This window comes from Microcaecilia unicolor, chromosome 3 (genome assembly GCF_901765095.1).
Source record: "Microcaecilia unicolor chromosome 3, aMicUni1.1, whole genome shotgun sequence".
In the NCBI taxonomy this organism is placed as follows: domain Eukaryota; kingdom Metazoa; phylum Chordata; class Amphibia; order Gymnophiona; family Siphonopidae; genus Microcaecilia; species Microcaecilia unicolor.
Genome location: NC_044033.1, coordinates 532,651,997 through 532,724,085, shown reverse-complemented (window position 1 = coordinate 532,724,085; position 72,089 = coordinate 532,651,997).

Genomic DNA, 72,089 nt, shown 5'->3' with positions numbered 1-72,089 from the left:
TCAAATAGCGCCTTGTAGCGCTATAGAAATGCTAAATAGTAGTAGTAGTAGTAGATAATCAAAACAAGCCTAAAGCAAAGCACGCCAAGGAGGTGAATCGACACCACAGTAATCCACACGTTCACATGCTCATGGATTCAGTACCACTAGCTCTCTCTCCAAGAAAGCCCACAAACACAGACCCTAGTGCCACACGGGAACCGGGGTCAAAACAAAGTTGAGCAGTTGCTCAACACACTCCCCCTGATATTCAGCCGGTGGCCAGAAGCGTGGCTAGCTGTCGCTGCTGACGCTGACCCCAGATATTCAATGCCAGGCTATATCCAGTGATAATCGGTAATCACTTCGTAAAAGGAGGCTCTACATGTCTTAAGATCCTGCCTAAAACCCAACAAATTATGCACCCGCTAAGTTCTCCCTGGTAATTCCTTGCAAGTTCTCCAGTTCAGCTGGCCTCTGTGACCACAAGGTAGCTTCCTTCAGCTTTTCCTGTGGAGTAAAATCCTGATAAAGTTCTGGAGAGAGTTACTTTGAAAGTTACCTACGATTTCCAAACTACTTCTTCACTGATTGTTGTAGGGAGTTATTCTCATCTGCAACTTTACTATGTCATTCATCCACTCTTTTAAATACCTTGTATTAATTCCCCAGTTATCTTTCCATTAACTGTGCCAACAAATGCCTACTCTTTCTTTTCTCAGGATAATTTCTCGATCTTTGTGAAGAAATATTGACATCTCTGCCTGCTCACTAAGACTAACGGGAAATGTGTGATTCATTGTGCTTCAGCAATAATTATCTTCCTTATTAATGTGTTCAGTCTCTGTACATTTTATTTTTTACAAATTCTAAAGTTCCTGTTTTCTTTCTTCTCTTCTTTCCCCCGTATTATACTTTGCTCTTAAATTATCCTTCATGGGAGCTATCAACTTTTCACCTAAGAACATAAGAGTGGTCCATCCACCCAGTACCCTGTTTCCAACAATGGCCAATCCAGCTCACAAGTTTTACCTGACAGAGGTTCTAGGTCAGTTTCCACCAGACAGTTCGCACTCACCAATTCCCATCTGGAAAATTGCCACCTAGGACAATGGTCCATCTAGCCCAGTATCTTCCAAACAGTGGCCAAGCCAGGGCAAGCAGTTGCTTCCTATGTCTGCCTCAATAGCAGACTATGGACTTTTCCTCCAGGAATTTGCAAAGAGTTCCAGAGCTTAACTATTTGTTCAGTGAAAAAATATTTTCTCCTATTTGTTTTAAAAGTATTTCCATGTAACTTCTTCTTTCCTCCTCGAAACTAACTACCTGTTCCTCTGATCCTATTCCCACCCATCTACTTAGCACTCTCTCTCCTACTGTCATCCCTTTTATCTGTCATATCCTCAATATTTCACCTTCCACTGTGACTGTTCCTGATGCCTTCAAACATGCCATAGTCACACCACTCCTTAAAAAAAATCTTCATTGGACTCTACCTGTCCTTCCAACGATGGCCCCATCTCCCTCCTCCCTTTCCTATCCAAGATACTTGAACGTGCTGTTCACCACCATTGTCTTGGGGGCTGATAAAAGGCTGGAAGAAGGAATAGGACAGATAATTTGTGGGGGGATGGGGAGAAGCAAGGGTATATTTGTAACTCGGGTCTCAGCCTTTCTGAGCACACTACCAGAACCTTCATCCACACTCTTACCACCTCTCGCTTAGACTATTGGAACTTGCTTCTCACAGGTCTCCCACTTAGCCATCTCTCTCCTCTTCAATCTGTTCAAAATTCTGCTGCACGACTAATATTCCGCCAGTGTCGTTACGCTCATATTAGCCCTCTCCTCAAGTCACTTCACTGGCTCCCTATCCATTTCCGCATACAGTTCAAACTCCTCTTATTGACCATAAGTGCATTCACTCTGCAGCTCCTCAGTACCTCTCCACTCTCATCTCTCCCTACATTCCTCCCCGGGAACTCCGTTCACTGGGTAAATCTCTCTTATCTGCACCCTTCTCCTCCACTGCTAACTCTTTCTGCACCATATGCCTGCAGTAGACTTCCTGAGCCAGTACATCAAGCTCCATCTCTGGTTGTCTTCAAATCTAAGCTAAAAGCCCACCTTTTGATGCTGCTTTTAACTCCTAACCCTTGTTCACTTGTTCAGTACCCTTATTTTATCATCCCCACCTTAGTAATTCCCTTATCACTTATTTGTCCTGTTTGTCTGTTCTAATCTAATTATGTAAATGAGAAGTGACCGACTCACCTGCAAATGCGCAGTAGAGAGCAGCTGTTCTGCGCATGTGCAGCACGTCACAGGTCTCTCTTGACGTCAGCCAATCATATGCTCCTCCAAAGTTCTGTGGCTGCCTGGGTTCGTAACAGGACCCACCCTCGCATCAAAATGTCATGACGTCAGAGGGCGGGCCCTGTAACAAACCCTCTCTCTCTCTCTGTAAGCCAAACGAAATCACCTTCCCCTGAGGTCGCTGGCCCCACAATCCCCCCTCTCGGTCGCAGGTGCTCCACATACAGAGCAGAGAAACAAAGTTGATTTGTCAGTCAGTCAGTCCTGAGCATCGCCAGCCACCCATCAGCACGTGGGGTCGATGGCGCTAGAGAGCGCACGAGCTAGCTGGCAGGCAGAGCTTGCGTACGTCACATTGGTGAATAGGGAAAGAGCGTGGGCTCCCGTTAGCATGACGTACACGGAGTTGAGCTGGGAGATGTAGGGAGAGCGCTGCGAAATTGAAGCGCAAACCTCTCTCTTACACACACACACTCTCTCTCTCTCTCACACAATCTCACTCTCTCTCTCTGACACACACACTCTCTCTCAGCCAACCCCCCCCCCCCCCCCCCCCACACACACACACACACACACTCAGCATATTAGCAGCAAAGTTGAGACATCGGAGCATCGCTCAGTCCCATACAGAGGAAACCCACAAACCTCTCATTCACACACACACACACACACACACACACACTCTCTCTCTCTCACACAAACTCACTCTCTCTCTCTGACACACACACTCTCTCTCAGCCAACCCCCCCCCCCCCTCCACCCACACACACACTCAGCATATTAGCAGCAAAGCTGAGACATCGGAGCATCGCTCAGTCCCATACAGAGGAAACCCACCAACCTCTCATTCACACACACACACACACACACTCTCTCTCTCAACCAAACAACGCCCTCCCCCCCAGAAGCGTAGCGAGGTTTTGCCACCAGGGGGAGCAGACCTATTGTAAAACAGGCTCCAGTGCAGGGCTGAAGGGCCAATCCACATAGGCGCCATTTCATTCAAAATCCATTTGGGGGAGCGACTGCTCCCCTTGCACCCCACCTGGCTACACCTCTGCCCCCCCCCCCCCCCCACAGCATATTAGCAGCAAAGCAGAAGCATCAGAACATTGCTCAGCCCCATACAGAGGACACCCGCAAACCACTCTCACACACACACACACACACACACATACACTTTCTCTGTCTCTCTCTCTCACACACACTCTCTCTCTCTCTCTCTCTCTGTGACACACACTCTCTCTCTCTCAGCCAAAGCCCCCCCCCCCCCCAAAGCATATTAGCAGCAAAGAGGATATGGATGGATGGAGGGGATGGGAAGTCAGGGGAGACAAGAGGGTTGCTGCACATGGATGGATGGAGGGGAGGGGAGGTCAGGGGAGACAAGAGGGTTGCTGCACATGGATGGATGGAGGGGAGGGAAGGGAAGACAGGAAGGAGATGCACATGGATGGAAGGGAGACAGAAGAAATTCTGGACATGGATGAAGGGGAGGGAACACATAGCAAGGAGATGCACATGGATGGATGGGAAGGGAGAGAGAAGAAATGCTGGACATCCAATTCTCATTTTTTTTCTTCTGCTGTTCCACTACATTGTTAAAAACAAAAATCTTGCCCGTTTTAATGCGCTTAACGGCTAGTTCGATTGTAAGCTCTGTCGAGCAGGGACTGTTTCTTCATGTTCAAGTGTACAGCGCTGTGTACATCTAGTAGCACTATAGAAATGATTATTAGTAGTAGTAGTAACTTCCTCAAGTGTTTCCTAGTCTTTGTACTTTTGAAATGAGTAAAAACTCGATTTACTTCTACTTGTTCTAGACCATTCAGGATTTTGTAGACCTCAATCCTATCTCCCCTCATCCGTCTCTTTTCCAAGCTGAAGAGCCCTAACCTCTTTAACCTTTCCTCACATGAAAGGAGTTCCATCCCCTTTATCATTTTGGAACCTTTTCTAATTCTGCTATATCTTTTCTGAGATACGGCGATCAGAACTGAACACAATACTCAAGGTGTGAACGCACCATGGAACGATACAAAGGCATTATAGTATTTTTGGTCTTATTCACCATCCCTTTCCTAATAATTCCTAGCATCCTGTTTGGTCTGTTGGTCACCGCAGCGCACTGAACAGAAAATTTCAGCATATTATCAACAACGCTGGGAATAGCTAAAGTGGGCAGTTGCTGGAGGATGGTAGGGGTAACAGAAGTGGTCTGATGCTGGAAGCAGATGCAAGAAGGGGCTGATGGTGGGGGGTGGGGAGAAATGGGAGCTTGACTATCAGATTGGGGTTGGGAATGGAGGTGGGAGAAGCGATCTAATGCAAGAGCAAAGGAGGCTACGGGTCTAACAAGGGGCAGATGAGATATAAGGGTTAGGGGCTGATACAAGGCTGGAAGAAGGAAGGGTATATTTGTAACTCGGGTCTCAGCCTTTACTAGCTCAGGTCTGCAAAACCCCCGACCTGGGTCACAGGGAAAACAGAATTTATTTTCTCTCTCTGGTATCATAGGGGATCACTCTCACATTGCACTCAAATCCCATATCGCCTGCAGCTGAGCTGGGAGTGGGTAAATGGTCCGGAATAGAGATCTGGGGTGATGAGAGCTTCAGAATCTCAAGGTGCACTTCTCTCCATCCCGAACACTCGCCCTCACTCTCTTGCCAATGATAACGCTGCACTCCGGAAGCTTTACACAACTTTACTTTAACTGGTGCAGCTAGCAAATCAACATGTAAATTCTTCTATTTACCGTCCTGATCTAGATCATTAGCAATGCTCTCGGTTCTCTCCCCACTCGTCAGATCAGAAGTCAGCTGTACAAATGTACACCACCTCCTTTTGTGTCAGCAATAAATCCAAAGCTGCTTTATTACTTCTGACTCCAATCCCTTCAGGTTGTCCTTCTTCCAGCAGTGCACCTCGCAGGGCCTTGGACAGGCTTCCCCTGTTCTGGTCCTGCTCCTCCCGAATCTCTTACTCCCTCTCCAGTTGCCACTTATAGGGGCAGCAACTGCTCCTTTAGTCAGCTTGTACTTATTCCTTCACTCCAGGATCCCCCAATGCTCCTGAGGGTCCTGGTGGGGGTACAAGTAACCAAAGACCCCATGTACCTCAACACAACTCCTTTTATTAAAGCCAAACTCCACCCCTGCTGTCACTGTACAGGAATACACTTTCTTTCTGAAACTTACATAAGTATTGCCATACTGGGACAGACTGAAGGTCCATCAAGCCCAGCATCCTGTTTCCAACAGTGGCCAATCCAGGTCACATGTGCCTGGCAAGATCCCAAAACAGTACAATACATTTTATGCTGCTTATTCTAGAAATAAGCAGTGGATTTTCCCCAAGTCCATTTTAATAATAGTCTATGGACTTTTCCTTTAGGAAGCCATCCAAACCTTTTTTTTGAACCCCGCTAAGCTAACCGCTTTTACTACATTCTCTGGCAACGAATTCCAGAGTTTAATTAGACGTTGAGTGAAAATATATTTTCTCCGATTCGTATTAAATTTCCTATCTAGCTTCATTGCGTGCCTGCTAGTCCTAGTATTTTTGGAAAGAGTAAACAACCTTTAGGAAGCCATCCAAACCTTTTTTAAAACCCCGTTAAGCTAATCGCTTTTACTACATTCTCTGGCAATGAATTACAGTTTAATTACACATTGAGTGAAGAAATATTTTCTCTGATTCATATTAAATTTACTACTTTCTAGCTTCGTTGCGTGCCTCCTAGTCCTAGTATTTTGGGAAAGAGTAAACAATTGATTCACGTCTACCCATTCCACTCCACTCATTTTATAGACCTCTATCATATCTCCCCTCAGTTTGTTCTAATACCACTCTTTGTTGGGCTGGGCTTTATCATCTCACTGATCCACCCCTCTGGCAGGGACCTCCCTCCCCCCAGGGCCTTTGGAAAGGTCTATCACACATAAACTTAGTAATATCCATTGCAAGATGAAGATGGAGGGGCAGAGGGATGGGGACTGGAGTTAAGGTGGAGGAAAGATGGGGTAAATTAATACTGGAGAAGGAGGTAACTGGATGGATGCTAGAGAAAGGGAGAAAGGTAATATTGGAGAAGAGGCATAAGCAAAGGGGAAAAGAAAGGGTTGGAAGAGGGTGAGGGACAAAGGAAGGGAAGAGATCTTTGAAGGAAGTGAGAAAGGATGGACATAGGGAAGGTTAAAGGAGAAATAGGAGCCTGAAAAAGGGGATAAGACATAAAGGGACTGGAGCTATAGAGGAGATCACTGTTCCCTCTAAGCTGAGTGGGATTCCTCCAACTCCATGGCTGCAAGTGAGGTGCGGTGCTTCAAAGCTGTATTTCCAATTGCTAGGGATAGACAGCTTCACTGAAAACGGTAACGGAATTAAAACATGCATGGGATAAAGGAATCCTGTTCAGAAGGAATGGATCCTCAGAAGCTTAGCTGAGATTGGGTGGCAGAGCCGGTGGTGGGAGGTGGGGCTGGTGGTTGGGAGGCGGGGATAGTGCTGGGCAGACTTATACGGTCTGTGCCAGAGCCGGTGGTGGGAGGAGGGGCTGGTGGTTGGGAGGTGGGGATAGTGCTGGGCAGACTTATACAGTCTGTGCCCTGAAAAAGACAGGTACAAATCAAAGTAAGGTATACACAAAAAATGGCACATGTGAGTTTATCTTGTTGGGCAGACTGGATGGACCGCGCAGGTTTTTTTCTGCCGTCATGTACTATGTTAAGTAGAAAAACTAGCTAAATGTAGGTAAATAAAAAAAAGCAGATGAGAAAAACAGAGAAAAAAATGAAACAGAGGGATTGGAGTCAGAAGAGAAGTAGAAAATGGAAATTAGATCCCAGAAAAGGACTTTGGAGAAAACTGACAAGAGGATGTAATAAAGAGAGACCAGGACCAACTCAAATGAAAAATAAAGTGTTCAGCCAACAAGGGTACATAAAATGTCATTATTAATATTTGTTCTTACAGGAAAAATCATCTGTTTCTTTTCTTTTTCAGTGTTCTACTGCTCATAGTGTGGTTTCTTAGGTTTACAATTTCATTTTTTTTTGTTTAGCTATTTGTTTCTAATCACTAGTCTCTTTTTTCCTAGGTAACAGGTCTGCGTTTTTCTTCCGTAATCACAGAGAAGGATTCTTGTAACATGTGGGTTCTGTGTACAATTGTTCTTTTTTCCCAGCTGGAGGTGTTCTGGTGTTGTAGAAAACTTGCAGTGTTGACTTTTAATAGGTTGGGTTAGTTCAGTTTGTAATTACAGAGAAGGATTCTTCTAACACGTAGACTCTATGTATGATTGTTCTCTTTTTACAGCTGGAGGTTATTCTAAGATACTTGAAGTGCTGCCTTTTCATAGGTAGGATTAGTGCAATTTGTAATTTCAGAGAGGATTCTTGTAACATGTAGATTCTGTGTACGATTGTTCTCATGTCATAGCTGAAGGTGTTCTGGTGTTCTAGAACATTTGTCTTGGACCTCAGTTGATCAGATATGCAACATAGCCCAGGTCACAAGGTTGGCTGCTGTGGGCAGGAACATATATGAATATAGACAATGTTTGTTTATTTTGCCTTTCTCAAACTATCAAAGCGGCTCATAAGAAGAGAAAAACATTACATTAAAATACCCTGAATTTATGTAAGACTAAAACAATTCACAGGCCCATAATTGAACTGTTCAATGTTCCAGCAGCCCCATCTTCATTTCTCTCGAAGTTGTCTCTAATTACTACTAATTAAAAAGATCCTGTTTCCAAGCAGCTAAAGGCTGAAAGTGTAACGCTGATATATGAGTGATACACCCGGCTTGCACTGAGATGCTTAGCGAATAATTGACCAAAATTGCTGTACAGAGTAAAGTAGAGACACATTTCACAGTCCTCATGTTTCTCCTCTGCCTCTTTGTAAAAGGAAAGGGAAATGGGACTTGATATACTGCCTTTCTGAGGTTTTTGCAACTACATTCAAAGCGGTTTACATATATTCAGGTACTTATTTTGTACCAGGGGCAACAGAGGGTTAAGTCCAGAGTCACAAGGAGCTGCAGTGGAAATCGAACCCAGTTCCCCAGGATCAAAGTCCACTGCACTAACCACTAGGCTACTCCTCCACTCATTCCACCAATAAGAGCCAACCTCATCAGTGATGTCACAATGGCTTGATTGCCCGATACTTGGCTCACTTCTGATATTGTGATGTCATAAGGGGAAGGGAAATGGGACTTGACATACCGCCTTTCTGAGGTTTTTGCAACTACATTCAAAGCGGTTTACATATATTCAGGTACTTATTTTGTACCAGGGGCAATGGAGGGTTAAGTGACTTGCCCAGAGTCACAAGGAGCTGCAGTGGGAATCGAACTGGGCTCCCCAGGATCGAAGTCCACTGCACTAACCACTAGGCTACTCCTCCACTCATTCCACCAATAAGAGCCAACCTCATCAGTGATGTCACAATGGCTTGATTGCCCGATATTTGGCTCACTTTTGATATTGTGATGTCATAAGGGAAAGGGGGAAAGGGAAATGGGACTTGATACACCGCCTTTGAGGTTTTTGCAACTACATTCAAAGTGGTTTACATATATTCAGGTACTTATTTTGTACCAGGGGCAATGGAGGGTTATGTGACTTGCCCAGAGTCACAAGGAGCTGCAGTGGGAATCGAACCCTAACCACTAGGCTACTCCTCCACAGGAAGCAGCAACAGGAGGAATGACAGAGACAATCCATTCAATCCAAAGTTTGCATTAATCTGTTAGTACGTTGGTGAAATTGTCATGGTTTTCTCAAAGAGTCTGGTACAAGAAATGGAACATTTTCCGCAGAAAAGCAGCAAGGATGATGTGGAAGGAAGGAGCCAGCACCCCTGATTACGCTTGCAGAGCACTGAGCTGAGAATAGCCACTGGAGGCAAGGCGCCCTTGTGAATTTGTGGTATCTTTATGACGGGAGGAATTCCACCACAAACCTCAAAAAGCCTTCATTTTATCTGGAGGGTGTCTGAAGTTTTCAGAAATTCCTCCCAACCTGGCCCAAATGTCATTGACTGCTAAATTAGCCTGAGGCTGGGACTGTGCACTCTTCTGAGGCCTGCTTAGGGGCAGCCAGGCCTGAGCTTCCTTCTGCTCACACTGCAGGCCTTGGGGCAGGAAAGTCTCTCTCTGTGAAAGGTTACAGCTGGAGCCAAGCTGAACCCTGATGCTGCAGAACAAATTCATTAAGCAGGGAAATCCCCGGTGGCCTTGCCTGTCTTTTGCAGAGAAATTAAGAGCAGAACTGGTCTGAGGTGAATAGCAAGGAATTAGAAAACCCTTGGAATGCCTGCCCAGAGACTCAGCCTCAAAGCAAATCCTGTCATCCTGCCAGGCTCCAGGGAAACCCTGCAGCCAAGAAAAACAGGAGCAGAAATCCATCTGACTGATCCTGTGGAAACAGCTGGAAGCACTTACCCAGAAAAACCAGCTCCCATCAGGTCTTCAGAAGATGCTGAGGTGTGGCTGATAGCGAGCGGGACAGCAGGACCCAGCTTTCCCTTCAGCATGTGGCCAGGGAAAATATTTTTCTTCCCATAGCTTGAAAGAGATCAGCAAAGCTTCAAGCACTGAGGCTGATACAGGCCCTGATTACTTCTTTCTCCTGGTCTCCTCTCGCCTCAGCCCTTGTCTGTGCACACATGGCAGAATCTTCCTCCCTCCATTTGGGGCTGATGCAGAGAGCTGTGTTTTAGGGCCCCTTGCTAAAACTCAGCACATAATTTCCTAACTCATTGGTTATATCATGTATTGTTTTTGTGGCTTTTGGTAATGCATTCCACAGTTGCGCGCCTATGTAGGAGAAGCTGGATGCATATGTTACTACTACTACTACTTATCATTTCTGTAGCGCTACTGGACGTACGCAACGCTGTACACTTGAACATGAAGAGACAATCCCTGCTCGACAGAGCTTACAATTTAACCAGGACAGACAAACAGGACAAATAAGGGATAAGGACAAAGGGTAGCAAGATTCCGGAATCCCAAAGAGTAGCAAGATTCTGGAACCCAAGTAATAGCAAGATTCCGGAATCCCAGAGTAGCAAGATTCTGTGCGGAATCCCAAAGAGTAGCAACATTCCGGAATCCCAAAGAGTTTTAAGATTTTACTACTTATCATTTCTATAGTGCTACTAGACGTACGCAACGCTGTACACTTTAACATGAAGAGACAGTCCCTGCTCGACAGAGCTTACAATCTAATCAGTACAGACAAACAGCACAAATAAAGAAAATACGTAAGGTGGGAATGATAAAACAGACATGGGTACTGAACAAGAGAACAGAGGTTAACAGTAGTCCACATTGATAATGTTTTTTTTCTTTTATTTCCCAGGTTCTTTTTGAAAAGCCACTGATATCCCCTTAATACAGACATTGATCGTGTCAGACGAATCTTCAACTGGGTGACCAAACAGTTGGATGTGGGAGGGGCGCTTGATGTGGTATACTTGGATTTCAGCAAAGCCTTTGACATGGTTCCACACAGGCGACTGATAAATAAATTGAGTGCCCTCGGTGCGGGACCTAGAGTAACTGATCGGGTTGAATGTTAGGAGACAGAGGGTGATGGTAAATGGAGCTTGCTCTGAAGAAAAGGATGTCGTCAGTGGAGTACCGCAGGGATTGGTCCTAGGGCCGGCTCTTTTTAACGTCTTTATGAGCGATATTGCGGAAGGGCTGTCTGGTAAGGTTTGTCTCTTTGCGGATGATACTAAACTCTGCAACAGGGTGGACACCCTGGAGGATGTGAATGACATGAGGAAGGACCTAGCGAAGCTGGAGGAATGGACCGATATTTGGCAACTAAGGTTTAATCCCAAAAAACGCAGGGTCGTGCACTTGGTTAGTTTTGCAAATAGTATCCTAACGGGATGGCATATACCTTGCAAAGGAAAGAAATACAGGGGCAATTGAGTTGCTTGTGTTACATCTGGAATGCTGTTCTCTGCATACAGGGTCCCTTTTACTAAGCCACGTAAGCGTCTACATGCGCCCAGCGAGCAGCAAAATGGAGTTACCGCCCGGCTACCACGTGGCTCTTATGGTAATTTTCATTTTTGGTGCGTGTCTGATACGTGCAGCCAACTTTTATTTTTGGATGCGTTGTATTGGACACGCGCCAAGTGGCATTTGAAACACGTAGGTCTTTACCGCCCGGTCACAGCGTCAGTCTTTACCACTAGGTCAATGGATGGCGGTAAGGTCGCAGACCCAAAATGGACGTGCGGCAATTTCGATTTTGCCCATACGTCCATTTTCAGAAAAAAATGTCTAAAAAAGCCTTTTTTTACAGGTGCGCTGAGAAATGGATTGGCGCACACCCAAAACCCGCGCCTACACTACTGCAAGCCATGGCTAGTGCAGCAGGCTTTGATCCTGGGGCTCTGGGTTCAATTCCCACTGCAGCTCCTTGTGACCTTGGTAAAGTCACTTAACCCTCCATTGCCCCAGGTTCAAAAACTTAGATTGTAAGCCCTCTAGGGACTGGGAAAATACCTGTAGATAATGTGTACTGCGCTGCCCTCTAGGGACAGAGAAAGTACCTGCATATAATGTGTACAGCGCTGCCCTCTAGGGACAGAGAAAGTACCTGCATATAATGTGTACAGCGCTGCCCTCTAGGGACAGAGAAAGTATCTGCAGATAATGTGTACAGCACTAATAGTGCTATAGAAATGATTAGTAGTAATAATATTTAAGCACAAGATATCATTTCAGCCCCGGTACATATGTACAAGCATGCAACTCCCAGTGACAACAATATTGAGTTCCATTTGTCCCTTCTTCTTCAATGAAGCCAGAAAGGTCTGGGTCCTGTGCGCTTGCAGCAAAGAGACAAAAGAAGCATGAAATCTTCACTAACAGTGACCGCACAAGACTCCTCCTCAGATGTTGTGTTAAAACCTCACTGTTAGAAAACCTCACGCTCAGCCTTCGAGTCTGCTGTGCAGTACTCTGTATCTGTGTTGAATAACTAAATATGTGGGGTGATGTCTACTGTGGGAGTTAGTTCAGGCACTGACCCCTCTCTGCATCATTCGCTCTCCAACACATTGATTGAGCACTGATTAAGCTTGCCCTTCTGCCTGCATCAGCCCATCAAGGGAAAGGGAAATGGGACTTGATATACTGCCTTTCTGTGTTTCTTTTACAACTACATTCAAAGTGCTTTAACATAATATATGCAGGTACTTATTTATACCTGGGACAATGGAGGGTTAAGTGACTTGTCCAGAGTCACAAGGAGCTGCAGTGGGAATTGAACCCAGTTCCCCAGGATCAAAGTTCACTGCCCTAACCACTAGGCTACTCCTCCACTAGCACCATGCTATGTAGAATCTCAAACAGTAGCAACAGAACCTCAGATAGTAGCAGCATTCCATGTAGAATCTCAAACAGTAGCAACAGAACCTCAAATAGTAACAACATTCCATGTAGAATCTCAAATAGTAGCAACAGAACCTCAAATAGTAGCAACAGAACCTCAAATGGTAGCAACATTCCATGCAGAATCTCAAATAGTAGCAACAGAACCTCAAATGGTAGCAACATTCCATGTAGAATCTCAAATAGTAGCAACAGAACCTCAAATAGTAGCAACATTCCATGCAGAATCTCAAATAGTAGCAACAGAACCTCAAATGGTAGCAACATTCCATGTAGAATCTCAAATAGTAGCAACAGAACCTCAAATAGTAGCAACATTCCATGCAGAATCTCAAATAGTAGCAACAGAACCTCAAATGGTAGCAACATTCCATGCAGAATCTCAAATAGTAGCAACAGAATCTCAAATGGTAGCAACATTCCATCTAGAATCCCAAATAGTAGCAACAGAATCTCAAATGGTAGCAACATTCCATGTAGAATCTCAAATAGTAGCAACAGAACCTCAAATGGTAGCAACAGAACCTCAAATGGTAGCAACATTCCATGCAGAATCTCAAATAGTAGCAACAGAACCTCAAATGGTAGCAACATTCCATGCAGAATCTCAAATAGTAGCAACAGAACCTCAAATGGTAGCAACATTCCATGTAGAATCTCAAATAGTAGCAACATTCCATGCAGAATCTCAAATAGTAGCAACAGAACCTCAAATGGTAGCAACATTCCATGGAGAATCTCAAATAGTAGCAACAGAACCTCAAATAGTGGCAACAGAACCTCAAATGGTAGCAACAATCCCTGCAGAACCTCAAATGGTAGCAACAATCCATGGAGAATCTCAAATAGTAGCAACAGAACCTCAAATGGTAGCAACATTCCATCTAGAATCCAAATAGTAGCAACAGAATCTCAAATGGTAGCAACATTCCATCTAGAATCCCAAATAGTAGCAACAGAATCTCAAATGGTAGCAACATTCCATGTAGAATCTCAAATAGTAGCAACAGAACCTCAAATGGTAGCAACATTCCATCTAGAATCCCAAATAGTAGCAACAGAATCTCAAATGGTAGCAACATTCCATGTAGAATCTCAAATAGTAGCAACAGAACCTTAAATGGTAGCAACAGAACCTCAAATGGTAGCAACATTCCATGCAGAATCTCAAATAGTAGCAACAGAACCTCAAATGGTAGCAACATTCCATGCAGAATCTCAAATAGTAGCAACAGAACCTCAAATGGTAGCAACATTCCATGTAGAATCTCAAATAGTAGCAACATTCCATGCAGAATCTCAAATAGTAGCAACAGAACCTCAAATGGTAGCAACATTCCATGGAGAATCTCAAATAGTAGCAACAGAACCTCAAATAGTGGCAACATTCCCTGCAGAATCTCAAATAGTAGCAACAGAACCTCAAATGGTAGCAACAATCCATGGAGAATCTCAAATAGTAGCAACAGAACCTCAAATGGTAGCAACATTCCATGGAGAATCTCAAATAGTAGCACAGAATCTCAATAGTAGCAACATTCCATGGAAAATCTCAAATAGTAGCAACAGAACCTCAAATGGTAGCAACATTCCATGGAGAATCTCAAATAGTAGCACAGAATCTCAATAGTAGCAACATTCCATGGAAAATCTCAAATAGTAGCAACAGAACCTCAAATAGTGGCAACATTCCCTGCAGAATCTCAAATAGTAGCAACAGAACCTCAAATGGTAGCAACAATCCCTGCAGAACCTCAAATGGTAGCAACAATCCATGGAGAATCTCAAATAGTAGCAACAGAACCTCAAATGGTAGCAACATTCCATCTAGAATCCCAAATAGTAGCAACAGAATCTCAAATGGTAGCAACATTCCATCTAGAATCCCAAATAGTAGCAACAGAATCTCAAATGGTAGCAACATTCCATGTAGAATCTCAAATAGTAGCAACAGAACCTCAAATGGTAGCAACAGAACCTCAAATGGTAGCAACATTCCATGCAGAATCTCAAATAGTAGCAACAGAACCTCAAATGGTAGCAACATTCCATGCAGAATCTCAAATAGTAGCAACAGAACCTCAAATGGTAGCAACATTCCATGCAGAATCTCAAATAGTAGCAACAGAACCTCAAATGGTAGCAACATTCCATGTAGAATCTCAAATAGTAGCAACATTCCATGCAGAATCTCAAATAGTAGCAACAGAACCTCAAATGGTAGCAACATTCCATGGAGAATCTCAAATAGTAGCAACAGAACCTCAAATAGTGGCAACATTCCCTGCAGAATCTCAAATAGTAGCAACAGAACCTCAAATGGTAGCAACATTCCATGTAGAATCTCAAATAGTAGCAACAATCCATGGAGAATCTCAAATAGTAGCAACAGAACCTCAAATAGTGGCAACATTCCCTGCAGAATCTCAAATAGTAGCAACAGAACCTCAAATGGTAGCAACATTCCATGTAGAATCTCAAATAGTAGCAACATTCCATGGAGAATCTCAAATAGTAGCAACAGAACCTCAAATAGTGGCAACATTCCCTGCAGAATCTCAAATAGTAGCAACAGAACCTCAAATGGTAGCAACATTCCATGTAGAATCTCAAATAGTAGCAACAATCCATGGAGAATCTCAAATAGTAGCAACAGAACCTCAAATGGTAGCAACATTCCATGGAGAATCTCAAATAGTAGCACAGAATCTCAATAGTAGCAACATTCCATGGAAAATCTCAAATAGTAGCAACAGAACCTCAAATAGTGGCAACATTCCCTGCAGAATCTCAAATAGTAGCAACAGAACCTCAAATGGTAGCAACAATCCCTGCAGAACCTCAAATGGTAGCAACAATCCCTGCAGAACCTCAAATGGTAGCAACAATCCATGGAGAATCTCAAATAGTAGCAACAGAACCTCAAATGGTAGCAACATTCCATCTAGAATCCCAAATAGTAGCAACAGAACCTCAAATGGTAGCAACATTTCATGGAGAATCCCAAATATGGAAAGGGAAATGGGATTTGATATACTGCCTTTCTGAGGTTTTTGCAACTACATTCAAAGCGGTTTACATATATTCAGGTACTTATTTTGTACCAGGGGCAATGGAGGTTTAAGTGACAAGGAGCTGCAGTGGAAATCGAACCCAGTTCCCCAGGATCAGAGTCTGCTGCACTAATCACTAGGCTACTCCTCCACACGTCAATAACATAAAAACATGCGTGCACAAAAGTCGAACCACACACCCCTTCAGGAAAGCAGGACCTTGTAGAATGCTCAGAGCACTTGCTAAATTTGGATAATTTACATCTTAGCACACTGCCGGCACATCCCAGTTTTGGATTCTTTCCTTGATGGCAAACTGGCAGCCTGGAAGGAGATGGCAGGGAGAGAAGGAAGCTGCATGACCATGAAATTAGGAAATAAGTAATTGCTTCTCTTACTATTGACGGTGTTAAATCTAATTTCAGACCACTAGGTTGGATTAAGTCTGGGTCTGCATCTGGCAGCAACACCTCATTAACAGAGGCGAGATAAAGTCATTAGTGCTCCAGTGGCAAAAATAGCAAATGAATCGTCTGATGTGGGCAGTTGTCCAAAGGAGAAGCAACAGGATACAGGGCTTGTGGCCATGTCTTTGAAGAAAAAAAAGTACATTTTCTAGGTCCAGGATTGGCTTCCACAGTTCAACCTATGATACCTGCAACAGACTGTTAATGTTCTTCTTAATTCTCCTTCCCTTATACTCTACTACTCCTACTACTACTATTTAGCATTTCTATAGCGCTACAAAGCATAAGCAGCGCTGCACAAACATAGAAGAAAGACAGTCCCTGCTCAAAGAGCTTACAATCTAATACTCTGCCAGTTATGTATCCTATTTGCCTGCCGCTGGCTCCTCCTTTTATCCTCCACCTTCTTTAAGGTCATGTCCTGTTTTAAAGGTCTTGTCCTAGTGGCTTCTGCAGGTCCTGATAAGCTACAGACGTTTCTTTCCCACCATCCCCCACTCCACTTCCTCACTGTACCACTGGCTGTAGGCAAAAGCCAGAAATTAGATCACTGGACTGGACAGAGGTCAAAGGTAAAATCATTCTTCCAGGGTAGAGAAACTGATGAACCACTTCTGAACAGGGCCACAGAAAGACTGAGCCAGGCCCGGGACAGAGTTGTCATTGCCGCAGCCCCCCCCCCCTTCTTCCCACCCGCCTGCCCGAAGTACCTTGGCTGTGCCCAGCATTAACATAGTAACATAGTAAAAGACGGCAGATAAAGACCTGTACGGTCCATCCAGTCTGCCCAACAAGATAAACTCATTTTACATGGTATGTGATGCTTTATACTCGAGTTTGATTTGTCCTTGCCATTCTCAGGGCACAGACCGTAGAAGTCTGCCCAGCACTGTTCTTGTACTAAGTTCTGAAGCTAACGTCGAAGCCCCTTAAAATTTACACTCCAGCCCATCCCTATCTATTCAGTCACAATCAGGGCGTAGACTGTAGAAGTCTACCCAGCTCCCATTTTCTTTCCCAATTACCAGCGTCGCCACCCAATCTCCGCTAAGATTCCGCGGAACCATTCCTTCTAAACAGGATTCCTTTGCGTTTATCCCAAGCATGTTTGAATTCCATTACCGTTTTCAACTCCACCACCTCCCACAGGAGGGCATTCCACATATCCACCACCCTTTCCATGAAAAAAATACTTCCTGACATTACTCCTCAGTCTGCCCCCCTTCAACCTCAATTCATGTCCTCTAGTTCTACCGCCTTCCCGCCTCCGAAAAAGGTTAATTTGTGGATTGCCTGCCTCTGCGTCTGCTTTCCCCAGGTCCCAAATTGAGCATACGTGGCCTGAGGGCCCAGCTTATCCCATGCCTTTTAACATTCTGGAACAGTCCTCGACTCCACCACCTCCACCGGGAGGCCATTCCACGCCTCCACCACCCTTTCTGTGAAATAATACTTCCTTAGGTTACTCCTAAGCCTATTCCCTCTTAACTTTGTCATATGCCCCCTCATTCATTTGAAAAAGGCTCTCTTCCTGTACATAAATGCCGTTGAGATATTTAAACGCCTCTATCATGTCTCCTGTGTTTGTTAGAGGCATGTCCAGGAGATTGTATTGGTTAATCGAGAGACCTGACCCTGACTAGTGGGTTCAGTTCCTGAGGCTGGACCTTTACAAGGACATTGAGAAGATGGTACTGGTTCAGAGAAAGGTCACTAATGTATCTAGCTTGGTTATACAGGAGGAAGATTCTGGGTCCCTGTTCCAGAGCAGCGCTACGTGTGGGAGGAAAATAAATCATCCAGGCGTTATGGATGTGTGGCAAATCTGAAATTACCATTGGGGGGGGGGGCACATTGGCATGGCGGTGGGCACGCACTGCACACATGTAGAGTCTAACGTGTCTTTGTAAAAAGGCCCCTCTTTGACGTGTTATTGATTTTTAAGCAGTGTTGATAATATGTTTTTTTAAAAATATAACTGACGATATTGTAATTGCTATTGTAAATTACTTTGGCGTTTATTGGTGTTATGTGGTATATCAAATCAATAAATCAAATCAAATTAAATGATAGTAGGTGCTCTACTGGAGAGTAAGAGAAGAAAGAAAGATCCTTCCTGTGAGCTCTCTCCCTCCTTTCCAGGTCACAAATACTACTACTACTTATCACTTCTATAGTGCTACAAGGCATATGCAGCGCTGTTCATCATACACGAAAAGACAGTCCCTGCTCAAAGAGCTCACAATGACAAGATCCCAAATAAGTTCAATACATTTTATGCTGCTTATCTCAGAAATAAGCAGCAGTGGATTTTCCCCAAGTCATTTTAATAATGGTCTATGCCGTCCAAACCTTTTTTTAAACCCTGCTAAGCTAACCACCTTTACCACATTCTCTGGCAACGAATTCCAGAGTTTAATTACACATTGAGTGAAGAAACATTTTCATAGATTTGTTTTAAATTTACTACTTTGCAGCTTTATTGTGTGCCCCCTAGTCCTAGTATTTTTGGAAAGAGTAAACAAGAGATTCACGTCTACCCGTTCCACTCCACTCATTATTTTATAGACCTCGATCATATCTCCCCTCAGCCATCTTTTCTCCAAGCTGAAGAGCCCTAGCCGCTTTAGCCTTTCCTCATAGGGAAGTCGTCCCAGCCCCTTTGATTAAGGAGGCAGGGAAAGCCCACTAGAGTTCAACTGTAACCCAAGCATGCAACAAGGAGCATCAAGGAGAGAAAAGAGGAGAAAGCTGAAGAGTTCCCGTTCCAGAAGAGAGAGGAGATGGAACTGATGAGAGTGAGAGTCCAGGCTTAAAGAAAGGGGTAGGACCTGAGTCCCAGGTGAATCCTGCTATGCTTGCTGTGGACACATCCCTGAGAGAGAGGTTGAAAGGGATCATCCCAGTGGTTTGTCCACCCTTAGGAAGCAGGTGCTGGCTGGTTAAAAGTTGCCCACTGCTTGTTCAGGGATCCTTTTTGTGTAAACTAATCAGATAACCTATTACGGTGTAATTTCCTTCTTACCTTCTGCTGTGTCTTCATTCTCTTCCACCAGTGTTTTGATCTTATGTATATAGATGTAAGTGGGTTATAAATTTTAGAAATAAATACCAGTCAATATTCAGTCCGGCTTTTCGTAAATGTTGGCCATCACCAACTAAATTAGCCTTGGATATTCAATGCTGACCCATAACCAGGTTTCACTGGATTTCCTCTAGTAATTGCTATTCTTTTTACTGCAGGAAACAGTGGCCAGATTGATTTTGGGATCTGGTAAATTTGATAGGGGCTGTTCCATTGATGATCCATCTTCACTGGTTGTGTTTTCAAGCTAGGGTAGAGTTTAAGACCACCTTATATCAGGGGCGTAGCCAGACAACAGATTTTGGGTGGGCCTAGGCAAGAAGTGGATGGGCACCAAGTGTTCTTCCCCCCCCCCCCCCCCCCCAACCACCACCAAAAAATATCTCAGCTGGTGGGAAAACACTTCTTTCCACCTCGGCAGTCCACAGCAAGCATGTGCTGAAAAATGAGCATGCTCAGGTGCCAGTATTGTGGACAGTAGTGTTTTCGTTACCATCAGGGGGAAGTCTTCAGCTGGCTGAGCTTGGGATCCCCACCAGCTACCGCTAAACGTGTGCTACTGTTGGGTGGACCCGAGCCCTAAATGGGTGGGCCCTGGCCCACTCAGGCCCACCTGTGGCTACGCCACTGCCTTATATTATTTAAAAAATTTAGGGGACCTTTTACTAAACTGCGGTGAAAAGGGCCCTGCCATAGCAGTGAGGGCTGTTTTTCCCATGTTCCAGAGCCCCTTTTACCATAGCGGGTAAAAAGCCCCCCCCCCCCACAAATGGTCATGTGGCAGGGAGCAATTACTGTCACCCACTGAGCACCGCGCTAGAAAACAAATGTCCTCAAGCCAGAACTATCACCAGCGGTGGTGTTGGGCTGGCAGTCGTTCTGATTTAGCATACGGTAAGCCTGCGTTGTAAAAGGACCCCTTAGGTCGGTGTTATCTTACTCAAATTATTCCCTATGCAGCAATCAGAAGCAGGGCCACCAAGAAGGGGGGGGCAGGGGGGACAAAATTCCCCGGGCCTGGACCTCCAAGGGGGCCCGGCGCCGCAGTCCCACCCGCCCTCCTTCGTCAACCATCTGCCACCGGGCCGGGCCCCCTGTATTGAAATCACAGCGCCTCTCACCTCCGTGTGAAAGCGCTGCAGGCAGCATGGCAGCAGATCGCCTCCCTTCGGGCCTCCTTCCCTCCCTGTGTCCTGCCCTCACCTGACGTAACTTCCGTGTGCAAAGAAGTGCTGTATCGCTCCCTTGGGTTTTTGCAGCCCAAATGCATGACCCTGCGTGTTTTAGCATTACATCTTAGCTGCCAAATTCGGGACCATTCTTCAAGCTTTGCTAGGTCCCTCCTCTTTTTATCCACACCATCAGGGGTGTCTACCCTATTGTGAATTTTGGTATCATTTGCAAAGAGGCAAACTTTACCAGACAGTCGTTCAGCAATATCGCTTACAAAACCAAAACCTTGTGGCACACCACTGGTAACATCCTTTTCCTCAGAATGAGCTCCATTTACCACTACCCTCTGTTGCCTTCCACTCAACCAGTTCCTAACCCAGTCAGTCACTTTAGGGTCCATACCGAGGGTACTCCGTTTATCTGGAAGTCATCTATGAGAAGCTGTGTCAAAGGCTTTGCTGAAATCTAAGTATGCAACTGTGAAGAAACAGTATGTTTTAAGCCTGTAAAATGTATTGGATATTTTCCTGCCTTAATTATGTCTTGAAGTTAATTTCTCTAGTTTGGCAGGCAGGTGGTATGTGTTGTGTTTATGGTGTACAGCGCTGCGTATGCCTTGTAGCACTATAGAAATGATAAATAGTAGTAGTAGTGTTTTAAGCAGTTACAAAGAACTGACCTTTCCCTTCTTTAGTTAACACAGATAAAGGAAATGCCTCTAGTGATGTAACCAGCTTTTTAAAAATGTTGTTGTTGACTGGGCTCTGATTAGCCTGGGAGCTTTTTTTTTTCATTTGAATTGTATTGGCTTTTGCCCTAGTTTCAGGCCAGAAGAAGAGAGAAAAAGTTATTTGCTGAAGCCCTGTAAAAGAAAGTTATGTTTGATAACTGGTGAGCAGCTATATGTCCTTGTCTCCCCAGATACTTTTTAGAAAGTAAACAAATGTTTAGTTAATGTTATAATTGATCCATATTTCAGTTACCTGTTATTGTTTGCTGATTGCACTTTTTCTGTTCACTGTTCAATATTTTTTAATGAGAATAAACACAATTGATTGTTCTCCCTGCTTGTCTGGACTGATAAAGAAACTTGCTGGTTTGTGTTTTGGGTCTGTGAGTGCATTCTGGGAACTGTGGGACCACTAGGAATGTGGCCCCATTAACTTAGAAATCACTGGGGATAATTTGAGAGCAGGAGACTTGCCCAGAGGTGGTTGTGACCCAATCAGTGGGAGGAGGGTGCTAGTGTAGAGCACAAGCGGCAGGTGCAGGCAGACCTGAGCTGTGCTGGGGATAGACCAAACGTACAAATATTCTATACATGTTATTCTTGGAATTGTGGATTTTTCCCAAGTTTATTTAGTAGTGGTTTATGAACTTGTCCTTTAGGAAACCGTCCAAACCCCATTTTAAACTCTGCTAAGCTAACCGCCTTCACCACGTTCTCCGCCAATGAATTCCAGAGTTTAATTATGCGTTGGGTGAAGAAACATTTATTTGTTTTAAATGTACTACACTGTAGTTTCATCGCATGCCCCCTAGTATTTTTGGAAAGTGTGAACAGATGCTTCACATCCACCTGTTCCACTCCACTCATTATTTTATATACCTCTATCATGTCTCCACTCAGCCGTCTCTTCTCCAAGCTGAAAAGCCCTAGCCTCCTTAGTCTTTCTTCATAGGGAAGTCGTCCCATCCCCGCTATCATTTTAGTCGCCCTTCGCTGCACCTTTTCCAATTCCACTATATCTTTCTTGAGATGCGGCGAACAGAATTGAACACAATACTCAAGGTGCAGTCACACCATGGAGCGATATAACGGCATTAAGGATAAGAGCTGAGAAGATTAAAAGGACTATTATCTCCAATGGATATTGAAATCTGTGAGTCAGTTGTATGAGTTGTTTCAGGTAAAACTGGTTAATGTAGCTGGGTTTCCAAAAGTTTTGGACAAATTCCTGGAGGAAAAGTTCATGAAGCGTTATTAAGTAGGTCTGGAGAAAGGCACTGCTTATTCCTGGGGTTAAGTAGCATAGAGTCTTGCTGTTTTCTATTACCTGTGACCTGGACTGGCCACTGTGGGAAACAGGATATTAAGATAAGCAAACACTGACCACCCTGGAAGCCTTATGCAGATCTATATTCAGCCCACAGTGGCTGACTACCACACGCTTGAGCACTGGCATTGAATATCCAGGGCTAATTAAAGTTGTACTGGCCGCTGGACCCACATAAGGGCTTCTGCCCAGGTCTGGAGCTCCCCCCTTCCAATCTCCCTTCCCATCTTCTGGAAAAGCATACCCCCCTTCCTGTCCTATACCCCACGCTCACCCCCTGGAATTGCAGCACCCCTTCCAATCCCCCTCCCACCCCCAGAACAGTATTACCATTCCTTCCAATCCCCTCCTTTCCCTAGAGCCACAGCACTCCCCCTCTTTCCACCCCCTGAACTGCAGCATGATCCCTTCCATCCCCCTCCTACGCCCTGGAACCGCAGCATCCCCCTTCCCATCCTGATCCCCCTCCCACCCCCCTGAAAAAGATCACACAGGCCCAAGCTCTCCCCACCACATTTGTAGGGTCACCCGGGCCTACCTTGATGACCCTGGTGGTCTAGCAAGGCAAACAGTACAACTGATGCCCACTCACCCCTACCCGGTACAGCAGCCTGTTCAAAATGGCTGCCACAACATCTAACACCAGCCTTTGTGGTACAGTCAAACTTTATGATAAGTGAGAGGCGAATTCACAGTCTATAGATCTCAGTGATCCGTCTAGTGGTACAGAGTCTATTGCTATCCCAAATTGATTTTTCCAATATTCTATTTACAGGCAGTCACAAAACATTGCTTAGGAAAATTCAAACTATTCAGAGTACAGCGGCTCGATAAATATTTTCAGCCCATAAGTATGACAGAGTTACTCTACTGTTGGTGGAATTGCATTGGTTGAAGCTTGGGTATATTTTAAATTTGTATTCCAATTTTTGTTTATGTTTATTTCCATCCTTGATATACTGCCTTTTCAAAAACTTTGGTCAAGGTGGTTTACAATCAATAAGATCGCCAAAAGCAACGTCATGATAATGACAGGAAAGGTAACACATACACTCATCAGATAAGGGGAACAAGGCATAGAAAGGGAGTCAGGAAGGAGAGGGTAGAAGGGATCAAGCAGAAACCGGTGACTTGCCTACCAGGCACACCGTTATGAGTCAACCGAACCAAAAGCAAGCTGAAAATAGCGCATTTTCAATTGACTGTTAAATTGAGGAAAAGAGAGGTCAGCTCTAATACACAGAAGCAGCTTGATCCATCCTAATTATTAAACAATGATACTCTAGCAAAACCAGACAAAATCGAACTCTTTACAATTGACTGATTCATGAACTCTGTTACTAATGAACATTAACGCACTACCACTTATTTCGCCGAAATGAACTTCTATATTTGATTGTCCAACTGACTCTATACTGTCAGCAGGCACCTCTTCGTGCTGTCCGCTCTTGTCTCGACACCTCTCCGTGCTGTCCGCTTTCCCCTCGACACCTCTCCGTGCTGTCCTTTTTCACCCACACAATTGGGGCTAATCCATCACCTTAGGAGAACTGCTTTTGCTTATTTGTAACAAGTGATTATTCACAGTACTATTTCCCCAACGGTATCAGAGAAAACCAGTCTGCCCGCTGTATTACAGCTGCTAGTCTCTGTGCACCTTGTTTTACTTCTCCCACAGTCAAAGATTCATAACCGTTCAGTTTTAGAATTAGTTAATGCCTGGGATAAACCTGTGGTTCAGTCAATTCCTCTTCTCCTTTCTCTTACTGCCTAGGAGATAGAGGCATTTTCACCACCCTCGCTTGTCAGACATCAACACTCTGACAACCTCCCACCAATGTTCAGACTGACCTCCTTCAGGTAATTAATTCCCACAGTTCCATGAAGCCAGACCGCATCTTGGCATTGTCACTGAGCGGTCCCACATCTCTGGCTTCTCTCTGCAGTCTCTTCCTTTTCCATCTCCCTTTGTCCTGAGCAAAAGAACTCCATTTGCTCCACCTCAGCCTCCTTCATGACATTTTCACTTTTCTCTCCTAGTTCAATCTCCTCCCTCTCCATGGAGTCTTCCCCCACCCTCTCTCCCAGGTGCTGCTCCTCCACCTGATTATCCTCCATCTCCCAATCACCTCCTGACTTTACTACCTGCTGGGAGTTGTAGTGCTGTTTCTCTTGTTCCCTCCTCCCTTGCAAGTGCTGCTGGGTTCTGTAGTTCTCTTCCCTTCTTGCAAGTCTCCTACCCCCTTTTCCCGTCAGAGAGTGCTCTTCCTTTCTTGGCTTACTGCCCCTGTCAGCTCTTCTCTGCTTTCCCTCTACATCCTCCTTACAATACGTTACTTTATCAGCTATGAACTTTAATGCAATACCACTTTGTATTTCTCATCCCGGAAATGGCGATCGCCATTACGGCATAATGTAAGCCACGTTGAGCCTGCAAATAGGTGGGAAAATGTGGGATACAAATGCAACAAATAAATTTCTCAATCTGCATTTCCCCAGCTATAAAGGACTAAAATTCAAGCTGATGGACGCCACTGCCTTCTCTTACATGAGCACGCAGAGATGGAATGCACTACCTACAGACCTGAAAATAACTGACGAAATAACCAACTTTCGCAAATCCTTAAAGACATATTTCTTCAACAAGGCCTACAAAGAGAATCCATAGCTGCACTAATCCACCTCACCAACCCACTCAGCTACAAACGTCCACCTGAATACTTACCCGCCTAATCACTTCCTTCTTTCTTCCCTTACTCAATCTCTGTACACTACTAACTGTATCTGATATTCTGGAATGACAATGTCATAACAAAACTCTGTAAGCCACATTGAGCCTGCAAATAGGTGGGAAAATGTGGGATACAAATGCAAGAAATAAATAGTATAGAGAGGCATCAAACATTTGGAATCTCTTAAGCCATCTAGGTGATGGAAAATGAAGTAGCATTTGCTTAGGGGTCCTACAGTTAACACCATTAGAAAGAAGAACTACCCAAACACACTCTGATAAACTCTCTTGTTTGTCTTTAATAGGTTGTGAGTTTAGTGGAACAGGGACTTTCTCTTATCTGCTTCTTTATAGTTCTGCGTAAGTCTGGTCGCACTCAAGAACTGATAAGTAGTAGTAATAGCAGATAAGAAATGTTTGCTTGATGAAACACATTCTGTTAAGATGTATGAGGGAAAATGAGAAGCTTTTTTTTTTTTTACATTTGTACCCCACACTATGCGGCAGGCAATGGAGGGTTAAGTGACTTGCCCAGAGTCACAAGGAGCTGCCTGTGCCTGAAGTGGGAATCCAACTCAGTTCTTCAGTTCCCCAGGACCAAAGTCCACCACCCTAAACACTAGGCCACTCCTCCACTGTTTCTACTATTTGAGATTCTACATGGAATGTTGCTATTCCACCCTTGCAGATCACCAATGTGGCCACGCAGGCTTCTACATGGAATGTTGCTAGTGGAATAGCAACATTCCATGTAGAATCTCCAATAGTAGCAACATTCCATGTAGAATCTCCAATAGTAGCAACATAATCTCCAATAGTAGCAACATTCCATGTAGAATCTCCAACAGTAGCAACATTCCATGTAGAATCTCCAATAGTAGCAACAGAATCTCCAATAGTAGCAACATTCCATGTAGAATCTCCAATAGTATCTATTTTATTTTTGTTACATTTGTACCCTGCGCTTTCCCACTCATGGCAGGCTCAATGCGGCTTACATGGGGCAATGGAGGGTTAAGTGACTTGCCCAGAGTCACAAGGAGCTGCCTGTGCTGGGAATCAAACTCAGTTCCTCAGGACCAAAGTCCACCACCCTAACCACTAGGCCACTCCTCCACAACACTCAGCTGCAAACCTTGGCCAGATTAAAGTATGAAAATCCATGGAAACATACAAAAATAACGATTGGACTGTTGTTCTGTTTTCTCTAGTGCTAAAGGGATGTTACCAGTGAGGAAAGGCTGAAGCAGCTAGGGCTCATCAGCTTGGAGAAAAGACGGCTGAAAGGAAATATGATAGAGGTCTATAAAATAATGAGTGGAGTGGAACGGGTAGACGTGAATCTCTTGTTTACTCTTTCCAAAAATACTAGGACTACAGGGCATGCAATGAAGCTACTACATAGCAAATTTAAAACAAATCTGAGAAAATATTTTTTCACGCAGAGTAAAAGAGATTTTATGCTGCTCATCCCAGGAATAAGCAGTGGATTTTCCAAAGTCCGTAAGTCCATTTTAATAATGGTATATGGATTTTTCTTTAGAAACCCGTGTAAACCTTTTTAAAACCCTGCTAAGCTAACTGCTTTTACCATGCACGAGAAGTTCCAGCATGCTGCTCAGAGCCAGAAACAAACAGGTGGGAGTGGTGGGAGTCCATTTAGTGGCTGGTGGGGCTCAGCATCCCTGCAAACAAAGGTATGCCTAGTGTGGCTGCCCAAGGGGGGGGGGGGAAAGAGAGGCATGCGTTATCCCCACCCTCTCCCCCCCCAAATTCCAGGGCTGTCTAAGCTCAGAGAGAGAGAGATCCCATTGTTAAAAATTTACCAGCACTCCCCTGTATGTAATAGACATTTCAGCAGTAGCTCAAGATGAGTTTCCAACAAAGGCATTTTTCTGTCAGGTTCACCACCTAATTTGTACCTGAGACAATGGAGGGTAAAGTAGTTTGCCTAAGATCCCGAGAACCAAACACCCTAGATAGCAAGTCTGGTGCTGTAACCAAAAAAACTATCCTTATGGATAGACAGTCTGTCTGTGAAGGGAAACAAATACTGTTAGAGGCATACTACCTGGGTAGATGTGAATCGCTTGTTTACTTTTTCCAAAAATACTAGGATTAGGGGGCAAGCAATGAAGCTACAAAGTACAAAGTAGTACATTTAAAACAAATTGAATAAAATATTTCTTCACTGAACGTGTAACTAAACTCTGGAATTCGTTGCCAGAGAATGTGGTAAAAGCAATTAGCTTAGCAGGGTTTAAAAAAAGGTTTGGATAATTTCCTAAAAAAAAAAAAAAAAAAGTCTATAAGCCATTATTAAGATGGACTTGGGAAAATCCACTGCTTATTTCTAAGATAAGCAGCATAAAATTTGTTTTACTGTTCTGGGATCTTGCCAGGTACTTGTGACCTGGATTGGACACTGTTGGAAACAGGATACTGGGCTTGATGGACCTTTAGTCTGTCCCAGTATGACAATACTTATGTTCTTATGTTCTTAATTGTTTAGTCTTTTGAAACGAACAAACACTAGGGAACAGAAGTTATATACTAATGCTTTTAAAACAAACAAGAGAAAATATTTTTTAACAGCATGTCGTTAAGCTCTAGAACTCTTTGCTGGAGCAAGTGGTAAATGCAGTTAATGTAGCTGGATTAAAAAAAGTTTGGACCTTTAGGAATAACTATGATAGTCGCAGAGTAGAAGGATTCAGGTAAGTACTGGATCTCCGTTATCATATTGAAAACTTCCCTTAAATAACGAAGAAAGTGGGGAGCTAGAGACTGATACAATTCTGCTGGAAGACCCCGCTCTCTGCTCTAACTGTAGACCTATTTCCCCATTGAATACCAAGTACAAAATATTTACTAAGACCCTCAGTCAAAGACTGGCGTATGCCATCACAGAGTGCATTCACCCTGACCAAACAGGATTCATCCAAAATCGAGATGGTTTGGATAATATGTGTGAAATAAACGATCATATCAAGGACTCAGATTTATATTTATTTATTGCCGATCGCAAACTGAGCTTACCACTAAGCAGTTTACAATACAAAGCAAAGTGAGAGTAGGGGGATAAAAAGGAATGGCCATGGGGGCTAAGAGCCTGAAGTGAGTGTATGGTAGCCGACTCTCTGATAGCATTTCCACCTCTCAATGAGGCTGACAGTCCCTCCTCTCAGTACCCTTCTCCACCACCGCCAACTCCAGGCTCCGCCCTTTCTGCCTCGCCTCACTCCATGCCTGGAATAATCTCCCTGAGCATCTTCAAATCATTGCTCAAAGCCCACCTCTTCAATGTCGCAGTCGGCACCTAACCACTTTACCTCTATTCAGGAAATTTAGACTGCCCCAACTTGACATTTCATCCTTTAGATTGTAAGCTCTTTGAGCAGGGACTGTCCTTCTTTGTTGCTCTGTACAGCGCTGCGTAACCCTAGTAGCGCTTTAGAAATGTTAAGTAGTAGTAGTAGTATTACATATAGCAGTGATTTAACCAGAGCTGATATTGTGATGTCATAATGCCTCATTCCACCAATGCCCAAGAGCCAACCTCATCAGTGATGTCACAATGGCTCGACTGTCCTATACTTGGCTCAAAGCAGTGATTTATCCAGAGCTGAGATTGTGATGTCATAATGCCTCATTCCACCAATGCCTAAGAGCCAACCTCATCAGTGATGTCACAATGGCTCGACTGTCTCCTATACTTGGCCCACTTCCCCCCTTAGTGTGAAGAGTTTCAGTCTCTGGTATCCAGAGCTGAGATTGTGATGTCATAATGCCTCATTCCACCAATGCCTAAGAGCCAACCTCATCAGTGATGTCACAATGGCTTGATTGTCCTATATTTGTCTCACTCTTATCTATTAGATTGTAAGCTCCTTGAGCAGGGACTGTCCCTCTATGTTAAATTGTACAGCGCTGCGTAACCCTAGTAGCGCTTTAGAAATGTTAAGTAGTAGTAGTAGTCTCTCAGTCCAAGGATCAGCATTCAGTTCTTCTTTAGGGCTTATGTTACAATTCAATCTATCACTCAGGAACCTCTATGCAATACCACAATGTTATTCTTCTTTATCATGTGTGTATGCACCTTAACGCAATAACATTTGTAAATCTGATACCCGGAAATGACGATTGCCATTATGGCATAATGTAAGCCACATTGAGCCTGCAAATTAGTGGGAAATGTGGGATACAAAAGCTACAAATAAATTAAGCACCTCATTAACATAATTTATCACACCTCTAAGAACACTGAAGACCTGGTGACAGTGATGAGGCTAGGTGGGGCCATGGGGGCCTGGCCCGCCCCCAAATTTGCTCTGGGCCCCCAAACCCTGCCAGCAGAAGACTTCGTTCAGCGCTAGTCTGCGGCGAGGTGCAGAGAGGGACGGCAGCGACCCTCCCACCTTGGGCTCTGGCCCCCTCCCACCTCGAGGTCTAGCTACGCCCCTGCCTAGTGATACTCTCTTTAGATGCTGAAAAGCCATTTGATAATGTCGAATTTTGTGTCCTCCAGAGCACTGGTTTTGGTCAAATTTTTTGCCCTGGATTCAAGCAATATACCTATCTGAAAACAATGCATGACCTAAAAAACCTTCCGGAAATCATTAAAAACCAAATTGTTCAAAAAGGCATACCATAACGATCCAACCTAAACACCTGAACCCTGCAACACAACGAAACTTATACCAGAACTGGACAAAACTTAACTCTTTCTCCTTGACTACCTAATTTACTCTGTCAACTTTAACGCAATTACCACTCTGTATTTCTCACACCGGAATTGGCGATCGCCATCACGGTACTATGTAAGTCACATTGAGCCTGCAAATAGGTGGTAAAATGTGGGATACAAATGCAATAAACAAAACCAAAACAAATCTGTGTGTCTGCTTGTGTCTCTGTGTATGTGTGGGGTGTGTGTATATGAATCTGTGTATATGTGTGTGTGTGTGTGTGTGTGCCTGTTTCTATGAGCATGTGTAGGGGGGAGGGGGAGTTTAATTTCTCTCTACATATTTCTATTTTTAGAACTATGTGGTTACTTATTTTGTACTGGGTGATGGTGTATCTGTGTTCTGTGTGTGTGAAAAAGACATGGCTTTCTGCTGACAGGATCATCTTTCCTAATCTGGCTTGTTTAGTTTTACAGTAGGTGTATTGATGTTCTAGTGCTCACTGCAGTGTTTAAGATGCTGCCTTTTCCTAGGTACGCCCTTGTGTGACTCGTGGATTATTACTAAAAAGAATGTTTTTCATATAGAACAGGGGGCGTTAAAAGGCCCCGGGTGTCAAATACGCTGGGTACGCCACTGTGTGTGAGAGAGGTGGCAGAGGCTGGGACCCTAATTGTCTGCAGGTGGATTGAGACACAAAGCAAACAGGACACAGGTCCAATACAGAAAGAGACCAGGAGTGACTGAAGTACTCATCTGTAATAGCTCACAGTACATAGGGGGTGGGGAAAAGAAAAAAGGACAACACGTTGGTAGAAGGGGATGGAAAGGAGAGCAGACGGGGACGTGCTGCTCATGGATGTTTGCTTTTTGGGAAATGTACATATAGCAGAGTACAGAAGAAAATGGATTTCTGTTCCTTTTTACCAGTATTTTCACTGCTTATAGAATCATTTTCTGGCTTTTTTCTTGGGGGGGGGGGTCGGGGTGACTGTGTGTCAGGGTGCAGTGCAGCAGGAGTGGGCTAGGGGCGGGGCGGCATTTTTTTTGTCCTCTTTTTTGTCTCTACCCTTGCTTAAACACTGGTTGACAAGTCTACCCCCTTCATCTTGAGTCAGGGTACATGGGACTCAGTGGCCTGTTTCTCTGGATTCAAAGCAGAAGGTGGTCAAGTGGCAGTGACCCCCGTATCTGGAACTGGGAGTGGAATAGGGGAGTCAGAGCATGGTGTCTCCTTGAATTGGATTTGGGGGGATGAGAACTTTATGTGAACTGTTCAGGATGGGTCATGGTATCCCCTTCATCTGGACTTGGGGGGTTGAAGCATGGTAGCCATTGATCCAGAATAAGAAAAATAGCAGCGAGGGATTGGAGCTCAGCGACTTCTTTCTTTGAATTAGGAGGTGGGGAGGGGGGAGAACAGGGAAATGGGAGTGCAGAGATTATAAGAACATATGAAAGGTCAGTCCAAAAGTCTATCTAGCCCAGTATTGTCTTTCTAACAGTGGGCAATCCAGGTCACAAGAAACTGGCAAGAGTCCCAAAAAATGTTACCTCTCACCCAAGTTTATCTTAATAACGGTTTATAAATTTTTCCTCCAGGAATTTGTCCAAACCTTGTTTAAACCAAGTGCTTTTGCCACATCCTCCAGCAACATGTTCCAGAACTTAACTATTCACTGAGTGAAAAAAAACTATTTTCTCCTATTTCTTTAAAATGTGCTGCTGTGTAATTTCATGGAGCGTCCCCTAGGCTTTGTACTTTTTCAAAGGTTTATCTACCGTGTTTCCCCAAAAATAAGACACTGTCTTATATTAATTTTTGCCCCCCAAAATGCGCTAGGTCTTATTTTCAGGGGCTGTCTTATTTTTCGGGGAAACATCGGGGTTGGCCTGCCCGCCTTCCGTCGCTCCCGGAACTAACCTTAAACGCCTCCTTTCACCTTCGCAGCAAGCAGCAGCAGGGCAGGCCACTCCTTCCTTCCGTGTCCCGCTCTCGCCTGACGTAATGTCCACAAGGGCGGGACACAGAAGGAAGGAGAGGTCTGCCCTGCTGCTGCTTGCTGCGAAGGTGAAAGGAGGCATTTAAGGTTAGTTCTGGGAGCGACGGAGGGTGGCTGGAGGGGGGGCCCGGCAACCTCGGGTGGGGGGGCGGCCTTGTCCGGCTCTCGGCGGCCCTGCTTTCAAACAAAAATTTGCTAGGTCTTACTTTCGGGGGAGGCCTTATATCTACCAATTCAGGAAAACCTCTACTAGGTCTTATTTTCGGGGGAACAGGGTACATACTCTATCTCAGTATTTTATAGATTCTATCATATCTCCCCTCAGCTGTCTCCTCTCCATGCTGAAGAGCCCTAACCTCTTCAGTCTTTCCATAGGTCAAGGCACAATGGCTCTTTCATCAGTGTTTGTGTCGGGGGTAGGGGGGTGACTAAAGCCCCCATCGGCACTGGTGTTAAGATTCATGGCAACGCTGGGGTGTGCACGAAATCCATACCTCCTGGAACTTGTACGCTTTGTATCTTTGCTGTGCAGCTGTACGTCTCAGTGAGATTTGCCTGAAATGGGTAGAGTGTGTGTTATTCAGCCGTAACCCACGAATACCGCCCCGCATCGGAAGCCCGTTTGAATGAAAGGCTAAATTAATACTGTTAGAATCAGTATTGCCCTTGTGTCAAACTTTGTATCTCGGATCTGCAGTGATGTGACAGGGAATAACATAGGAAGGGAAATGTTCCCTGACCTTTCGGAAATGTGCCCATCCCCTCCTGCATCATAATAGCCTGCTCCATCGCTCAGCCCCATTGAACAGACTGGTCCCCGTCACAGGCTCGCCACAGTTTCCATGACAACCCTGCATCCCTGCCTGGGATGCAGCTCATCCTCCTCTGAACACCCACCGCGGCCCTGGCACAATGAATCGTACTATTGCATCTGGGATCAGACCCTTCCTCCTCACCTTGCAGCCCGATGAGGGAACTGGGGCAGACACCCTTTTAAGAAGTCATGAAATAGACTAAGGATGGCTGCTCAATTTCTTTCTGACCTGTTAAAAACGTTCTAAAAATCTTTACACACAGGCAATCAATACACTGACAATTTGTTTAATTAATTATTATATAGGCCAGCAATATTTGTTTTGTGCATCTTGCAAATGGTCAGTTGTGCTCCATCACTATACCATGAGGGGCATTTTCGAAAGAAACGTCCAAGTTGCAATTTGGATGTCTTTCTAAAACGTCCAAATCTGTGGGGCGGGGAAACCTGTATATTCGAAAAAAAAAAAATGGACGTCCATCTTTCATTTTGAAAATACCATCAAAGACGTCCAAATCCAAGGACGTCCTTAAATTTGGACGTCCCTAGATTTGGACGTCCTTGATTTTGGACTTTCATTGATTTTCGAAACCAAAGACGTCCAAGTCAAAAACGTCCAAATGCAAGCCATTTGGACATGGGAGGAGCCAGTATTTCTAGTGCACTGGTCCCCCTGACATGCCAGGACACCAACCGGGCCCCCTAGGGGCACTGCAGTGGACTTCATAAATTGCTCCCAGGTGCATAGCTCCCTTACCTTGTGTGCTGAGCCCCTCAAAACCCACTACCCCCAACTGTACACCACTACCATAGCCCTTACAGGTGAAGGGGGGCACCTAGATGTGGGTACAGTGGTTTCTAGTGGGTTTTGGAGAACTTGCTGTTTCCTCCACAAATGTAACAGATAGAGGGGGTATGGGCTTGGGTCTTCCTGTCTGAAGTGCACTGCAGTACCCACTAAAACTGCTCCCGGGACCTGCATGCGCTGTCATGGACCTCAGTATGACATCTGAGGCTGGCATAGAGGCTGGCACAAAATATTTTTAAAGATATTTTTTGAGGGTGGGGGGGGGTTAGTGACCACTGGGGGAGTAACGGGAGGTCATCCCCAATTCCCTCCAGTGCTCATCTGGTCATTTCAGGCACCTTTTTGTGCCTTATTCGTAAGGAAAACAGGTCCGGGTGAAAATGTCCAAGTGTTCGTCAGGGACGTCCTTGTTTTTTTTGATTGTGGGTCAAAGACGTCCAAGTGTTAGGCACGCCCAAGTCCCGCCTTCGCTATGCCTCCCACACACCCCCTTGAAATTTCGACATCCTTGTGACGGGCTGCAGTTAGAGACGTCCAAAATCAGGTTTCGATTATACCGATTTGGACGTTTCTGGGAGATGGACGTCCATCTTCCAATTTATGTCGAAAGATGGATGTCTTTCTCTTTCGAAAATGAGCCTGTGTGTCTGGAGCAGAAGTAACAACTGTAAACGCCTTACTGGGCAGAACTGGATGGGCCCTTTTACAAAGCAGCGATAATCCCACCGTAGGCTTCCAGAGCAGCAATCCTGAACTACCGCTGGCCCAATACGGGCACCGACGGTGGTTTAACCCCCCAGCATGCAGGGGGTTACCTCCAGATTAATGCAGAAACCCTTACCGCCATCTCAATGGGTGGTGGTATGTGCTCCCCTCCCCCACATGGCCAAGCGGTAAACGCGCAGCAAAAACAGCCACCACCGCTAGGGGAGGCCCGCTTTTTCCGCAGCTTAGTAAAAGGCTCCCCTAAAAGACAAATCCTCACATTCAGAGTTTATCCTGCTCTAAAGAAGATGCAAACGCATTAAATGTACTCCTACATTTTATGTATTTTATCAAGTACACACGTGTTTTCTGAGCTCCAACTCCCCTGGGACAGTGGCGAAGCCACAGATGGGCCTGGGTGGGCCAGGGCCCACCCACTTAGGGTTCAGGGCAGGCCCACCCAACAGTAGCTGGTGGAGATCCCAAGCTCTATCATCTGAAGACTTCCCTTTCATGGTAAGCCAAGTTGGACAGAAGCGTTTTCTCGCCAGCTGAGATATTTGTTTGGTGGTGGTGGTGAAGAACACTAGGTGCCCACCCACTTCTTGCCCAGGCCCACCCAGAATCTGTTGTCTGGCTACGCCCCTGCCCTGGGATGCCCAGTTTCAGATCTAGGGTACACCAGGTGTCAATCTTTATTGACACATACTTATTTTTAAAAACATTATGCATTCCTTTTTTTTTCTAATATCATCATTATTAAAAAGACAAAGGAATTGAATAAAAATGTAATAAAATTGTTAAAAATTTAGCTCATGTTTTTCTTCTTTGGTTGTTCGAGGCAAGATACCCACCTATCTGGCCAAACATTTTCCACATGTAAAGCGCGCTTTATGCATGACAAGTGCTTTATAAAGTTCCACCTAAGGGGGAAATTATCAACGTGGGCTGCCGTTAAGATGGGTTATTTTACAACTATCTCGGGTTATGTTAGTCCAGGTCCTATTTTATGAAGTGAGACCTAGTACTAATAATTGAAGTTAACAGTAAAATAACATGTTTTAAAAGTAGCCGTGTTGATAAATTCCTCCCTCAATGTAGGTAAGGATAAAAAAAAGGATAAAACGCTTGGGACCATGATTGCACAGACGGAGGCTGAGAAAAGGTGGAAACAGGACAGAAGAATGACTTGTTGGGTGCAAAGTGAAGACAATTGCCAAAAGGAGACCCATGAAGTAGACTCCACACGTCTTGCTGGAATGCCAGAGGAAGTGCACTAAGTACTGGAGAATCCAGGGTTCAAATCCCACTAACCCAGCTTGTGAGCTTGGGTAAGTCAGTATTTCAGACTGAGCCAGGTGCTCACTAATGCTGTAAGCTCTGCAGAGACAGGACATGTTTTGTACCTGACTATACCGTGAGATGGATGTACAGTCGTTCTATAAATATACAGCGGCTCACCATCACTACCATCATCGATATGGAAGGGGCTGCCAGAGCATTAGCTGTGACAGGATGGGAGTCAACGAGTGGAAATGTCTCTGTTCATCTGTGACAAACTCTTACGGAGCTGGAAGAAATGCCGAGGAACTACATTTGTTCCTTCCTTCCTTCCTGTTTTCTAGGCCATCATTTGCCTTTCCTGTTTCCCTTTTGTGATCTGCTTGGCTGACCTTTCCCCTTCCAGGTGAGCTCACAGTCTGAATGTCTGGCATGTCCTGCGCAGGTATTAGCATGTTCCTGGCTCCAGCTCTGCTTCTGCTGGTACTGTGTCATATAAGTACATAAGTATTTCCATACTGGGACAGACCGAAGGTCCATCAAGCCCAGCATCCTGTTTCCAACAGTGGCCAATCCAGGTTGCAAGTACCTGGCAAGATCCCAAATCAGTACAATACATTTTATGCTGCTTATCCTAGAAAAAAGCAGTGGATTTTCCTCAAGTCCATTTTAATAATGGTCAATGGACTTTTCCATTAGGAAGCCATCCAAACCTTTTTTTTAAACCCTGCTAAGCTAACTGCTTTTACTACATTCTCTGGCAACAAATTCTAGAGTTTAATTAGATGCTGAGTGAAGAAACATTTTCTCCAATTCAAAGTAAATTTACTGCTTTGTAGCTTCATTGCATGACCCCTAGTCCTACTACTACTACTACTACTATTTAGAATTTCTATAGCGCTACAAGGCGTATGCAGCGCTGCACAAACATAGAAGAAAAACAGTATTTTGGGGAAGAGTAAACAGATGCTTCACGTCTACCCTTTCCACTCCACTCAGTATTTTAAAGACCTCTATCATATCTCCCCTCAGCCGCCTTTTCTGCAAGCTGAATAGTCCTAGACGCTTCAGCCTTTCCTCATAGGGAAGTTGTCCCATCACCTTTATCATTTTTGTCGCCCTTCTCTGTCCCTTTTCTAATTCCACTATATCTCAGTGTCCCAGGATCCCTCCCTGCTGTATGCTGGATCCAGTCACCCAGGACATTGTTAGCAAACCTGGCTCAGACACTTGAGTGTGTGCAGAAAGGAGGGCACAACTCCAGGAAATGCTATTCTGGGGCACATGGAGGGTAATAAACCATTCATGCACCTGAAACAATGTTATAGGTATTAAGCGGGCTTTGATAAAATTAGGTGTGTACTTTTACAGGAGCTGTGCTGAAGGGAAGAGTTAGGAAGCAGCATGGCTAAAGTGAAGATTTCTAGGAATATTCTGTGAAATCCAGGCTAACAGTTTTATCTGTTTGTTGCAGTTGTCTAGGTCTTGCCACGTCTGAGTTTGGTTCCTCATAATCAGAGGTGAGAAGACCCAGGACAACTGTAACAACCATGATGGCGCCGGTCATGGAAGCCTAAGAGGACATAGTTGTATCTATTCTCACACACTGTAACCCATTTTGGCTCAGTGTTCCAAAATCTAGACTGAAAATAAAAATTCGAGCAAAAATGGGCTAAATGCAGGTGTCGTTGCTGTTGATTTGCATGAGTTTGACATAAAGTCACTGTCCTGCTTATTTTCAAAAGGGCGGCCATCTTCCAACACAAATCGGGAGATGGCCGGCCATCACTCAAGTCCGGCGAAATCAGCATAATCGAAAGCCGATTTTGTCCAGCCTCAACTGCAGTCCGTCGCGGAGCCAGCCAAACTTCAAGGGGGTGTGTTGGCAGGGTACAGAAGGTGGGATGGGGGCGTGGTTAAGAGATGGCCGGCTTTGCCCGATAATTGAAAAAAGAAAGCTGGCCTTGGTGAGCATTTGGCCGACTTTACTTGGTCCCTTTTTGTTCACGACCAAGCCTCAAAAAGGTGCCACAACTGACCAGATGACCACCGTAGGGAATGGGGGATGACCTCTCCTTACTCCCCCAGTGGTCACCAACCCCCTCCCACCCAAAAAGAAAAACAAAAAAACATTTTTTTGCCAGCCTCTATGCCAGCAGTGCACTTCAGACAGGCGGACCCAGGCCCATCCCTCCCTCCCTGTTATACTTGTGGTGGTAAATGGGAGCCCTCCAAACCCCCCCCCCCCCAAAACCCACTGTACCCACATCTAGGTGCCCCCCTTCACCCATAAGGGCTATGGTAATGGTGTAGAGTTGTAGGGAGTGGGGTTTGGGGGGGGGATTTGGGGGGCTCAGCACCCAAGGTAAGGAAGCTATTCACCTGGGAGCTAATTTAAATTTTTTTTTTTAATTTTTAGAAGTAGCCCCTAGGGTGCCCGGTTGGTTTCCTGGCATGTCAGGGGGACCAGTGCACTACAAATGCTGGCTCCTTCCATGACCAAATGCCTTGGATTTGTCCGGGTTTGAGATGGCCGGCCTCGGTTTCCATTATCGGCGAAAACCAATGCCGGCCATGTCAAACCCGGCCATCTCTGACATTTGACCAGCCCCAACCGTATTATCGAAGAAGGTGGCCGGCCATCTTTTTTGATAATACGGTTCGGGACCGCTTTTTGCGGCGCCGGCCATATAGATGGCCGCCCATGTAGATGGCCAGTGCCATTCGATTATGCCCCTGTGTCTCTGTGTAAAATAAGGCCTGCTCACTTAACCTCACTGCCCTGTTATACAATTAACCCCACTGGAGTTTATGTTTTCGACAGAGTGTGATGTTTTAAAAATCTTCGGATCTTGCTGCGTGCTGAGGACACAGAGAAGGTGATATTAGAAAACTGATCACATAGGTCCAAAGGCCTAGTAGCTGCTTCATACAAAACTCATAGGCGTCCTCAGAAAACACTAAGGATAAACCAGAAGAAATCACACCTTGATCGAAGCTCGGGAGCAGAGGTAAATGCTAACAAGTAACATATGCATGTTTCTACTTTATAAACACATGGCGACAAAACAGCGCTGTTCTATAAGCCAGGCTTAAAGTTAGACATGGTTTACTACTACTACTACTACTTAACATTTCTAGAGCGCTACTAGGGTTACGCAGCACTGTACAGTTTAACAAAGAAGGACAGTCCCTGCTCAAGGAGCTTACAATCTAAAGGACGAAATGACAAGTTGGGGCAGTCTAGATTTCCTGAGTAGAGGTGTAGTGGTTAGGTGCCAAAGGCGACATTGAAGAGGTGGGCTTTGAGCAAGGATTTGAAGATGGGCAGGGAGGGGGCCTGGCGAATGGGCTCAGGGAGCTTATTCCAAGCATGGGGTGAGGCGAGGCAGAATGGGTGGAGCCTGGAGTTGGCGGTGGTGGAGAAGGGTACTGAAAGGAGGGATTTGTCTTGAGAGCGGAGGTTACGGGTAGGAATGTAAGGGGAGATGAGGGTAGAGAGGTAAGGAGGGGCTGCAGATCGAGTGCATTTGTAGGTTAATAGGAGAAGCTTGAACTGTATGTGGTACCTGATCGGAAGCCAGTGAAGTGACTTGAGGAGAGGGGTGATATGAGTATATCGGTCCAGGCGGAAGATAAGGCGTGCGGCAGAGTTCTGAACGGACTGAAGGGGGGATAGATGGCAAAGTGGGAGGCCAGTGAGGAGTAGGTTGCAGTAGTCAAGGCGAGAGGTAATGAGAGAGTGGATGAGAGTTCGGGTGGTGTGCTCAGAGAGAAAAGGGCGAATTTTGCTAATGTTATAGAGGAAGAAGCGACAGGTCTTGGCTGTCTGCTGGATATGCGCAGAGAAGGAGAGGGAGAAGTCGAAGATGACACCGAGGTTGCGGGCAGATGAGACGGGGACGATGAGGGTGTTATCAACCGAGATAGAGAGTGGAGGGAGAGGAGAAGTGGGTTTGGGTGGGAAAACAAGAAGTTCGGTCTTGGCCATGTTCAGTTTCAGGTGGCAGTTGGACATCCAGGCAGCAATGTCGGATAAGCAGGCAGATACTTTGGCCTGGGTTTCCGCAGTGATTTCTGGTGTGGAGAGATAAAGCTGGGTGTCGTCAGCATAAAGATGATAGTGGAAACCATGCGATGAGATCAGGGAGCCCAGGGAAGAGGTGTAGATTGAAAAAAAGAAGGGGTCCAAGGACAGATCCCTGAGGAACTCCAACAGAGAGCGGGATGGGGTGGAGGAAGAGCCATGAGAGTGTACTCTGAAGGTACGATGGGAGAGATAAGAGGAGAACCAGGAGAGGACAGAGCCCTGGGACCCAAAAGAGGACAGTGTGTCAAGAAGTAAGTTGTGATTGACAGTGTCAAAAGCGGCGGAGAGGTCGAGGAAGTTTAGAGAATAGCACTTAAGCCTGGGAATCAGAACTAACTGTAGGCGCAGCTGTTTGCACTAAGTGAAACGTGACGCAAACATATGCGTTTGAAGTCGGCGCGTTTCCCCGTTATTCTATAACAAAGTGCGCAAATGTTAGGAATGCCCCCGTTCCGCCCATGACCCTCCCGTTTCCACACGTAACATCTAGGTGCAGATCCCCCCTTCTTGTGTAAATGTTCCACCCGGGACCCTCCTATTTCCACCCCCCCCCCTTTTTAACTGACACGTAAAATTTAAGCACAGATCCCCTTACCTACATTTACTTGCGCATATTTCAATTAAATCTAATTAGTGCCAATAACTGGTTGTTAAGTCAATTATCGCTGCTCATTATTCAATTAAATTGTGTGAGGAATTTTTTAGAATTACAGGGTATGTTTGCAAATTGCGACTTCCCCCGTGTTGCACCCAAACTCTGTACCAGAACACACCTAGGACCCTATTTACTAAGGTGTATTAAAATTTTTAACGTGCCTACAATTAGTGAGCATGCTAACCGTGTAGGCGGGTATATGGTTAATGCACGTAAATAGTTAACACTTGTTAAAAACACGGACACGCCTATAACGCGGCTTTAGTAAACAGGGCCCCTACTTTAAAGCACATAGGGCTATTCTATAAATGGTGCCTGAAAAATCAGCGCCGACAAAATTTCTGCCAAGGCATATTCTATAAACTGCACCTAAATTCTCAGCATGCTTTATAGAATACTAGTGGAACCATGCCTGTTTCCTCAACAATGAAACAAGCCCTAGGAAGGCTGTCATGTAAGCTTTTTCTTTCTCTCTCCCCTGCCCTCCCCTCCCCTTCCCTCCATGTCCAGCGATTCTCCTCTTCCCTGTCCTCCTATCCGTGTCCTGCGATTTTCTCCTCTACTGTGTTCCCATCCCATCCATGTCCATCAATTCTCCTCTGCCATGCCCTCCCCTTCCCTTCCTCCCTCCCTTCCCTCGATGTCCCGCGATTCTCTCCTCCCCTCGATTTGTACCTTAACGTTCTCTGGCTAGCTGGCGCTGGCTTCCGTCCCGTTCGTAACATCCCTCCTGACGTCAGCTCGCCTCCAGCGTTCCCTTCCCTCTCACTATTCCACCCTCTGATGTCATTACGTCTTGACACGAGGGCGGGACAGTGAAGAGAAATGGAACGCTGGAGGCTGGCTGATGTCAGGACATGTTACGAACCCAGGCAGCCAGACATGGAACATTGGAGGTGCAAATGATTATATAGGATGCCTAGCGGCTGTGCCTGTGTCTAACCCTAGGCGCCTCCATTTACGTCAAGTGTAGGTCTATTCTATAACCCTGTGCGTAATTTTTCAGAATGTCCACGATCTGCCCATCCCATGCCCATGGCCACTCCCTCTTTTGGCAGCGCACATTCGAATTCACGTGCAGCGCTTTACAGAATACGCTTAGCGAGTTGTGCACTTAAATTCTGATTAATGCCAATCAGTGTTAATAATTGCTTGTTATGTTGTAATTATCGGCACTAAATTGTGCACGCAAATCGACAATATGACCGGATTTGCGCGTGGAATTTCAGTCGCACTATACATAATCCGGAGGATAACCCCTGGGCTAATTTTATAAACAGAGTGGAGGAGTAGCCTAATAGCGCAGAGAGGCATCTGAACCAGAGAAACCGGGTTTGATTCCCACTGCAGCTCCTTGGGACCCTGGGCAAGTCACTTAACCCTCCATTGCCCCAGGACACCACAGAAATCCCATCCCCTTTCCCTTTTATACATGAGAAATCCATTATAACCTTATACATAGTAACATAGTAGATGACGGCAGAAAAAGACCTGCATGGTCCATCCAGTCTGCCCAAGACAAACTCATATGTGTATACCTTACCTTGAATTTGTACCTGTCCTTTTCAGGGTACAGACCATATAAGTCTGCCCAGCAGTATTTCCCGCCTCCCAACCACCAGTCCCGCCTACCATCACCGGCTCTGGTACAGACCGTATAAGTCTGCCCTCCCCTATCCTCGCCTCCCAACCACCACCCCCTCTTCCCCCCAACTGCTCCGCCACCCAATTTCAGCTAAGCTTCTGAGGATCCATTCCTTCTGCACAGGATTCCTCTATGCATATCCCACGCATGTTTGAACTCCGTTACCGTTTTCATCTCTACCACCTCCCGCGGGAGGGCATTCCAAGCGTCCACCACCCTCTCCGTGAAGAAATACTTCCTGACATCTTTCCTGAGTCTGCCCCCCTTCAATCTCATTTCATGTCCTACCGCCTTCCCATCTCCGGAAAAGATTCGTTTGCGGATTAATACCTTTCAAATATTTGAACGTCTGTATCATATCACCCCTGTTCCTCCTTTCCTCCAGGGTGTACATGTTCAGGTCAGCAAGCCTCTCTTCATACGTCTTGGAACGTAAATCCCATACCATCCTCGTAGCTTTTCTTTGCACCACTTCCATTTTTTTAACATCCTTCGCAAGATACGGCCTCCAAAACTGAACACAATACTCCAGGTGGGGCCTCACCAATGTCTTATACAGGGGCATTAAAACCTCCTTTCTTCTGCTGGTCACTCCTCTCTCTATACAGCCTAGCAATCTTCTAGCTACTGCTACCGCCTTGTCGCACTGTTTGCCCCAGGGCATGTCAGCACCGTAGGAAGTTTGACGGAGGGGTGTGTCAGCCAGTGGAAGGGTCTAAACCACTGATTATTCCCTGTTGTTATTCAGCAGGTGGAAAGAGACTCCCACGGGATGGAAGTGTCTCATGCTCCGCTCTGCAAGGAATGCCTCATTCACAGTTTCCCAGACAATATATCGGTACATTTTTGCTAAACTAGGGGTTCCTTTTTCTAAGCTGCAGGAAAAAGGGCCATGTGGTGGCGGCAGGGGGGGGGGGCGCTGTTTTTCCCATGCGCCAGGGACCTTTTTACGGCAGCAGGTAAAAAGCCCATAAAAATAGTCATGCGGTAAGATTTGAATTGATTTGCTCTTTTCTGACACTGACAAGTCAGATTATGACCCATGAACTGCATGTCTAAAGGCTCAAGAAGCCTGACAGTTGCATCTTTAAAGCTCTGACTTCAGCATTCTGTGTAGCCAGAGCTCTTACAGCATACTTTCTGCTGAAACTGTGAATTCTGGGCCAGGCTGACTCTTAAGAGCACTTATTCCACCCTCCCTGACAGAGTCGGTGCCACTGAGACTACTTCACAAGGTTTGAAGGCGAAGAAGTGTTGAGGACTTAGATAACGCTATGATAAACATGGGTGCTAGGAAAATTCCTGTAACGGGAATGGCCACTACAATCTTAAGCAAGAGAAACCTTGGAAATGCTGTGTTCTATAAACAAAAGTTCTCTGTGCTATAACATTCAGATAGTGTGTTCCATTTTATGTAAACAATACAGTAAGACAGAAATTAGCTGAAATTGCAAATTGGGAGGGGATTGATCCTAATCCACTGTATATAAGGCACTGTTGTGTTGTATCTAGTCAGAGGGGTGAGAAGATCAACCGAGTGACTCTTTATCACAGTGGTCTCTCTCTCTCTCTCTCTCTCTCTCTCCCTCTCGTAACAAATTGCTATAGCCTGATTTCTTTGTTATTTGTTACCTGTCTTATTGCTTTATTATTGCATGATTACTCTGCTGATTACTGATTACTTTGTCTAATTGCTCTATTGCCTGAATGCTTTGTTGTTATCTATATTGGAATAAAGACTATCCCTTTGGAAGGAAAATAGCTTCTGTCTTTTCTGTCATGGTATCTTGGGGTGGGTGTAAGGAGGTAGAAACCCTATTTCCCCACATTTCAAAATTGTATATTTCTTATGGTAAGTAGATATATCAGAGAAATAATTCCCACATAATTACAGCCCTCACTGATACCAGGTTTCAGAGGGGGCCATGTAAGAACAGACTCCACTATAAACAGATTACTCTTACTGTGTGGCCATGTGTGGGGGAGCATTTGTCACCACCCATAAAGGTGGCAGTAAGGTCTCCCGCGGTAACCCGGTGGTAACCGGGAAGCTCGTAGCGATGCCCAATTACCACCGAGTTAGTGGCAGTGTATAAAATTTTTAAAAATTTCCAGTGTGCACTCGAGGAAGAACTATCGCCGGTGGTTGCATTGGACTGGTGGTGCTTCTGAGTTAGCATGCAATACGCACACGTTGGGCTTACCGATTCTTCGTAAAAGGGTCCCCTAGTGGTATCTGGTGACACCACATGTCCATCAAAACTTTATAATGACAATTGATGAAGATTGGAAGGTCCATCCAGTCTTCCCAGTTTAATTCTTTTTTAGCAGTGCCACCCATGTTCCCTCAAAGCTGAGTTGGGGTCCTCCAATCACATTTCTGCCAGTGGATGGCGATGCTTCAACAGAGACGCCAAGGATGACCCATCTCAAAGCTGGAGATTTAAGGCCAATGAGTGAGATTTCTCTCGCAGTCCCCAACTACCAGTTCTAGCACATTCACAATCCAAAAAAGTGACACATTCTAATCAATAAATAGAAACTACAATTCCTTTTTCTACCTTTGTTGTCTGGTCATTTTATTTTTCTAATCATGTTGATCACAGTCTCTGGTCTCTGTGTTTTTTCTTAATTGTCACGTCCCGCCTCCTCTGACAAATTCCTGTTGCATAAGAGGAGGGACATAGCAGAGGACACGGAGCCTGCACCAGATGAAAACAGTGTGGCTTCAACACTGATGACTTAACAGGATTGGTTTGCAGGGGGGGGGGGGGGGGGGGGGTGCAGAGTGAGAGATGCCAGGCCGGGCCAAGGGGGCAGAGTGAGAGACATGCCAGTCTACAGGGCATGTGACAAGTAGCTTTAGCCATGTGAGCTGGAGAAGGAACCCAAATCCATGTGCCACATAACTAATGAGTGTGATTTGGCATGTCTGCGTCAATATCCCTAAGACAGGCAGACTTCCTGGAGTCCTGTAGAATTTGCTGCCCCTCACTATTGAAAATCTGATACTGAAACAGCATCTCCTACTGGCAGGAATGTAGGAGGGGAGATATGATAGAAGTCTATAAAATAATGAGTGGAGTGGAATGGGTAGGCGTGAATCGTTTGTTTACTCTTTCCAAAAATACTAGGACTAAGGGGCAAGCTACAAAGCAGTAACCTTAAAATGAATCAGAAAAAAATTTTCTTCACTCAATGTGTAATTAAACTCTGGAATTCGTTGCCAGAAAATGTGGTAAAGGTGGTTAGCTTAGCGGGATTTAAAAAGGGTCTGGACGGCTTCCTACAGGAAAAGTCCATAGACCATTATTAAATTGACTTGGGGAAAATCCACTGCTTATTTCTGGGATAAGCAGTATAAAATGTACTGAACTTTTTCGGAATCTTGCCAAGTACTTTAGACCTGGATTGGCCACTGTTGGAAACATGATGCTGGGCTTGATGGACCTTTGGTCTGTCCCAGTGTGGCAATACTTATGTACTTATGACTCCCACTCAGCTTAGAAAGGACATTGACCTGTGCCAGAAACTCTACTACTACTACTTATCATTTCTACAGTAAAGAGTCATGGATCTGATATACTGCCTTTCTGTGGTACGACCAAAGCCGGTTACATATATTATATACAGGTAATTCCTCTGTCCCTGAAGGGCTCATAATCTAAGTTTTGTACCTGGGGCAATGGAGGATAAAGTGACCAGGGTGCTAAAGTGGAAACTGAACCCAATTCCTCAAGTTCACAACCTACTGCTTTAAGCTACTTTTCCATCGGACGTATGTAATGCTGTGTACAAACACATACAAAACAGTCTCTGTTCAACAGGGTCTACAGTTTATTCAAGACAAACATGATAAAGATGAGATTAGTGAGCTTCATTTATTGTGGAAATGATTAAAACATGGGTCTTGAACAGATGCATAAGGGGTTAAGGTTTCAAAACAGCCTTAAAAAGCTGAAATTACAGAAGGACATTACGAGACTGGGAGACTGGGCGGCTAAATGGCAGATGACGTTTAATGTGAGCAAGTGCAAGGTGATGCATGTGAGAAAAAAGAACCCGAATTATAGCTGCGTCATGCAAGGTTCCACATTAGGAGTTACGGACCAAGAAAGGGATCTGGGTGTTGTCGTCGATAACACACTGAAACCTTCTGCTCAGTGTGCTGCTGCGGCTAGGAAAGCGAATAGAATGTTGGGTATTATTAGGAAAGGTATGGAAAACAGGTTGAGGATGTTATAATGCCGTTGTATCGCTCCATGGTGCGACCACACCTCTAAGAAAGATATAGTGGAATTGGAAAAGGTGCAGCGAAGGGCGACTAAAATGATAGCGGGGATGGGACGACTTCCCTATGAAGAAAGACTAAGGAGGCTAGGGCTTTTCAGCTTGGAGAAGAGACGGCTGATGGGAGACATGATAGAGGTATATAAAATATTGAGTGAAGTGGAACAGGTGGATGTGAAGCGTCTGTTCACGCTTTCAAAAAATACTAGGACTAGGGGGCATGCGATGAAACTAGTGTAGTAAATTTAAAACAAATCGGAGAAACTTTTTCTTCACCCAACGCATAATTAAACTCTGGAATTTGTTGTTGGAGAATGTGGTGAAGGCGGTTAGCTTAGCAGAATTTAAAAAGGGGTTAGACGGTTTCCTAAAGGACAAGTCCATAAACCACTACTAAAAGGACTTGGGAAAAATCCACAATTCCAGGAATAACATGTATAGAATGTTTGTACGTTTGGGAAGCTCGCCAGGTGCCCTTGGCCTGGATTGACCGCTGTCGTGGACAGGATGCTGGGCTCGATGGACCTTTGGTCTTTTCCCAGTGTGGCATTGCTTGTGTACTTATTTAGCCTGGATTTGAATTGTGCCAGAGACAGAACATGATATACCAACTGAGGAAGTGTATTCCAGGCAGACGGCACAACAAGTCTGGAGTTGGTGGTGAAGGAGTAGGGTACAGATAAGAGTGACTTACTTGATGAACAGCGCTCCCAGGAAAGGATGTAGGGAGAACTGAGGAACTCAGAGTGAATGCACTTGTAAGTCAGTAAAAGGAGTTTGAATTGTTTACGGACACAGATAAGGAGTCAATGAAGTGACTTCAAGAGAGGGATTATGTGAGTGTAGACACACTGGCCGAAGATAAGTCTTGCAGAAGAATTTTGAATTGATTGAAGAGGAGAAAGATGAGTGTGATAAGCGTGAGGTGATAAGAGTGTGGATAAGAGTTTTGGTGGTGCGTTCAGGGAGGAAGGGATGAATTTTGGTGATATTATAGAGAAAGAAACGGCAGGTTTGAGCAGTCGGATATGTGCAGAGAAAGAGAGAGAGGAGTGAAAGATGACCCCAAGGTTTCGAGCTGATGAGACAGGGAGGATGACAGTGTTATCCACAGAAATAGAGAATAGAGGAATGGAAGAGATGGGTTTAGGGGGAATGGTAAGCTCTGTCTTGGTCATGTTTGTGGTGGGACATCCTTGCAGCAATGTCAGACAAACAGGCTGAAACTTGAGTCTGGATTCCTGATGAAATTCCTGGAATAAAGTGCTAGATATAGGAGACATGATACTGAAAACCATGGGAGGAGATCAGAGCACCAAGGGAAGAAGCATAGATGGAGATGAGAAGAAATCCCAAGACAGAGCCTTGACGTACAAAGACGTACAAAGTGGGATAGCAATGGAGGAGGATCCACCAGAACATATACTAAAAGTGCAATTGGAGAGGTAAGAAGAAAACCAAGACAGAAAAGAGCCCTGAAATCCAAGCGAGGGCAGTGTATCAAGGAGTAGATGGTGATCAACAGTGTTGAAGGCAGCAGATAAGTTAAGAAGAATAAGGATTGAGTAAAGGCCCTTGGATCTGTCCAGGAATAGGTCACTGGAGACTATAGCAAGGGCTGTTGCTGTAGAATGTAGAGAGCGAAAACCAGATCATAGTGAATTAAGAATAGTTGGAGAAGAAAGAAAGTCAAGACACCAATGGTGAAGAGTTCATTCAAGTAGCGTGAATGCCAACGAGAAGAGGGAGATGGAACAATAGTTGGAAGGGTAGGTAGGGTCCAATAAAATGTTTTTGAGTTGTGATGCAACATGACATATTTGAACGCATCAGAAATAGTTGCAGTGGAAAGTTAAAGATGGGGATATTTATTTTTTCATGACATTTATACCCCCAGGTGGAAGAGAGGACAGTAGGGGGAGCTAGAGCTGAGTAGGTGGGTGGGAATGCAATAAAAACAGGCTTAAGTTTGAAGGATGAAGAGAGAAGATGTGAAGCCTATTTTTGACTTCCTTATACTTCTTTATCGAGAAGGCTTCTCTGTGCTTATCTCAGGCTTTACCGCTCATTTCCTCAGCCTCCAAGCGATAACATAGATACATATATTATATATATATATATATTTATTTATTTAATTATTTACATTTAATTAAATACAAACAAAACATCTCAAAGTTAATCATAATATCATTAATCAGCATTTCAAAATACAATAGAAACACATAAATAATCAAAACTCTGAAGCCTAAAAGAAACAAAATAAATAGAAAATATAATACTGTTTACCAAAACAATAGTGTGTCAATCCGCAATATCGTTCCATTCAACCATGAGTAAAAAGTCATGTTTTCACAAGTTAGCCAAATTTCATATAGTCAGGGGGGGGTCTATATCATTAGAGATAAAAATGTCCATAGACCTGTAGGGCTATTTCCCTGTGAGCCTCACTCTGCTGGTCTACTACTACGACTACTACTTAACATTTCTAGAGCGCTACTAGGGTTACGCAGCGCTGTACAAATTAACGAATAAGGACGGTCCCTGCTCAGAAGAGCTTACAATCTAAAGGACGAAATGTCAAGTTGGGGTATATGAGATTTCCTGAGAAGAGATGTAATGATTAGGTGCTGAAGGCGACATTGAAGAGGTGGGCTTTGAGCAATGATTTGAAGATGGGTAGGGAGGGGGCCCGGCGTATGGGCTCGGGGAGTTTGTTCCAAGCATGGGGTCTCTGCCTGTGTATACAACTATGTCAAGATGGAGTCTGTGAACTAAGACCCTGCACTTCAGTGACCAAGCAGATTCAACTGTGGCAGAGCTCTGCTTGTGGTAAATAACTGGCAGGTCTGGAAAAAACTCAAGGATATGCAGTGGGCTACCTGACCCTTGCACCTCCCTGATGAGCTACAGGGGGTAAGGCCATGGTGCCAGCGAGTCTGATGAGAGACAGGAATGCATACCAATGTACCAACTGGAAGATCAGAAAGGTTTTTTTCTTGCTCAGGGAAGGAGCTGGACAAGATCCTGATTGGTTGCTGTCTGGTCACCTGGGAATCAGGGGCCAGAGAGCGGGAGACCAGAAAAGAGAAGTACAAGGAGTACAGACAGAAGAAGAAAGGGAGAATTTGTCTGGTTCTACGGGAAGAAGGGTAGCTGAAAAGAAGACCAGCGAGACCTGAAGTGGTCCACAACCTTGTGAACTGACCATCTGAAGAAAGTACCTGTTGGTTCAGCTCTACCGGCCAGAGAGACTGTAATCCTGCATGCTGCAGAGAGCCTGTGTTGTTTCCTAAGACGGGGACTCGCTGTGGAAAACAGCTGGAGTCTAAAGGGAAAAACCTGTGTCCACTTCATCTGAGAGACCACCTAGAGTCAGCTCGGTGAGAACTACGGGGATTTATTTCCTATAGTCGGGGATTAGCTAGTGGGTTCTAACCTCAGCAAAGGCGGGTTAGTCAAAACTTTGTGATCAGGAAGATGTGCTGCTAACTGTATTACTTCATGACCTAGTCAGTATTACTAATCAAAAACATAGTAACATAGCAGATGACGGCAGAAAAAGACCTGCACGGTCCATCCAGTCTGCCCAAGAAGATAAATTCATATGTGCTACTTTTTTATTTCTACTGTCCTCTTCAGTGCACAGACCGTATAAGTCTGCCCAGCACTATCCCCGCCGCCCAACCACCAGCCTAGTAACCAGTGATATCAGTGTTTTAGTTAGACAATACATTCTACAGTTGCTTATCAGCATAAGGGAGCTACATTTGTACAGCTGAGCTGTAGTGTAGGGTGTATTATTCTATTTTCTTACCTATATAATACATTAATATATTTCACAGCAGTGACTTTACTTTAATTCCAGTTCTCTCTAACAGAAGAAAAGTTCTGGTGTAGGCCCAGAACAGCCAGGTTCCTTTATAATATATAACCCCTGGACAGAGCTAGGAAGTTGGTTTAGCCAGACTCCTGTAAACGGAACCTGGGAATTACTTATTGGGTAGCTTTGCCCAGAAGAGTTATTCATCCTATAAATGCTTACAGATAGGGTTACCATATGGCTCCAGAAAAAGGAGGACGGATTGAGCCAGCCGGGTTTTACTTCCATTGCTTTCCATTGAAAGCAATGGAAGTAAAACCCGGCTGCCTCAATTACTTCCATTGAAAGCAATGGAAGTAAAACCCGGCTGGCTCAATCCGTCCTCCTTTTTCTGGAGCCATATGGTAACCCTACTTACAGACCGCTACTAAATGGACTTGGGAAAAATCCACAATTTTGGGAATAACTTGTATAAAATGTTTGTACGTTTGGGTAGCTTGCCAGGTGCCCTTGGCCTGGATTGGCCGCTGTTGGGGACAGGATGCTGGGCTCGATGGACCTTTGGTCTTTTCCCAGTATGGCATTACTTGTGTACTTATGATTGTGGGCCAGAGTAAGAAAATGTTCATTGTCTGGTATATTGCAACTACACTTGTGAAAAAAGACTCAGTAATCATTGTCTACACATGACATAAATAGGGAGAAGATCTGCAGATACTGTGGTATTTTAAAAATGAACCTTAAAAGGCCGTGAGGGAGTGAACATACCAGATGTTGACAACCTTGCGAAATACTTCAAGGAGAAAATTTTACAATTACGACTTAAAATACCCGCCAGCCCTATTGAATACGCCACACTTCTAGATTGTCTAGACCCAGAAGACGGAACATACCCAGCAGACAGAACCTGGACTGAATTCGAACTACTATCAGAAGACCTCATCTCTGAAACACTTAAAAGATTTGCCAAATCCCACTGCAAACTAGACATATGCCCAAACAACCTCATGAAATCTGCTCCTCAACAATTCATAATAGACCTAACGAACCACGTAAACCTCATGCTACAAAATGGACTTTTCCCAAAAGAAAAAGGAAAAATTTTACTCACCCCAATACCCAAAGATACAAAAAAAGCACAAGCGAAATAACCAATTACAGACCAGTAGCATCCATACCACTAATAACCAAAATAACCGAAGGAATGGTAACTAAACAACTCACAAACTATCTAAACAAACACTCAATACTGCATGATGCCCAATCAGGATTCCGGTCGAATCACAGCACAGAAACAGTATTAATTACCCTTATGACTAAATTTAAACAAATGATTGCAACCGGCAACAATATACTCCTCCTACAATTTGACATGTCAAGTGCCTTCGATATGGTTGACCACGGAATCCTATTACACATACTTAAATACTTTGGCATTGGAGGAAATGTCCTAAACTGGTTCAAGGGGTTCCTAACCCAGCGTTCATATCAAGTCACATCAAATTCAACCACGTCTACTGCATGGACACCTGAATGTGGAGTACCACAAGGATCACCCCTCTCACCAACCATTTTCAACCTAATGATGATCCCCTTGGCAAAACTCCTATCAAACCATAACCTCAACCCATATATATATGCCGATGATGTAACAATATACGTCCCTTTCAAACAAGACATCAAAGAAATCTTCAATGAAATCAACCAAAGTCTACATATCACGAACACCTGGGCAGATGCATTTCGTTTGAAACTAAATGCAGAAAAACCTCAATGCCTGATACTCACCTCCCAATACAACACGAATGAATTTACTGCTATAAACACGCCAAAACTAAACCTTCCAATCTCAGAAACGCTAAAAATCCTTGGAGTCACTATCGATCGCCACCTAACACTCAACATGCAAACAACACAACCAAAAAGATGTTCTACTGCATGTGGAAACTGAAAAGAATAAGACCATTCTTCCCAAGATCCGTCTTTCGCAGCCTAGTGCAATCCCTCGTACTCAGCCATCTGGATTACTGCAACTCACTATACGCAGGTTGCAAAGAGCATATACTGAGGAAACTTCAAACAGCCCAGAATATAGCAGCCAGACTCATCTTCGGAAAACCAAAATATGAAAGTGCAAAACCCTTACGAGAGAAGCTACACTGGCTTCCACTCAAGGAACGCATTACTTTTAAAGTATGCACATTAGTCCACAAAATCATTCACGGTGAAGCCCCAGCCTACATGTCTGAGTTAATAGACTTACCACCCAGAAACACTAAAAGATCATCCCGAACCTTCCTCAACCTCCACTTCCCTAATTGCAAGGGTTTGAAATACAAGACGCTGCACGCGTCAACCTTTTCTTACATGAGCACGCAGTTCTGGAATACACTGCCGCGCAACCTGAAAACGATCTACGAGCAAGCCACCTTCCGCAAACTATTGAAGACCTATCTTTTTGATAAAATTTACGGAAAGAACCAAAACACATAAAGTCCACACTCACTGTTCAGTAATGCATCAATACATCCACTTCTGAACTCTCATCCCCTGTAATCTCACCTCACTTATACCTTTACTCACAGAAAAATGTATACCATATGTCTTCTTGTTATTATAAATTGCCCTTTTAGCTTCCCGTTGTCTCCTTCCAACGTTTCACGGTTCTTTTCCATTGTTATATTCCTTAACGATACTTTGATTTTGTCTCGCATAACTCTTCACAATGTAATCCATAACCGAGTTGTAACAAATTGTATTTCCATCATTCATAATGTATTGTAAGCCACACTGAGCCCGCAAAAAGGTGGCAAAATGTGGGATAGAAATGCAATAAATAAATAAATAAATAAATAGGATAGGGAAGAGCTCTCCTTCACAGTTGATACAGTTCAGTCACCTTGCAGTAGGTGGTGCTAGTCTGCCGAGGCAGAAGCTGAGGCTGAGCCTGAGTCAGAGGGGTGGGGCTCATGCCAGGAGGGCGTAATATTCTCTGAGCCAGAACAGATCAGAGAGGCCCCGATGCAGAGGTTTCTACCGGGGAGGCCCTGGGAGGGGAGGAGAGAAGCTGCACTGGATTGAGGGTCTCCACAGCTTGCAAGTAAGCTGCTGGAACCTGATACAAAGTTGGATAAGCTTGACTTTTAAGCTACATAAGGATACTGCTGAGGTCTAGTGGGAAGCAGACCCGGGTGAGAAAACCTGGCATGGGAAAGGTGTATCTCTGTAAGTACTGTGGGCTTAAAGCCAGTAATTTAGAAGCCTTCACAATTGACTCTGGCGTAAAAGAGCCTTTACTTCTTGTTTATTTATTTATTTATCACATTTGTATCCCACCTTTTCCCACTGATTGCAGGCTCAAAGTGGCTTACAATAATATTGTAGCAAAGAATACAATTTTTGCAAATTGAGCAGGATAGAAATAACAGTTGAACAGCGATGGGTATTGAGGTAGGATGTAATTAACAAATAATCAGTAGTAAATAAGAAAATAATAAGGTGTAATTACAGTCCATTGGATCATATAATAGAAAGGGAATCATTCTGATTATGTTGAACCTGGGGAATAAACCTTCTTAAACAACACTGTTTTCAATGATTTCCTAAAGCTTAGGTAGTTCTGGGTAGTTTTTGTTAATTTGGGTAAGGCGCTCCACAGTTGAGTGCCAATGTAAGTGAAGTTTGAGGCGTGAATTGATTTATACTTTAAGCCATTGCAGTCTGGGTAATGTAAGTTCAGATATGATCGTGAGGAACTGGTTCTGTTTCTAGGTGGTAAATCAACCAATTCAAGCATGTATTCCGGTACCTCACCGTAGATTATTCTGTGGATTAATGTACATATTTTAAAGGCTATTCGTTCTTTTATAGGGAGCCAACGCAGAATTTCTCTGAGTGGTTTTGCAGATTCAAATTTAGATTCACTGTAACTGTGGGATAACAGGCTGCAGTAATGGTTTAGTAAAGAGTTTCGTTTCACCAGTGGCGTACCAAGGGGGGACGGTGGGGGCGGTCAGCCCCAGGTGCACGCCGCCGGGGGGGTGCTGCGTGCCGGGCAGCATCGTTTGTTTCCATGCTCCCTCTGCCCCAGAACAGGAAGTAACCTGTTCCGGGGCAGAGGGAACATGGAAACGAACGACACTGCCCGGCGTGCGGCACCCCCCCAGCGGCGTGCACCCGGAGGGGAGGGGGTTCTTTCACCAGGGTGGGGGGTGTCCTTTCACCGGGGGGGTCGCGCTGCACGGGGGGGGGGGGCGGGGCGCATCGGCGATCCGCCCCGGGTGTCAGTGCCTCTAGGAACACCACTGCGTTTCACTTCCCCTTAGTCTGGCTGTACGTTTTTGAGGGCCTCCTGCCCAACTTGGCTCATGCTTTATCACAAAGGCCAAGCACATTCTCTTAAACTTAGAGTCCTAATTCCACTGTTAATCAATGCAAAGATTGTAAAAGAGACATAATATGATCACTCATGTTCTCCTCAGTCAACAACCAGGCAGCAATATTTTGAATTAATTGAATCTTCCAGACTATAGCACTGTCAGACAAATATAAATATCAGCCGCATAGGCAAAACCCTGCAAAGAATTTAAACATTGTTAAACTTAAGAACATTAATTGACTGCACTGCAACTGAATGCGGTCTTCTAGGACACGGGTCTGGGAAATGGTAGGGTGCAATATGCGGCCTACCCTGCAGGGGTGATGTTCTTGGCTTCATTAAAAGCGAACACCAGGGCTGGTCTCATGAAAATGGCTCAGAAATAGCTCATGGAGCACACACTGCTGACAAGGCCCCTGTCAAGCCAGGACCAAGCCAACAAACTGCAAGAAACAGCAGATAAACACAACGCTGACATTTTTTTTTAGCAGGGTCTACGGACATACAACAGATGGCAGTGCTAAAAGAAGACCAAAATCCTGAACCAATTTCAATTCTCTTCTAAATCTCCTCTCCAGCATTCCTGAAAAAGCTCTGAATGACTTCCCTCAATAAAAAAAGGACTGCACACTGCACAATCTTGGCCTACAAAGAAAAACACGAGCGAAATAACCAACTACAGGCCAATAGCATCCATACCACTAATAACCAAGATAACTGAAGGTATGGTAACTAAACAACTCACAAACTATCTAGACAAACATTCAATACTCCATGATGCCCAATCAGGATTCCATTCGAATCACAGCACAGAAACAGTATTAGTCACCCTCATGACCAAATTCAAACAAATAATTGCAACTGGCAACAATATACTCCTCCTACAATTCGACATGTCAAGCGCCTTCGACATGGTTGATCATGGAATCCTACTACACATACTTGAATACTTTGGCATAGGAGGAAATGTCCTGAACTGGTTCAAGGGGTTCTTAACCATGCGTTCGTATCAAGTCACATCAAATTCAACCACGTCCAAAGCATGGACACCTGAATGTGGAGTCCCACAAGGATCGCCTCTCTCACCAACCATATTCAACCTAATGATGATCCCTTTAGCAAAACTCCTATCAAACCACAACCTCAACCCATACATATACGCCGACGATGTGACAATATACATCCCTTTCAAACAAGATACCAAAGAAATCTCCAACGAAATCAATCAAAGTCTACACATCATGAACACATGGGCAGATGCATTCCGCCTGAAACTAAACGCAGAAAAAAACCCAATGCCTGATACTCACCTCCCAATACAACACAAATGAATTCAACGCAATAAACACACCAACCCTAAACCTCCCAGTCTCAGAAACGCTAAAAATCCTTGGAGTCACCATCGACCGCCACTTAACACTCGAAACCCACGCAAACAACACAACCAAGAAGATGTTCTACTGCATGTGGAAATTGAAAAGGATAAGACCATTCTTCCCAAGATACGTCTTCCGCAGCCTAGTGCAATCCCTCGTCCTCAGCCACCTGGACTACTGCAACTCACTATACGCGGGCTGCAAAGAGCAAATACTGAGGAAACTTCAAACAGCCCAAAACACAGCAGCCAGGCTCATCTTCGGAAAACCAAGATATGAAAGGGTAAAACCACTACGAGAGAAACTACATTGGCTTCCACTTAAGGAACGCGTTACTTTTAAAGTTTGTACACTAGTCCATAAGATCATCTACGGCGAAGCCCCAGCGTACATGTCTGATCTAATAGACCTACCACCCAGAAACGCTAAAAGATCATCCCGAACACACCTAAACCTCCACTTCCCCACTTGCAAAGGCATGAAATACAGGACGCTGCACGCGTCAACCTTTTCCCACAAGAGCACGCAGGCTTGGAATACACTACCGCGCAACCTGAGAATGATTGACGATCAAGCTTCCTTCCGTAAACTACTAAAGACTCACCTGTTTGAACAAACTTACGGAAAGAGCCAACTCACATAGAGTCCATACTCACTATTCATCAATGCAATTTACATCCACTTTGATCCCTCATCCCGCACCCCAGTCTATCATACACTTATCCACGGAACTATGGACACCATATGTCTTTGTCTAACACTACCCTTTAGCTTCCCATTGTCCCCTTCCAATTATTTCTATGTTGATGTCCCATTGTCATATTCCTAATTTGATATTTGAATGTCTCGTATATCTTTGCACAATGTAATCCATAACCAAATTGTAACAAATGTATTTCTATTATTCATATCCTATTGTAAGCCACACTGAGCCCGCAAAAAGGTGGGGAAAATGTGGGATACAAATGCAATAAATAAATAAATACCTTCAGTCAAACAGTCAGTGAAGCATCACTAGGGAAATCCCCAGGACCAGATGGCATGTCTTTTGAGATTTTCAATCAAGAAGGTGATTACATGCTCCTGAAACTCTGTCCAAGGATATTGAAGGTGTATTAATTGTTCATCCGCTTAACAAGAACGACAGAACCTCTTGTAATAGCACAGAATTTCTCTGCTATCACTGGGAAAATGCTGGCGACAATAATACTTAAGAGAATGATGGAGCAACTGGAATACTATCATTCCAGAAAGTCAATACGGATTCAAGCTTGGCTGAGGGACAGTAGATATATTTGTAACCTACAGAACTTTGTAAGTCTAAGTGCTTTGAAAATCAGCCCCATGGTATTCTCAGCCCAACCGATTCAGTAAAGGTTCTATCAAGAAAATCAAGATGTATACATGAGGCCCAATATTCAGACCATGGCAGTTAGCCAAGCTAACTCCCACAGTCGACGCTGATCCTGGATATTGAATGCCAGGCTGTATCCAGTGACCGGCATTGAATACCTGGGGTTTTTTTTTTTTTGGTCTGTTCAAACTTAACTGGTCAAACCAATGTTCAGCACCGGACGGTTACGTTTGAACTGGCCAAAGATAGGCCTGGTATTCACGTGGCCAAATATTGCTGCTAAACTTGAGCTGAAAATCAGCGGATAGCCGATTATATTGCACGATATAACCGGCTAACCACTAGCCACTAATCTCAACTTTTCTGCAGGTCATGGTCGGCCATGTCCCGCTGAAAATTTGCAGATAGCCAGTGATGGTGCATTTAACCGGCCAGGTGCTGATCCTAGCCAGTTAAATGCTTTTGAAAATCTGGGGGACGATCTTTACTGACCTGACAAAGGCATTTGATAAATAAGCCACAATGGCCTGTGGAGAATGTTCCAGCCATTTGGCTGCCCAAGTCTACTTTGTTTCTATTGTTAGAAGTTTCCTGATCAAAGTGCAGGAATTGCAGCAAATCCTCCTGTCTTTTCTCAGTCTCAAATGGCAGAAACCATTCTCCATATTAGCACTAATGTTCCTCCCAGTTCTCTTTTCCACGATAGCCCTGGTCACAGATTAGGAAATTTACGATCAGTCATGATCAAGTAGACGATTACTCAAACGGAGAATGAGCCTGACTGAACCTGAACCAATGGCTCGTGCCATCAAAATGGATCATTCTGGGTCCAAGGAACCTAAGAACGCTGTGACCAGCTAGATTGATTACATCGGCCCAAGGGCTCTGGGAACAGCGAGAATCAGCTCGTAAGATTCCAGAGATTCCTGAAGAAGAGACATTGTTACTTCAGTCACTTTGGAGGCCTCTCTGCGTACTTTCAAGCTGAGGTATAAAAACATAGGCATGATTGGTCTGATATTGTCAATACGTGAATCTCCGTCTCCTGTTTTATCATGTTTTGCTAATCATGACTGAAAACAGGGATTTTTATTTATTTATTTATTTATGGGTTCTTGTATCCCACTATGATCCAAAAAGAAGTTTTGGTAGGTTCAATATGGCTTACAATTATATGGCTGCGCAGCCCCGAAGGAAACTGCAGGAAGATTTCAAGTGGTTTATACAGAGTAGTGATTCCCAAAACTGCCCTAGGGGAACCCCAGCCAGTCAGGTTTTCAGAATATCCATAATGAATATGCATGAGATAAATTTGCATACTAAGGAAGCAGCGCATGCAAATCAATAACCTGACTGGCCGGCTGCCACATGACATGTTTGGAAATCACTAATCTAGGGTGACACAGTGGCTGGATGGCTTATGTAAAGGGAGAGAATGAAATGCCCTAAAAAAAAGTAACGGGGAAGGACACTGGCCCAAGTGCATGAGAGAGAAAGCCTTCAAATGAATGTGACAAACTCCTAATGAGTGAGAGAAGGGGCTCAGAGAGTGTGAGAGTCTTCAAATCAGTGTGACACACTTTTCATAAGTGAGACTTGCCATCTTTGCTCTGTGGCCATGATACGTCTTCAGTGACATCTTCATAGCTATGATAGCCCCTACTGTGTATGAATCAAGTTAGCCAGAAAGCAACAAGGCAAACGATCTGCAAAATCCAACGTGGAAAACAAACCAGCAGATCAGTATAATATCCAAAAAGACTTTATTGAGGATACCGTGTATGAAACAAATGCCCGACACAGGCCGTGTTTCACCCAACAATAGGGCTGCGTCAGGGGCTAATAGAATATCCCTTCAGGTGCTGTGCTCCTCAGGACTCTCAAGCTCCCATCCATGGAATGGGAGCTTGAGAGTCCTGAGGAGCACAGCACCTGAAGGGATATTCTATTTTATGCTGCTCATGCTAGTTTTTTATGAAGAAGGTTCCTTTATATCCTTGTTTTGACATATAATTTGATACCGATCTTAATTAAGAAAGATACAGACTAGCCCCTGACGCAGCCCAATTGTTGGGCGAAACAAGGCCTGTGTCGGGCATTTGTTTCATACACGGTATCCTCAATAAAGTCTTTTTGGATATTATACTGATCTGCTGGTTTGAATCAAGGTAGCCTCCATCCGTCTAGGCAGAGTTTAAGTACAGGTAGAAGTCAAGGCCTCTTACATCTTGGACCTAAAGATTACATTTTTGGGACGAAAGTCGCACACATTACAGAATAATGAACTGTTGACTTGAAGTTTGTGGTATCCCACAAGATACAGGTTCACCATTATAGCATTTCACTTTACCAGTTTCTCCACAAAAATCACAAAGGGAGGAATCCTGAAAAGTGCCACATTGGTGCAAACTCATCGGGTTGTTTCGTCTGTGAGGCTTCCACCAAACATTGAAGCAACAGACCACACTAGCTTTTCACATGATTATTGATCCGTGGGAAAAAACCATGAGCAGCACAAGGTCTTTGCTTTGATTCTCCAAATGTAACTCTGAGATCTCGGATGTTTGCCCTGCTCCACCCTCTGCACTGTCCCTTCACTCCTCAGCTAAATAAAGTTGCATCGATGAAAAATGGATTTTATCCACAGCATTGACATTTGCTGGTGAAATGCTATTTTAGGGCTTCGATTGTTACCCTCTTCATAAAATTAACTTGTTTTCCGAGTGTCTTTTTTTTTCTAACTCTCTCTGAGAACTGGTGGAAGTGAGTCTGACGCATGCTAGCGTTGAAATAAATGGTGCTGGCTCCATCGGGCTAAGAAGTGCTTGTTTCGGTGATTGATCGCCTCTTTGTTTATCGGAGGCTCTGGATTGGGCCTTCGTCGGTGCTGTTGGTGAGTACTAGCTGCCCCGGCACCAGTGCGAGGACATGGTAATACCTCCTCTGATAGATTTCTCAGTGACTCACCACATGCGACACAAAGGTCATTGTCAGCTCTTGAGTGAAACCCAGCTGGGCCCAGCGCCTTGCTCATATTCAGTCTGAATAGATGCTTCTGTTCGACCTCTTTCAGGAAGCCAATTCTATTTAAACCAGCACAACAGAAAGTGCAAAGGTTCACACAAGTTGCAAGGGCCAGGCTGCTGGGCAGAAGGGTTTGGCTATTCAATTTTATCCTGTCAATCACAGAGCCTGGATGAATACTTTGTAAGGTTCTTTATTTCCCACTGCAGCTTTTGCTGCGAGGTAGTGGCCAGGCTTTCTTCTTTCAGACCGCCGGGTACTAATCACATTGTGCTTTCACTTGTTCTAGCTGGAGACTGCTTGTGTAGCTTATTTGTCTGCAGCTGGACCAAAGCTAAGGGAAATGGCAATCGGCCAGGGGAGGAACCCCAGTACACACTCCAGGCACCTCGACAAACCATGCCGTAGTGAATTATTCTGCCGGATGCAAGACTAAGCCAAACCTCCCACTATCAGTTTGTACCTGGCACATAATCAAGCGGGGCCACCCCAAATATCTGAGAACTGGGGGTGGGGGTGGGGGGAAGAGGCATCATAGCTGCAGTCAAGGTGAAACAGTGAATCCTGACAACCACACGATGTTTAAAGGAACAACACGAAGTACTTTCACCAGCAGGAAGGGGTGGTAGGGTTACCATCATCTCCGAGAGGGCCTATGGATCCTGAAAGTTAGCTGGAGGGAAAGGGTGTAAGGCTGGAAGTTTGGCTAGGGTGACTAATACTCTTGCACTGGCTCTGTATTTAAGCCTCATTCCCATCTCATGTGAAACGCAAGTGATCTAACTCCTTCAGACCAGAAGATATGTCAGGATGTGGATTACCCAATGCCACGGGAATATAAGGGGTGGGTACTCTGGAAGAAGATTACCTATTAGAAAATGCTGGAAGGGGATAACTGGTCCCATGTGAATGCTGGAAGGGGATTACCCAGTACTGAGGGAACTTGTGGGAACACTTGAAGCAGATTACCTGGTCAGTAGGATTGTTGCAGTAATAGGAGAAACATTTTGGGTCCCTGCTCCAGAGTAATGGAACTCAAAGGGAATGAGGGGTGGGCTAGTCTGGGAGACCTTGGTAGTAGTTGTTCTTCTAAATTGGAGGAAAATGTAAACGTCTATATAGGGAGATGCCTAATGAGTGAGAGAAGGGGCTCCTGAAGGAGTTCAAAGATGTAGGAAGTAAAGGAATAGGCTACCTTCCAGGGGCCCATGGAGGAACTTGGTCCACTATCCTAGAGGCCAAGGCGGAAGAGAAGGGAAGGGCTATTTCAACAAGAGAGTTCACAGATTTATGACAAAGCCTCAACTTAATCCCCCAGAGATCAAGTATCAGAAGAAGCAAGAAATGGAATCATAAGGGAAGATCCCTCAGGTAAGAAGGGCACTGAAGTTGCTGAAGTGTTCCACTTTCCAGAAACTGGGAGAGCAGTGGAGTGGGATCTTGAGAATCCAAGTGGAAAACCCGGTATAAGAGGAGGTAGGACACAAGTTCTGGGTACATCCTGCTACCTTGAATCATATGGGTCAGGAGTGATTTCGACTATGAGATATAAAGTTCCTAGAAGGACCAGGGACTTATTTGTGATGTGGAGTGACTGGACAGAGGAGAGAAGAGAAGGAATGGCCACTTGGACCAACAACAAGCCCTAAACACCATAGTTACCCTGAGAAACACAAAAGGTGTGGAGACTGGACTGAGGTCCCCATCAATTTAAAGGCTCTTAGGAGAAGAGAGTGAAGAGGACGCAGGACTCATCCAAGTGAGGAGACACTCAGGAGCATAGCCAGACGTCCACCTCTACCCCCACCCCCATTGTTGCAGCTGCCACATTAAAGTATATCTTTGCTGGGGGGGGATGCTAAGCCCCACCAGGCAAAGTGGTCTCCTGTGCGAATCTTCAGCTGCCGGCATTGGCCCTCCTGTGCATTATCAGTTGAACATGCACGAGAGTGCCAACATCAATGGCTGCTAGTGCTGCTCAGACAGGCATCCCTGACAGCCATTAAAGTGGAGGGGGCTTGAGCTGAAAGTGAGGGGGGTCCAGGCTCCAAGGCCCTCCTGTGGCTACTCCACTGCTGCTACTTCTACTACTAGTAATCATTTCTATAGTGCTACTAGATGTTCGTAGTGCTGTCCACATTATATGCAGGTACTTTCTCTGTCCCTAGAGGGCTCACAATCTAAGTTTTTGTACCTGAGGCAATGGAGGGTTAAGTGACTTACCCAAGGTCACAAGGAGCTGCAGTGGGAATTGAACCCAGCTCCCCAGGATCAAAGTCCGCTGCACTAACCACTAGGCTACTCCTTCTCACTGCTCCCAAGACCAAATGGAACTGGAACTTTGGTCATCATTTTACTATTTTCTGGTGGTCTGAACGCCTAGATATTCTTTTGTATAATTTTGTTGACCTCCCGTGTTATTGGCTGCTCAAGCCTAGGGATGGTTGAGAGAATTTTAAGCCTCCCACCCTTTACCTGTGTGCACTGTGTTTGGGAACAGAGTGGCATAGGAGGCTGTGACTTTTAAGCACAGACACTAAACATACCTTTAGGTACCCACCTCAGAGGTCACCCTCAGCTCCACTTACTGGAGGAATGGCTACAGTTAATTACCCAGAAGAGTAGCAATGGTGGATCTGAAATACCCTGTGCAGAGGAAATGCTGGAGGTGCGGGGGTGAGAGCATAAAAAGAGAAATGTGGTTAAAAAAAAAGTCTAAATAAAAAAATACAAAAAAACTTCTGTAGCACCGAGCAAGTCGCTAAGAGCATGTCAGAGGAGACAGTGACACTAGACAAAGGAACAATTCAATCTGGGTTGAAAAGATCTAGTCTACGAAGTGGTAGATCTGGATTTGAGCTTCAAGACCATGTTGAGTGAAATATGTTTTCACTCAACAAATACTTAAGCTCTGGAACTCTTTGCCGGAGGAGTTGGTAACAGCGGTTAGTGTATCTGGGTTTAAAAAAGGTTTGGACAGATTCCTGGAGGAAAAGTCCATAGTCAGACTTGGGAAGCAACTGCTTGCCCTGGGATTTGTAGTATGGAGTGTTGCCACGATTTGGGTTTCTGCCAGGTACTTGTGACTTGTCTTGGCCACTGTTTGGGAAACAGGATACTGGGCTAGATGGACCATTGTTCTGACCCAGTATGGCTACTCTCATGTTCTTATGTTGATATTTTGGTGGCAGAACTATGAGTCCTTACTTGCACTTCAAGCTGCCTCCATGAGTGTTCAGCAGACAGAGAAAAACCTCATAGATTCCTTTCAGTCAACAATATGCAGGACCCTAAATCAGAGATGGAAAAACAACAAAGCAGATCAATAGAAAGATATGAATTTATTAAGTGAAAACCAAATATTCAGATCAGCCCGACACAGGCCGTGTTTTGCCCAAGAGGGCTGCGTCAGGGGCTACACAGTAATCCTTTATTATCAATGTTAAGTGAATATTTGTATTGATGTAAAAAAAATGTATACAAGTCTGAAATCATAAATCTTCTAAAATATAATTAAAAACAGCATAGCTGGATAATCATAAAAGGTGGTGATGTGAGACCCGTCTTGCACCCTCGCAACTCAGCATTACAGATTGATTGCAGACCACACATGAAACACAAATGTTCCTTTTTGTTTTAGAGACACACAATTAATGTTGAATGCTTTCACAGATGTACAGAAAGATGCTGACCCATGATGCAGGTTCACGTCTCAGAGAAGCGTCAGAAAAGGTACAGAACAGGAAATAGCTGTGTAGAATGCACAGGAATCAAGGATTAGTGATAACAAGTAATCGATTGATTGATTGGCTGATTTGCCATTGTTAGGCAATGATCATGTTCTGATGTTCCTTTCTAGGAAATCCTTTCAGTCTGCTATGTTTAATAAAATGTTCAAATAATTGGTGAAAGCAAGAATTATATCTAATTGATTTTCTTTGAAAAGGAAGAAAAGACCTCAGGTGCTTGGCTTGTATAAAATACATTGTCAATTACATATAATTCTTGCTTTCACCAATTATTAAGCAAGAGTTCTGCCATTTAAGCGTTCAACAGTATGTTTAATAAAAGAAATATTTGATTTAACTCACCAATATATGCATACTTCACCTGTCTTTTATTTGCAAACATGATAACATTCATATTTTAATCAATCTATACCCTGAGCAAACTTCTGGCAAGATCTCACTTGTTGGGATGGCAAATCTCAGGATGGTAAATCGTGTTGGAATGGACCGCCCCTGAATCCCATATAGATGTGGATTAGCAGGTCTGCTCTCACTGCCTGGATGGATGAAAGAGTTTAGGGGGTCTTTTACAAAGCTTACAGCACGCTAAACCTGAACTAGCGCCAGCCCAACACAGTTGCTGACAGTAGCTCCGGGTTGAGCGTGCACCATCTCCAGCGCTCCGGTATGCGGTGGTAACCCAGAGGTAGTCAGGCATCGCCACCTTAATGGATGGAGGTAAGGGCTGCCCACCGCATGGCCACACGGTAAAAGTTATCTTACCACCTGGCAGTAGCGTACCAAGGGGGGGCGGTGGGGGCGGTCTGCCCCGGGTGCACGCCGCTGGGGGGGTGCCGCGCGCCTGTCGGCTCTTCGTTTTATGCTCCCTTTGCCCCAGAACAGGTTACTGTTCCGTGGCAGAGAGAGCATGAAAACAAAGAGCCGGCAGGCGCGCGGCACCCCCCCCCCCAGCGGCGTGCACCCGGGGGGGTTATTTCGCCGGGGGATCGGGGGGGTTCGCCGTGGGGGGAGGCGTCGCGCTGTTCCGGAGGGGGGGGCGGGGCGCATCGGCGATCCGCCTCGGGTGTCAGCCCCCCTAGGAACGCTACTGCCACCTGGCATGTGGGAAAAATGGCCCTCGCCACTGCCAAAGGGTCCTTTTTCCTACAGCTTAGTAAAAGGATCCCTTAGTTTGCAATTGAAGCCTGAAAATTTGGAATTTCTCTGGGCTCAGAGATCCCACAGGGCATTAGAGACCTCCAAGGGGTAGTAAAAAGTTCAGGGCTCTTCTTGACTGTGCGTATTTGAACAGCACGAATCAATGCAGTGATTAAGACTCCTTTTTTTAAACTGTATCAATGTAGAAATATTTGTTAGTGGAAAAGCATTTCTCCAGTTTAGTTCAGTTTGTTGTTCTATCTTATCTAGATTATTACGGTGGATTATACTGTCTGCTGTCAGCTCAGGCTCTCTCCTGTTTTCAGGTTCTACAAAACCCAGCAGCCAAAATGATTTTGCCGCACCTTGTTTTTTTTGGCTGCCATTGAAGGCTCATTTTTCCTATAAATTAGCCTGCTGGGTCTATAAACGTTTTGAAGGATGTTGCCCGGAATATGTAACTACATTCTTTACACTTTCTGCTTCATCTTCGCTTTTTTCCAGCGGGTGGTATTCGCCGTCTTTATTTTCCTTCTGTGTTAGGAGTGAAATATAGAAAGTCCTTAGAATTCTCTTTGATATATCATGCGTTCCAGACTTGGAATTCATTGCCGTTAGGGATTAAAACTATGCCCACTTAATTGTCTTTTCGCAAAAAGCTAAAAACTTACCTATTTTCTGAGTTTTATTGATTTTCTTTCTAGTATTGAGTTTGTTTCCTTTTCTTTTGTTTGTAATCTGCTTTGAACCAACTTCGTTGGAAGTTAGTGGACTATCCAGCTTATAATTGAAAAAGAAAAACGCCTATATTGCGACCCAAATCGGGAGATAGACGTTTATCTCACAAAAACGAATAAAGCGGTATAATCGAAAGCCGAATTTGGACGTTTTCAACTGCACTCCGTCGCGGATGCGGACAAAGTTGATGGGGGCGTGTCAAAGGCGTGGTGAAGGCGGAACTGGGGCGTGGTTATCGGGCGATCAGAGATGGGCGCCTTTCGCCGATAATGGAAAACAAATATGCCTTTTCAGCGAGAATTTAGGGCACTTTTCCTGGACCCTGTTTTTCCACGAATAAGGCCCCAAAAAGTGCCCTAAATGACCAGATGACCACTGGAGGGAATCGGGGATGACCTCCCCTGACTCCCCCAGTGGTCACAAACCCCCTCCCACCACAAAATATGCCGTTTCACAACTTTTTATTTTCACCCTCAAATGTCATACCCACCTCCCTGGCAGCAGTATGCAGGTCACTGGAGCAGTTATTAGGGGGTGCAGTGGACTTCAGGCAGGTGGACCCAGGCCCATCCCCCCCCCACCTGTTACACTTGTGCTGGTAAATGGGAGCCCTCCAAACCGCCCCACTGTACCCACATGTAGGTGCCCCCCTTCACCCCTTAGGGCTATAGTAATGGTGTAGACTTGTGGGCAGTGGGTTTTGAGGGGGATTTGGGGGGCTCAACACACAAGGGAAGGGTGCTATGCACCTGGGAGCTCTTTTACCTTTTTTTTTTGTTTTTGTAAAAGTGCCCCCTAGGGTGCCCGGTTGGTGTCCTGGCATGTGAGGGGGACCAGTGCACTACGACTCCTGGCCCCTCCCACGAACAAATGCCTTGGATTTATTCGTTTTTGAGCTGGGCGCTTTCATTTTCCATTATCGCTGAAAAACAAAAACGCCCAGCTCACAAATTGTCGAATAAAACATGGACGTCTATTTTTTTCGAATATACGGTTCGGTCCGCCCCTTCACGGACCCGTTCTCGGAGATAAACGCCCATGGAGATAGACGTTTTCGTTCGATTATGCCCCTCCACGAATACCACATCATCATCATCGTTAACTTAAAAACTGCATTTCAGTGACAACAATCAACAAAAATAAGAAAAGTGAAAAATAAAGGGAAGCAAAATCCTGCTGAGCAGCAAAACAGCCTAATAGCTAAAGAAATGACATGTGAGCGACCCCGGCTGCTGACGGCTAACCAAGACTTCTAGTGTTCTATTGAAGACTTTGGTAAACAGGTAGGTTTTCAACCGTATTCTGACACAGTGGTGAAGGCTTCTAAACCCCTTGAAGAACACATCTGAAAATACTGACGCCTTCCAAGTGTCATATTTCTCTAACCCCCATTATTGTAATACTGAAAAGTATACCTACAGGGAACCCTTTTACTAAGCTGCGTAGGTGCTTATGTGCACCCAACGTTGCGGAAACCGGGCGGTAATCGTCATTCTACACGCATAGACGATTACCGCCCGGTTACCGCGTGAGACCTTACTGCTAAGTCAATGGCTGCCGGTAAGGTCTCAGACCCAAAATGGAGGCAAGCCAATTTTTATTTTGCCGCACGTCCATTTTCTGCAAGAATTTTTTTCAAAAGGCCTTTTTTTACAGACACGCTGAAAAATGGATCTGCCTGCCCAAAACACCCGCCTACTCTAGCGCAGCCCATTTTTCGGCGCACCTTAGTAAAAGGACCCCACTGTAAACAAGTTCTCCATCGGATAGTTCCAGACTCACTCGGGGTATTTAATACCAGCTTTTAACTCTGTGGGTTTAGCTAAAGGATCATGTAAATGTCTAAGGAATTTAAACTTTTTTCTGTAGCTTTTTCGCCATTGAAAGGCTTCAGCTAATCATTCCCTTTAGGGCCTTTTTGGGTCAGAGAAGAGGTGACAGCTGAAATGAGCACTTCAGATCTAGGAGTGTATGACTGGAAGACTTTCCAGCCCATGGTATGCAGGTCATTTCACTTCTCAGGAACTATGACCTTCAAGGAATCATAGGCAACTCCTTTCTTAGACTTTTGCTATGTGCCTCAGGCAAGCTGTAGGGGAAGAAACCCTGAAGTGTGCCTAGACTAACTCTCGCTGTTTCGTGATGTATTAGACAAACTGGTCTTGAAGCACAAGGTCATGATTTTCTTTAGGCAAGGATGTTCATCTTCCACAACTTACTTCACTGCTGCTTACAGGCTGCATAATTATCTCGGTTTGCTAACAAGATTATTCGTAGGATCCAGGAAGTAATGATGTGCAACAAAATCCTTGAAAGCTAAAAGTCCCAATTTTCCAGTGGCTTCTGCTATTGGGTTTCTCGGAAGTGCATTCGGTATTACAATCATTTGGGAATAAATTCTATAAATGGTGCTTAAAATCAGGTGAAACATGCAATTTGCTAACAAAATGGTTAACACAGACTATGGGGGGAGGGGGGGGCTACAGAAATCTCAAAATTTAAATAAACAAGCCCTCAAAGCTCAGAGAGCATCAGTCTGACCAAATGTGTCAGGTTTCCCATGGGAATTCCCAGATATTGTAATTGGCCTCAATAAATTGTCAAACTCCAGAAAAAAGAGGCCAACCAAAAAACTCCCAAAAACAGAGAAACAAATGCCACTAAAAAAAGGGAGAAAAATAGCCAAAACACACAGAGTCTGTTTTAGTCATCAAAAAACAAAAATTCCCACATCAAATCCTCATTAATCCCAATAAATACTGCTGGAAAATCCACAAATTATATCAAAATATAGTTCCACAAATACTTAGATCGACTGAAGAGGAATCCTGTCCCCATACCGGATCGTCAAAACGTCTACATAAGAGAGCTGTCTTCAAGTACTGTAATACATAAACAAATTCCAACTGTCCAAAGCCTTATCAAGGTGCACTTGTTTCGTGAACCCGCTGCTTCAGGAGCATTTGCCAGTGCTTATGTTGCTTCTGATTTTCTTCAGATCCTTTTTCCATTCTCTAAAGGATGGTCTTTTGGCTCTAATAGCCTCTTTCACGTCAACTTTTAACCGTGTTGGCTGTCATTTCTTCTTCTTTCCACCTTTGTTAATATGTAGAATACATCTGATCTGGGCTTCCAAGATGGTATTTTTAAACAATGTGCATGCTTAAGTGCTAATCTTTGCACCCAATCCTTTTAGCCTCTTTTTAGCCTTCTCTCAGCTGGGAGGAATATCTCAGCCTTACTTTACCTTGCTTTCAGTAGTGGCAGATACCTCAGACCAGGTATTCAGAGAGGGAAGATGATACAAAGGAAAATCACCAACCACCTCAGAATCAAATGTGTTCAGGGAAAACCAGTTGGGAACAGCAGGAATAAATTATCAGATAGAGAATCAGACAAGATGTCACAAGATGCTAATTTAAGAGGAATGACTTTATTTTAATAAAGTGCAAGTATATGTTTTATTGCACTGAGCAAATTAAGTTAAAACCACTTAAAACCATTTAAAATTCAGTCTAAAAACATTTTCAATAAGCATGTTAAAAAATGTACATTAAAATCCTTTAAAATAGGTCTTTAAAATTTTCCTATACTGGATCCAGTGTTTATCTATTGTGAAGAGGAGGACGAGGGGGTGGATAAAATGGGAGTGGAAGAAGAAGAAGTGAAAAGGGTCCAGAGGAAAGGGAGACAGAACAGAGCATTGCCTGGGCTACTTCCGCTGAGGGAGAAAAGAAGAGGGTTTCTTCCCACTGAAAAATGGAGGCTGGAAAAGAACTACAATACCCATCAGCCCCGGGGAAAACCCTGGTATAGAAACTATCCTCCCCAGCAGCCTCCAGGGGAGAACCATGACAAGGTAAGGCAGGTGCCCCCTGAGGTTAATCAGGAGGAGGAGGAACAGCTGAGAAAAGGGTGGGACGAGGAGCCCATGGAGTGGCAAGAGGCTGGAGAGAGAGAGAAGGGGGAGAGCCTGGAGGAACCCATGGACATAGCAGCATGGGCTCAATCATTGGGGAAAAAGCTGAGAAAGCAGGTGACTTCTTGGTATGGCGGCTGGACTGAAAGAGGGAAGAAAAAGATCATGCGGGAGGAGGGTCAGTGATAGTGAAAGTGTGACCCAGAAAGGGTGGGACCCTTGTATCTCCCCCATAGAGTTCAGGCTGTTTGGAACTGGATGCTGCTGAACTACTTAGAGTGAAAAGTGTGTTGTTTTGGGAGGGATTATTGTTTTTTCTTGTGTGGACTACTCAAAGAGAAAGGAAGATGGTTTTTTTGAACTGTTTGCCATTGCACCTGGGGAAAACGTGTAGCAGTGGTTTTTGCTTTTTTTGAGCTGTAGCCTGCAGACGCTTCCCAGTGGGGGAAGCGCTAGGCTGTAGGACTGTTTAAGGGGAATGAACTGAGTTCTGGAAGCAGTGGGGTTTACGTTTCTTGTTACCCTGCTGTGCTGAGTCCATTGAAGAGAAAAAACAGTGGGGGCTGTGTTTTTGTTCCTGTTTTATTTTGAACTGCTGGACGGTGAGCACCAAGGAAATAAAAACTTGCTGGTTTTCTTTTGGGAATTATTGGTTACCCGATTTGTGCCCTGTGGATTACAGTGGGTTATGGGGCCGGGCATGAAGCTTGGCCCATAGCCAGAGTCTCCAAAGGAAGAGACGGGATCCTGAGAACCCCTGGAGGAGGGACGAATCTGTCACACTATTCAACTAGAACTATTTCTAAGTGTGTATACAATGGAATTCTTACATAGGATTAAACATCAAAGGTTCAGATAAATATTAACTTATATTTTTCAGTTCCAGTTATAATAATTTCTTATATTACATTTATACAGATGATATTTCAGTACTTATTCCATTTAAGTTGGTTAGGAACTGGGCAACATTCTGGGGAAGGGGGAGCCTATTCCGAAAGGATGGGCTCCACCTTAACCAGGGTAGGACCAGGCTGCTAGCATCAACCTTTAAAAAGGAGATAGAGCAGCTTTTAAACTAGAAACAGGGGGAAGGCCGACAGTCGCTCAAAAGCGCATGGTTCAGTATAAGCTATCTTTCAAAGAAATCACCAAAACAGGGAGGATAGGGTATCCTGATAGTGAGGTTGCAAAAGAGACCGTAGTAGATCAGGTGTCCTTAAATAAAAATAAAACTCAGACAAAAGATTGCAAATTAATACTGTCAAGTACTGAGCATGATGTAAATAGGAACAACAAACATAGTTTGAAATGTCTATATGCAAATGCCAGGAGCCTAAGAAATAAGATGGGAGAGTTAGAATATATTGCACTAAATGAAAAATTAGATATAATAGGCATCTCTGAGACCTGGTGGAAGGAGGCTAACCAGTGGGACACTGTCATACTGGGGTACAAATTATATTGTAGTGATAAGGTGGATCGAATTGGTGGAGGGGTAGCATTGAGGGGCATAATCGAACGGGGATGACCATGTCTAAGGGCGTCCATCTCTAAGGACATCCCGGCGAAGGGGCGAGGAAACCCGTATTATCGAAACAAGATGGGTGTCCATCTTTCGTTTCGATAATACGGTTGGGGACGCCCAAATCCAAACATTTAGGTCGACCTTACAGATGGTCATCCCCGATTTTCAACAATAATGGAAACCAAGGACACCCATCTCAGAAACGACCAAATCCAAGCCATTTGGTTGTGGGAGGAGTCAGCATTCGTAGTACAGTGGTCGCCCTCACATGCCAGGACACCAACTGGGCACCCTAGGGGGCGCTGCAGTGGACTTCAGAAAAAGCTTCCAGGTGCATAGCTCCCTTACCTTGAGTGCTGAGCCCCCCCAAACCCCCCCCCCCCCCAAAACCCACTCCCCACAACTGTACACCACTACCATAGCCCTTAGGGATGAAGGGTGGCACCTACATGTGGGTACAGTGGGTTTTGGAGGGCTCACATTTACCACCACAAGTGTAACAGGTGGGGGGGATGGGCCTGGGTCTGCCTGTCTGAAGTGCACTACACCCACTAAAACTGCTCCAGAGACCTGAATACTGCTGTCATGGAGCTGGGTATCACATCTGAGGCTGGCAAAAAAAATTTTAAGTTTATTTTTTAAGGTGGGAGGGGGTTGGTGACCACTGAGGGAGTAAGGGGAGGTCATCCCCGATTCCCTCTGTTGGTCATCTGGTCAGTTTGGGCACCTTTTTGAGACTTGGTCGTGAAAAAAAATGGACCAAGTAAAGTCAGCCAAATGCTCATCAGGAACACCCTT